This window comes from Protopterus annectens, chromosome 1.part1, assembly GCF_019279795.1.
Source record: "Protopterus annectens isolate FY-2018-M chromosome 1.part1, PAN1.0, whole genome shotgun sequence".
In the NCBI taxonomy this organism is placed as follows: Eukaryota; Metazoa; Chordata; order Ceratodontiformes; family Protopteridae; genus Protopterus; species Protopterus annectens.
The window spans coordinates 773,127,271-773,199,359 of NC_056726.1; positions in this window are offsets into that span (position 1 = coordinate 773,127,271).

A 72,089-nucleotide genomic window follows, 5' to 3' on the forward strand; every position below is an offset into this window, starting at 1 on the left:
AGGTGCCTCCTTTCAGGGGAGACCTGATGTGGTATTAATACTTCTAGGGAAAACTAGCCAGGGCATTAGGGAACAGAGGGCAGCTCTTATGCCAGCTCTGCTATCATGGAGGGAAATCTTATGGCTGAGCAGAGGGTAAAGCTAATTCACAACAGTAGCAGGATGCTGGAGTGTTTAAGCTGATGAGAATCAGTCAGACATGGAATAAATGGTTTTGTCCAAAAGTGCTTTACCTTCAGATGACCTCAAATGTTTAATTTCAGAAGGTTAACCATATTCATTGCAGCTTATATAAAGGGGAAAGCATGGAGACAGAAGTTATCAGCTGTGGAAGGCTTCAGAGACTGCAGAGCAGACCATGGTTTGGGAGACAGAAGGGTACCTTAGGAGAATGATGCATAATTGCTGTGACAGAAGGAGAGACTGATATTTATTAGCTATGCAGCTGTAGCAGAATGGAGAAGAGAGTAGAAAGCCACATTCTGTTAAGAAAGATGCCAATGGTCAGGATTTATTAAAAAAACTAGTAAAACTTTGACTAGATTGAGTGTGTTTGATACTTTGATTAAACCATTTGGATTTTTGGGTTCAGTTGTTTGCTCACTTATACAGTTAGGAAAGGAACAGAGTTGTGAACTGACATTTGAAAGTTTTGAACTGTTGGCTTAATTTTTTATAGAACTGCAAACCAAGCTACTTTTTTTGATGATGGAAGTTAACACAGATACAAGCTTTCACCCAGTAGGAAATGTTGTAGGTTATAGAAAATTATGAATCTGATATATAAAAAGGCAGAAACGGTGTGAGGCAGGCTGAGAACAAAACAAATGTAAACCAGGAAGCTGTAGTTATTTCAATATACCAGATGCCGTTTATTCAAACCAAAGTAAGCGCTTTCGGTAGGGAAACCTTCCCCACCTTCTTCAGACCAAAATTATACAAGTCTGATAGAATTCAGTATCTTTAAATAATGTGCAAAATGATGACATCACATTCACCAATTAACTAATTACTTAAACTTTAACTGGAACATTTTACAACACCTAATACTAGCAATATTAAAAAATTAAAAAATTAAAATATTAATGTTTTCAATATTAGCAAAGGAAAATGTTATGAAATATGTTACCAATGTTAAAAAACATAATAAAAACATTACAAGCTTAAAAAGCATTGAACATTAAAAGCAGCAGTCTAACCAAGAACCAGCTCAATGAATTGAAAAATATATACATAAACTCTAGATATTGGTCTATATAATTACTACTAAGTAAAATCTAACATCCTATAATTATGTTACTAATCATACAAATTATAATATAAAATTAAAATTTTTTGTTATTATGGGATGTAAACACAAAATAGTTTTTCAAAAACAATAGACTATATGTAATATGTAAATTATGTAAAACTGAGAACACTTCACATATCTCAACTACTATGGATCATTAATAAACATATAAATGTAATGAAGCCCATCAATAAATGTGGATATATGGTAATTAAATCAAATGTTGTTAAAATTACTTTGATTATTTACCTAAAGCCAAAAATCTAAGAAAACATTTTAGAGACACAATTTCGTTTAAACCTGGCACAGTATATGAAGCAGTATGAATCTGCCAATATGCTTCCTGCTGTTCTAAGATAATCTGCCATGGACCCCCCCTCACATCAGGTGAAAGCTGTTGAACCACTGAAAACAAAAAGGCATGATCTTCATTTATTGAAATATGTTTAGCTAATGCATTGTTCAAATCACTTTTTACTATTGCATACAAGTGTTCATATATTCTTTTTTTGAGTGGTCTATCAGTTTTGCCTATATAAAAGGCTGGGCATTTTTTACAAATTGCCACATAGACCACTCTACTAGAACAACAATTAAATGTACCATTGATACGATATTCTTTTCCAGCTATCAGGATGTTGTTTCCAACATAAACATGTTTGCAAAATTGACAACACCCACATTTTCTCATACCTGCATTCCTATGGTTAGGTTTTTGTTGTCTCAACTCGAGCATTTGTTTTAAATTTTGGCCTCTCCTATAGGTGACAATAGGCTTTTCCCCTACCCGACCAACTAATTGTTGATCGTCCAAAATTATTTTCCAGTTTTTACGAATAATGCTTGAAATTGCATTGGCATCAGTACAAAAGGTAAACAGAAAAGAAATTCTAAAATTGTTATTATTTTCTATTACTGTTTTGGTGGTCATAATGCCTCCCCCAAGAAGTGGTTTAAAATGACCTGATTCTCTTTTTATACACACTTCATTCTTCAGATCTTCAACAAAATTTGGGGGGTACCCACGTGCCAAAAACATATTCTGAATGTTACTACATTCATTTGTAAAATCAACTGGATCAGAGACCATTCGAGCTGCTCGGACAAATTGACCTTTAACCACGCTTTTTTTCTGATGTAAAGGGTGAGAGCTAGAGAAGTGTAGATATGTATTGGAAAAAGTACTTTTCCTAAATATAGTTGACCTAAATCTCTTTAACTCATCATCCTTACTAATTCTAACATCAAGGAATGTTATCTCATTGAGGCTTGTTATGTTAGTAAATTCCAAAAAGTGTGTCATCCCAGAAAGTTGTTCAACAAAGCTAGGAATTATTTCTAAAGGGCCTTTCCATAAGAAAAACATGTCCTCTTGGTACCTAGTGTACCAAGATACATGTTGTTGGTAACACGCATTTTGGAACAAAAATTGGAACTCCCAAGTGGCTAATACACTATTAGCAAACGTGCAGCCACATGGTGAACCCATTGCTATCCCACTGGTTTGGATGTAAAAATTATCTCCAAAAACTAAAAAATTGTTTTTGAGAATGATATCAAGCAGTGTTTCAACCAAATACATGTTTTCTTTAGATGCCCCCTTATGGAGCATAAATTCAATTGTCCACTCGATACCCAACTCATGTGGGATAACAGTATATAAATCTTTTATATCAACCGTCAAAAAAATGAAGTTGGGATCATAGGGAATCCTATTAATATTTTCTAAGAACTCCCAAGAATCCTTGAAAATTTGTACTTCATTCTTTAATAATGGTTTTAAAATGCTATCAACAAGTTTTGCTGAAGCATATGTAACAGATCCCCTCCCGTCCACTATAGGTCTAAACGGTGGATCGGCCAAGTTTTTATGAATTTTTGGGGTTCCAAATAAAGTGGGAATCCTGGGAGCTGGCATAATAAGATATTCTAATGTGTCATGATCGATAGTGCCTTCAAGAAATAAATCATCATAAAACTGTTTAATTTTTCTATTTGCTGTATTCACCTCATTAATGCTTGAGACCGTATACGGACCTGAATTCAAGTACTCAAGCATCTTGTTCTCATATTCACAGCTATCCATCATAATCAAACCACCGCCCTTATCAGGGGCCATGACACGGATATGGCATTCATTAAGCAACTGAATGAATACCAGTTCATCATGATTAACATTCAATTTCTTCTGTTGCCTTCTCCCTGACAAAAAGTGTTGGCTATTATTAATAGTTCTTAAATCTAGCTCACACATTTTCTCAAAGAGCTGCAAAGTATTACTAAGAGGGGGGTTGAAAACACTAGAAACCTTGTGACAACTAAGAAGTGATGGAGTGTTACCTAATAATAATGCTAGATTTAACTTGCGAACGTACAGTTTTAAATCAACAATAGTTTTCACCAGGTTGCACTTCTTATCTGGGACAAAAGAAAGACCCTTAGCAAAAAACTCAATGATATTATTGTCCACTGTTAAAACTGTATAATTGTATATTTTAAAGTCACCACTTGAGTTATACAAAATTGTCGGTCTATTTGTCCCAATTGTTATGCTGCTGGGGTCCGATGTATATTCAATCAGCGTCTCCGCTGATTCCCCCTCTTCTTTCTCTGATTGCGTCCACGAAAGTTGCTGTTCGAGGACGCATTCCGAGTGGTGTTTCCCCTGTGAAAACCCTGGTTGTTTTCATCAAAGGACTCATTACTTTCATCAGCTCGAACATTATTGTTCATATTTTGGGCTGTTTGGTTGTTATTTGCACCATTGTTACGTAAACGTTCGCTTCTGCGAACGGTAACTGGTTCTCCTTGTCCAATATTCGTTTCAGTGTTGTCTTCCCCATCTAAATTTGCTACATTACTAGGTTCCACCGCTTGTAATCTCCATGTTGCTACTTGACCCAATGGGGGTGGGGGATAAGCTTTATTATTATTATTATAGTCCAACATGTCTCTATCAATTTTACGTTTCTTATTATTGACCATTTTGTTGATGGAACTTTCAATGCTAGACAACACCCTCTGAAAATCATACTTGTATCTTACAAAATCAGCATGCTGTTTTAAAACAGACTCCAGATTAATAAGCTCTTCTTGTAATGAGCTGATCTCCAATGAATAAAATTTAATTAGAGATTCCATAAATTCGAAACCTTGCTTGTCAAATAAACACAAGAGTTCTTTGTGGAACTCAGAATTCCTAATAATCCCGGCTGGGAAGCGCCACTGGCGCAAACCCTTCGGGACTATGTGCAAATTAATGCACTCATGTAAATATGAAATTTCTAGTTGCAGTTTCCTGCAACAGAAAAGTTTTAAATCAAAAGTGTTGAGGCGATCAGAAAAAGGACTCACCCTCTGTTCATGGCGGTCGTTGCTGTGAAACTCTGATGTAAAAAAATCCTGCCTCGCAAACAGTGAGGATATAGTAGGTATAGGGTTATCATTGGCTCCATGATTTAACGAATTATTAGCTGGCTGAAGTGCCCCCATTGTATGCAATAGTAAAAAGTGATTTGAACAATGCATTAGCTAAACATATTTCAGTAAATGAAGATCATGCCTTTTTGTTTTCAGTGGTTCAACAGCTTTCACCTGATGTGAGGGGGGGTCCATGGCAGATTATCTTAGAACAGCAGGAAGCATATTGGCAGATTCGTACTGCTTCATATACTGTGCCAGGTTTAAACGGAATTGTGTCTCTAAAATGTTTTCTTAGATTTTTGGCTTTAGGTAGATAATCAAAGTAATTTTAACAACATTTGATTTAATTACCATATATCCACATTTATTGATGGGCTTCATTACATTTATATGTTTATTAATGATCCATAGTAGTTGGGATATGTGAAGTGTTCTCAGTTTTACATAATTTACATATTACATATAGTCTATTGTTTTTGAAAAACTATTTTGAGTTTACATCCCATAATAACAAAAAATTTTAATTTTATATTATAATTTGTATGATTAGTAACATAATTATAGGATGTTAGATTTTACTTAGTAGTAATTATATAGACCAATATCTAGAGTTTATGTATATATTTTTCAATTCATTGAGCTGGTTCTTGGTTAGACTGCTGCTTTTAATGTTCAATGCTTTTTAAGCTTGTAATGTTTTTATTATGTTTTTTAACATTGGTAACATATTTCATAACATTTTCCTTTGCTAATATTGAAAACATTAATATTTAATTTTTTTAATTTTTTAATATTGCTAGTATTAGGTGTTGTAAAATGTTCCAGTTAAAGTTTAAGTAATTAGTTAATTGGTGAATGTGATGTCATCATTTTGCACATTATTTAAAGATACTGAATTCTATCAGACTTGTATAATTTTGGTCTGAAGAAGGTGGGGAAGGTTTCCCTACCGAAAGCGCTTACTTTGGTTTGAATAAACGGCATCTGGTATATTGAAATAACTACAGCTTCCTGGTTTACATTTGTTTTGTTCTCAGCCTGCCTCACACCGTTTCTGCCTTTTCGTTTTCCTGAGTTTTGTACATTTGTGGTTTTACTGGAATCTGATATATACCAACTTAAAGCTGAATACAGCTTTCAACAATGTGAAGTTCCCTCATTGGTACAAGCTGACTGTGATTTATTATCCCAAACTTTTCCTCTAAAAGAACTGCAAGTAAAAGTGATTGGTAAAGTAAGTATAGACAAAGTTCTTGGAAAGGATGACACAGAGCATTCTTTTGCTAAAAGTATGTTGCCTATAGAGAAAATATGTGTCTTATCTGCTGTAAATGAATGATTTGATTTTGGCCTACATTCAGAAGACTTAAACAATTGTAGACCATTAGTATTATGCAATGTAGATTACAAAATATTCATGAGTTTGTTATTGAGCAGTTGTACAAAGCTGTGCCGAGGTTGTTAGGGGGAGGTATTTATAGTATCAAAGGCCACTTATTTGTGTTATGTTATTTCTTCTTAAAGAATTGACATCAGGGATTGCTAAGAAAATGATTATGAGCAAAGTGATAGTATATGTAATTCAAAATACTTTTGATTCCATTCATCATAATAACATTTGGGATATTCTGAGAGTGTATGGTTTTCTGACTGCATTTTGGCAATTGTTAGAAGACATTTATGAAGCTTCTTGGGTTAGACCAGTAATAAATGGTTGGTTAGATGGTTTAAGACAGTAAGATTGGTCATTAATAAAACTGAATATCATGACTTGGAGAAAGATGCTATAATTTATGATATACCTTTTTGCAGTATATCTATAAAAATGTGGGGATTAATGTTTAGTGAGAAGTAACTATTTCTTAATGAATGGAAGGAAAGCCTGGAGACATTACTAAATATTCTCATTATATGGAAAGCTTTTTAATTATCCTAATTCATTTTCTATGCAAATTAAATTACATATGTAGAGGTTCATAGGTAGGTACTAGGCTATCAGCCCAAGGGCCTACGCAAGACTAGCCAACAAGGTTCCCTGGCTTACGCCACCCAAGAAAGTTATTTTCCTGTGCTACTGTTGAGCAGAGACACAGAAGTGATTCCTGGGGTGTATTTCCTATTTCCCATCCACTCATCAAGACTTTTCTTGAAGAGTGCTAATGAAGAACTTTGCTTGACATAGATGGAACATACCAGGCATTTATCCAGCTTTTGTTTTCTTTCACGTGTTTCTTGGACTGTATTTAAAAGCTGGGACATGGCTGAAGGTAATGACAACAATAAGAATCAATGTGAACGACTAGTTGGACTACTACATATATACTCCAACCCCTTCATGCTAAACCCTATTTTTCCAGTGAATGAAAGAGAACAAGTAGACTATGATACGCATAAGAAGTTCACTGAACTGTATAGAGATCTGGAGGATAAGTTATATAGCTTTAAAAGGCTACAGTGGCAAAGGTTTCATCTACAAACATCATTAAAATATAAAATAGTGCCAAGAGGTCTCAGAGTATTAAATATGCTTACTTATGGTGAGACCTACCCTGAATTACTTCAAAAATGGCAGAACTTAAATTTACAGCTTAGCTATGATCATATGCATTTGCTTACAGAATTTTTTAAACCACAAGAAAAAGAGCTAGCCGATGAGATAAAGAGGCTACAAGAACAACTGACTAATCATTTTCCTATAGAGGTACTAGGCAGTAAATTAGATGAACTTGCTGACAGTATACAGGGCTGTGATAAGAGGTTGCTGAATACTAAAACTAAAAAAATTGCAAAGGGACCTCAATGACTTTCAATGTAAAGAGGTATTTTCGTGGCCAAGAAGAACAGCTGTGAGTACAGAAAATGTAGAAAGAATGACTACAGTACAGATTTCTGAAAATTCAAATATGCATAGTACTGCCCCTTTAAATCAGAATCCCTGTGAGAACAGTGATGTCAGCACAGAGAGAGTATGTATAGAACCTCCCACATTTGAAAATGGTGGAATGGCAAAAGAAACTTTCCAAATGACTTGCACTAACAGAAAGATGGATTCCAGTGTTAATTCTGATTCAGTAGCTTTTTTGGAGCAAAAGGAAGCTACACAAACCTCAATCCTTCCATTTGTGTTAAAGAAGGCGCTGCCAATAAGGGACAGGTCGAGCAGCAGTAATCAAAGAGGGAGAACGCGATTACAGCAGAGAGAACGAGTGACTCCTGCATATATGAACACCAGGAGCAAGAACCAACAAAAAACTTGGTAATTAATATATCTAGCTTTTCTTTAACTGATGCACAAGCCTCGTTGTTAAATAGAGGCCTGAACTTTATTCCAGCACAGAAAACAGTATTAACTGATTTATTAAAAGATCTGAAGTTATTTTCTCGTAACCTAACACTTAAAACCATGTTTAAAAGAAATGTATTTGATAATATGTTTAAACAACCTAGTGCCTTTGTACCCAAGATACATCCCACAGTTGAAACTTTCACTAATGTGTGTGAACATGAAATTAGAGAGATGCATGCTAAAACTCTTCCACCTAGATTTTATAACTTGAGTAAATCAGAAACTGAAGCACTGTCAGAACTAAAGGATTCTCACAGCATTGAAATTAGGCCTGCTGACAAGGGGGGCAGTGTAGTAGTAATGGATAAGTTTTTTTATTACAAGAAAATGATGGAACTTTTGAATGATACAGATACTTATGTTGAACTAAATGAGAGACAAGTACAAGGTATAATTGACAGGATATCTGTATATATTTTTGACTTATTGATTACTAATTATGTATCAGAGGAATTGTTTGACTACTTTCAGATAGAACATCCAACTATACCCATTATTTATGGTCTACCTAAAATTCACAAAGACATCACACAGCCCCCTATGAGACCTATTGTATCCAGCAAAGGATGGGCCACAGAAGCCATCTCAATTTATATTGAACAAAATTTACAAATAGTCCTAAAATCATGTGAGACTATACTAAGGGATACAAAGGCATTTCTGCGACTGTTATATAATAAGACCAGGAATATTAATAGAAATTATATGTTTGTGACAATGGATGTCACTTCACTGTTCACAGTGATACCGAATAAATGGGGCATTGAGAAAATACATGATATTCTGACCTTGAAACAGTTTTTCAAAGCACTAAGATTAATTTGATATGTGAGTTGCTTGATATTGTCCTAGAAAATAATGTCTTTATATTCAATGACAAGTTTTATCTACAGAAAGTTGGTGTAGCAATGGGCACGGCTTGTGCTGACAGCTACGCCAACTTAGCATTGGCTGCATGGGAAAAAGATCATGTATTAAGTGCTAGCAATAAATATGCTGGCAAAATTGTATGGCATATAAGTTTTGTAGATGACATCTTCCTGTTATGGGATGGTACTAGTGAAGAGTTGCAAGAGATGGTGGAGTACTTACATAGCACCACTGAATTTTTAAGATTCACTAGTCAACATTCCAGGGACTCTATTGAGTTCCTAGATGTTTTGGTTAAGAAGACAGCGTTAGACGAACTTACAACAGGGATGTATAGAAAATCGACATGGAGAAATAGTATCTTACATAAGACTAGTATACATCCAACATTTGTACACAAAAATGTAGTGAAAGGACAATATATGAGAATAAGCCGCTTACATAATACAGATGAAGACTTTGTGAAGACAATGACTATATTAGAGAAAGACTTCTTAAACAGAGGTTATAGTAAGAAAGACATAAATGAAAGCTCTAAATATACCATTGAAAATAGGGATGGGAGATGTAAACCGCTCTTCTCAAATACTATAGAAGATGTTAAAAGCAAGGAAGGCCATGATTTTAAAGTTAGATTCCCTATAACTTATTCAAGTGACATCAGACGGTTCTGTAATATTTTTGAGAAGAATTGGAATGTTTTATTGTCGGATCCTGACTTGAGAGAGAATTGTTAGAAGATAGATCCAGCTTTTCTTTTAGAAATAAGAGGTCCTTAAAAAGGCAACTCTGTTATAAATCCAGAAACAATGAAATAATGATCCTATCTGATAGGCAGGGGACTTTTCCTTGCAGAAATTGTACAGCATGTGACTATTTATATAATAAATCTACATATAAACATCCTACACTAGGATTTATAATTGATCTAGATTTTTATGCTGACTGCAGAACACAAAATTTGGTTTATTTCAGCTTCTGCACTGTCTGTCATGCCTTTTATATAGGCAAAACCAATAGGTGTCTAAAGGAACGTATCCTTGAACACCTTAGAGATATAAGAAATAAAAAAGACACAAGTGCTTTAGCAAAACATGTGGAAGAAGAAGATAGGAAACATATTTTTAATTTCATGGTTTTAGAAATAATAAATAAAAGTAAGGGGAGGTGATATAAGGAATAAGGTAGAGGAAGCCGAACAAAGATGGATTTTACTACTTCAGGCAGATAGGTCTCCTGGATTGAACAATGCTGTTTCCTTGAAACCTTTTTTAAAATCCAGACCACTAAAACATTAAGTAATATGGATTATTAAATAAAATGTGTCTGTTATATGTATATTTTATTTCATCTTATGCAGAATATAAGGCAAATTAATGTACTGATGTATGCAATTTTAATTAGTCTATGTCATAGTTCTATATGTGTTTTCATTGCTTGAACCATATTTTAAATACCAATGTTTTAACTGTTTTTATGAGTCTGAAGAAGCGATCAGCTGACTTAGATCGTGAAAGCGCTTACTCTTGTTTAATAAAGTGGTGTGAAACTGCAAGTGAACCGTTTCCTACCTTGACTACTACATCTCAGTTACAACTTTTAGTTTTATAAAGGGCACTACTGTGAAGCTGCAAGTGATTTATTTCCTGATGTGGATTATTCCATTTTTATCTTCAGCTGTGGTCTAACCATTGGTCTTTTCATTTTTTTTTGCTTGAGGTGTATACCAGGCGTTTATCCAGCTTTTGTTTTCTTTCACGTGTTTCTTGACATAGATGGGTAGCCTGTTCCAGAGTATGGGAAGTCTCTGGGATAGGAATCTATCCCTCCAGCATGTCATGTTTATTGTGGTGACAAGGTTTAGGTCCCTAGAGCATGTAGCTCGAAGGGATTGGGATTTCTTTAGGTGTAGCATGTCCAACAGCTCTGGGTTTGACATAGCTTTATATGTTAGGCAGTGATCACCTCTGAGTAGGCGATATGCTACGGAGTAAAGCTTTTTGAGGCGGTCAGTGTAGGATATTTGTTTGAGTCCAGTAATCCTCTTTGTGAGGTACTTCTGTGGCCTTTCCAGCTGCTGCAGATGTCTTGTGAGGTACATTCCAAAAGGGGCGTTGTACTCTTATAGTGAGTCTAATGAGTGTCGAGTAGAGGGGAACGATGACCTCTTTTTTTCCTGGATGAGAAGCCTTTTATGATGAGGTGTGCCACGTAGAAGGACTTCCTGACTACTGTGGCGATGTGACTATCAAAGAGTTTGTTTCCTTTTTCATTAGAGATGAGACCGCTGAGCTTATATTTTTGGTTATATGTGTTTTTCATCTGAGCCCTGTATGAAGAAAAATATTATATGCTCATGTTAGGGTGGGTTAGGTCTGATTAACCTGAAAGTTTTCATGCATTCTTTATATTTAAATCAGATTCCTTCTAAGTTGAAATATCAACATACTAGGACTTATCTTTTCTCAGCATTAAGGGGCACGTGTTGCAGACACTGCAAAAAGGAATATGTTTTCAGTTAAAGGAGAACATGGGATGGTTTGCAAAAGACTTAGATAATGGAAGATCTCTTTGCCATCCTTTCCTAACACAAGACAAAATGTTTATGTTGAAATAATGGGATTATTTTTTTTATAATTCTTCCATGGGATAACTGCAGTGATAGACTTAGAATTAGTATACAAGACAGAAAGACAAGGTTTAAACATATATTAGAATGGGAAGAGTTTTTGGAGGAGGTTGTCATTAGTCAAACTCCCAGTTAAAGGGGGGATGAAATATAAATGCTGTACTGAAAGATTGGGTTTTTTTTGTTCTTCTGAGGAAACTTTATTATATGCCCTTGTAAAATGTTCAAGACTGCAATTATTCTGGACTTAATGCTTACAAGTGAGGCATATTATTGACCTTTAATCATTTACATATGACATGATTGCTTATGGTCATTATATGGGTTTACCAGTCACCCATATAGATAAGATTGAGAAAATACCTTGTACATGTTTATGGTTCTTATGTAAAGAAAACTGTTCAGAAATATTATATAACAAATATAGGATATGGCTGTTCTGATGAAAAATATTCAGCTTTGGTTATGGGTTAAGGGGTGATTGGACTGATTTCCTTTGATGTTATAGTGATCCCTATACTGTTTCAACTGATAATCTGAGTTATCATTGTAATTTACTGTACGGACATCTGTATAATGAAGTCCACTTATGCTTTTCATTAAGTGTCATGGGATCTTTACATCCACCTGAGCTATCACCAACTCAAGCAGATGGGTTTAACATCTCAGCTGCAGAGCAGTAATATTTTACCTTTTATGGATAGTTTTGGCACTTGCAATGGCACTAGGTAGGTTATACAAATGTGGGAAGAAGAAAATAGTGTGAAAGAGAAGGAAAGTAAGCAAGAAAGAGCCTGATAATGACAATTTCTGAGGTTGAGGTGGGCTGCATAATGTACTGTGTGACTGAAGCAAAGTGGCAGGTACTAAGTCAGGTAAAAGGGAAAAATGTACAGAGCAGGTGTATTTGTCTCACACAGGCTTGTTAAAAATAAGCATATTGCCATAAATCACATAATGTGCCTGGAAATAGGAGAGGGGATCAGCACAATTCCCTCTAACAGCTAAACAGTAAAACAAAGTTGTAAGGGAAAATGTGTCATTTATGTATATTAAATTTCTTGCAAATATATATAAAAGATGTGCCTTCATGGGAGGGAGGGCAGCAGGACTCGCCCTTTCCCTGTACAAGGACAATAAAAAATAAAGGCAGCTAGAAGAAAGTACATGTGTGAAAACTACTGTATTGGTTACAGTAATTTGCAAAGTATTTTGAAAAGTTATTGTGAGGGAGAGAAGGCGAAGAGGCATACTTCTTCCTCAACAGTATATAATTACAAGGGTTCATGTTGATCTATAAACAACCATTTACCCAAAAACGAATAGACAGAAAAATTGCCAAAACAACTTTCAGCAAACATTTGCAGAAAAGTATTTGTACAAGTGGGAATAACCCTGCACCCCACCCTCATGAAGAGTGATAAATCCCACCCCCAAGATATATATATATATATATATATATATATATATATATATATAAAAAACCAAGATAGCTGCGAGAAAACTGTACAAGCAGTCCTTTCGTTGCTTATCTCTGTACCCAAATATTTTGACATTTTGAATAAATCTACCTTGTGGAGCAGTGTATATTTGGGTGCAGAGATAAGCAATGAAAGGACTGCTTGTACCGTTTTCTCGCTGCTATCTTGGTTTTATATATATATATATATATATATATATATATATATACACATATACACAAAAGTTGTACAGTGAAGAAAAGAGAAAATTTCACTATTACTCAATATTATTTCAGCATGTTTACCTCAGTCTACCTGTATTCAGAAACGGCTGTCAGTAGCTTGAGACCCACCCCTTTCAAAATGGTTTACTACAGTGTTGTAAAGCGTAATGCTGAAACATTCTTAATTTTCTGGGACATTTCTTAGTTTGGCACAAAATTTTTCTCTGTTTCTTTTAAAATTTTGTTTTTTCTGTTTTTGCCAGAAGTAGGGAAAATGTTCAGAAACAAAACTAAGACTGTATCATATATCATATATCATTGCTGTAGCCTTCCTGTGTCCTGACAGAGTGCTCTTCAAACTATCTGGAGATATACAGAGCTGAGTATATTTTTCTGGCACTTCAGATTTGTGTACTGGTAATTGTTGCTTGACTAATTTTATATCATTGCTGGCTGACTTCACAGTTGTGTACTGTTATTTTTGCTTCACTGTATAGTTTTTCAGATCTCTGCTGAAGGTGTTGGTTTTCCCATACCCAACCTCCCTATTCCTGTGTTGTTGTTTAAATTTGGAGGCTTTTGCAGTTACCCGCCCCCACTGTAGATTTGATCTGGGACACTCCCCCCAGTCCCTCTCTTTACCTCATTCTACCTAATAGGCTCCTTCTGCACTTGTTTTTAGTCATTTTAATTTAATTGCATTTTTTAAACTGTTTGGTCTAACATTGCTACATACTCAAGTGTGCTAGCTTGCACTGCATTTGAATTGTTTTTACTGCTGTTTTAGCTACTTTTCTGTATATATATATATATATATATATATATATATATATATATATATATATATATTTATATACATAAAAAAAAAAAACCTTTCCTGTAACTAGTGTAGTCCAGATTCAGATTTGCTGTATCCAGGACTGTATGTAAGCTTCTGAGCCCCCCCCCCCCCCAAGCTTTCTGTGTTGGGGGGAAGCCTTCTAGCTTATCAGTAGGAGTGGTAAGCACTAGGTAACCTATCTACCATGTAAGGAGTGGTTCTGGCCCAGAAATTGTAGTTATTGGCCGTTTGGGCAGTTTTTCCATCTCTCTCAACTTTCTGATTTAAAAGCTCGCATTTGCAATTGTTTCCCCCCTTTCCTGTAACTAGTTTAGTCCAGATATAGATTCTTAGTTTTAGCACTTGAATTTGCTTATTCGTGATCAGCACTTGTTCAGAACTTGTAAGCACTAAACAAATTACTAATTACTACAGCACTCAACCTTCCTCATTACCTAGAGGAAAACAGTTTTGGTACTTACTTTCCTTACTTGTTTAGAGAAAAATAGCTCTTGTACTCACTTTCCTCACTTATCTAGAGGAAAATAGTATTTTATTCATGCATATCCAAGGGTCAGCTCCCAGTGTTCTCTCCTGTCTATCTGATGAATCTGGGCATCTTGGGGCAATGTAGAAATTGCCTCACATACACAGACAACCCTCTCCTCCTACCACCCAACACTACAACCTGTGAGAGATGCACTTATCTAGCCAAGCTGGAGGTAAAGCTCTCTCCAATCAAGACTGAACTTGACAGTCAAGAGAAGAAGGTAAACACTTGCACCACTCCACAAGCTCTCTCCAATCAAGACTGAACTTGACAGTCAAGAGGAGAAGGTAAACACTTGCACCACTCCGCACTCATCACATAGTCTCACTAAATCTACACCACCAAAATCCACACATAGAAACACAAAAACATTTGCAGAGGCTCTCAATAATAATCTGCTCAAGCAACAGAGACCTCCAAAGCAGAAATGCAAGCAACCTCCATCCCCCCAACACAACCCACATGACACATAGCCCGCAGATTCAGTGTGTCACTCAACCACAGCCAATAAGGCAAAACAACGTACCCAACACACTAGTCATAGGTGACTCTATAGTCAGGCACACTGATGTCACACTCACTAGGCTAAACAAGGAGAAGGTTACTGTCAGCTGCCTGTTGGTTGCCAGGATCCGCCACATAACCCACGCACTCAGGTCACTCCACAAGAAGTACAAATATGACTCTGTCATTGTCCATGTTGGTGTGAATGACCTGAGACGTACCTCCCTGGACTACATGAAAAGAGACATGAAAGAGCTCTCTGATCATGTAGCCCAGGCAGGTATGACCCTAGCCCTGAGTAGCATTCTGCCATCACCCAGAATGATGCAGCAGTACAAGGACAAAAGTATTGACTTCAACAATTGGCTAAGCTTCTGGTGCCATTCTAAAGGGATCCAGTATCTGTCTGCTTGGGATGATATGGTTGACAGACCACAATGCTTTGCCAGAGATGGCCTGCACCTGTCACCCCCGGGATTCCTGATACTGGCTAAGGTTCTTGCCCCTATAGTGCCTTTTTAGGCAAGGTTCAAATGACAAATTCACCACCATAACAGGAACAGGCAAGCAAAAACTGATGGTGATGCTACTCAATGCTAGAAGTCTAAATCTCAAAATGCACTCACTCGAGGCACTCCTTAAAATGGAGAATATTGATATCTGTGCAGTGACTGAGACCTGGTTCAAGGGTCCAGAGAGCACCCTGCACTACCAAGCTATAACTCATACCACACTTTTCGGCCATGTAACCTGGACCGGAACACCAAAGGCGGAGGTGTGCCCATATTCATTAAGGATATCCACACCTCCAGGCTAGTTGCTCAGCATAATGCAGCCAAGGTTATCCAAGTGCAACTAACTCAGGGCAAAACTGCAATCCAAATTGTAGCTTGATACAGATCACCCACCATGCTCCAGGATTCCCACTCCTCTTTTCTTGATGTACTGGAAAATATTAGGGTTCAAAGAAACACCCTAATAATGGGCGATTTCAACAACCCCACCATTAAATGGGAAAACTACTCATGTACCAACTCCTTCGCTCAACGCTTTCTGGAATTCATAAACTCCAATACCCTGGATCAACTCATCCACACCCCCACCAGGGGCAACAATATCCTAGATCTAGTCATTACTAACATGAGTGACCAGTGTTCCACACCTGAAGTCAACGCCTCATTGGTCCGATCTGACCATAAGCTAATTATCCTAGATATCCACATCCTGTCCCCACCCCCCATTAAAGAAACCATGGTGAAAATTTTCTCCTAAGCCAACCTCATGATTCTTAAGACAGAAGTGGTGAACTTCATGACACCCATGCAGATGGACAATACAGTTACGACTACTGAATCTTACACAACTGCACTTTATAAGCACTTACATGAGTGCATGGATCGTGCTATTCCAAACAGAACCAAGATGCTAGCCTCCAAAAAAAGGAAGCCAATCTGGTGTTCCCCTGCCATAAACAAATTGTACAACAGAAGGAAGAAACTGTTGCAAAAGAGAGTGAAATCCCATGAGTGGAGGAGCTCCCTGGTTAGCCTTAGTAAGAAGCTGTGATCCCCGATAAAATCCTCCAAAGCTAGTTATGAAAACAAAATTGCCACTGATTCTAAAGACAACCACAAAGCATTCTATAGCTATGTCAAGAATCTCAATGGCAACACTCAGATCTGCTCTGAGTTACAGCACAATGGCACTAAATATACAGACCCAACTGATATTGCCAACATCCTGGCAGATAGGTTCAGTGCTAACTTTACCCCCCTCTCACCCCCTAAAGAGCCCATCTCTATACCGGAAGAATGCAAAGTTCCTGTAATCACAGCTGCACAGGTAAAAACCACACTCTCCAAAGCCAAGAACACAGCATCCATCGGACCAGACAACATCCCAGGATGTGTTCTACATGAACTACAGAATGAACTGGCACCCCAACTAAGTACCATGTTCAATCATAGCCTCACCTCAGGCTTTGTGCCTGCTGAATAGTGCACAGCGACGGTTATCCCACTCCACTGACAGAACCCACACTGTGAAAGTCGCAGACTCCAAATCCGACTTCAGACCAGTGAGAAGTGGAGTACCACAGGGTTCAGTCCTGGGTCCTCTCCTGTTTGGTATCAGCTTCTCTGAAGTACAGGCTAACACAGAAGGTCTTTGGTTAACAAAGTTCGCAGATGACTGCAAACTAGGAGCCATAATCTAAACTCCTAATGATGTGGACATCCTACAAAAGGGCCTCAATGAGACAGATGCCTGGTGTCAAAGCCATGGCCTCAAGCTCAATGCCAAAAAGTGCATTGACATCCCCTTTGGTAAAAACTCTGTACCCATGAACTACAACATAGGCGGTAGTATACTTAACACTGAAAGTGTGATAAGAGACCTTGGGACACAGGGGGACAGTAGTCTCTCCTTTGATAATCACATCACCACAGTAGTCAGGAAATCCTTCTATGTGGCACACTTCATCACAAAAGGTTTCTCATCCAGAAAAAAAAGAGGTCATTGTTCCCCTCTAATCATCACTCATTAGACCCATTATAGAGTGTGACACCCCTTTTGGTATGTACCTCGCAAGACATCTACAACAACTGAAAAGGCTGCAGAAATACCTCACAAAGAGGATTACTGGCCTCAAACAGATGCCCTATGCAGACTGTCTCAAAAAACTCCAGCTTTACTCCATCACATATCACCTACTCAGAGGTGATCTCTGCTTAACATACAAAGCTATGTCAAACCCAGAGCAGTTGGACATACTCCACTTAAAGAAATCCGAATCCCTCCGAGCTACACGCTCTAGGGACTTAATCCTTGTCACCACAATAAACAGAACATTCCAGAGAGATAGATTCCTGTACCAGAGACTTCCCATACTCTGGAATAAACTACCTATCTATATCAAACAAAGCTCCTCATTAGCACACTTCAAGAAAAATCTTGATGATTGGATGGGAAATAGGAAATTCACCCCCGGGGATCATCTGTGTGGCTCTGCTCAACAGTGGCACAAGAAAATAATTTTCTTTAGTGACAAAAGCTAGGGTACCTTTTTGGCAGGGCTTGTATAGGCCCCAGGGCCAATAGCCTAGTACCTACCTATGAACCTATGTACAAACTTCACTGCAGCATTAGAGCAAATCTGCAATTTTCTTGTTGTTGATAGGTCCTTACCATCACTATCTTCATTTATGTCATGTACCATGTGGACTTTGAAAACAAAAGGGGAAATTGCTTTTGAATGTGTGTTGTAGTATCTGGGTAGCAAAGCAACACGATGTATCAGTCAAATAGTTAAGACAGTTAGTTAACAAGAAAACAGGACCAAGACCATTGGGAAAAAATATTCACTCATTTTGCTTGAAGGAAGGCACACAGTGAGGACATGACATCTAGCTAAGTAGATCCTACTAAACTGTAGTTAACCGCAGTGTCTCATTCAATTGAGAAGGTCCATTACTGTGTCTCATTCAATTGAGAAAGTGGATTACTGTCTATAATCTATTCCATATAGGGTTGCCAACTTTTCATGTAAAAAATTCTGGAAGTTTGCATGAAAGCAAAATGTGTGTAATTTTGGTGCCCACGTCCCCTCCTACACAGCCATTCCAGTGTCTCATTACTTTACTATTTCTCATTTTCTTCCCAGTTGCCATAAGCACTGTTCAAATCTCTCAGTGTGCATAATGTTTTCTGCTTTACTTCTACAATTATTGCAGATATTTCTATTTAGTTTAAATCTTTTATTTCAAATTTTATAGCACAAACACTGATAGAAATTTGCTAAACAAAGCAATACAGTCTCACACTGAAAACAGACTTAGCATTAAAACTTCTCTGCCTTTGAAACTCACATTCACTGAAACAGCACTGAAACCCACATTCAAAGAAAATGCATCTGGTCAGTGGTGGATTAAGTTTACCTTTTGTTAGAGATTATGAATATAAGGCTGAAATTAATTCTGTTGTAAATATGCTGAAATATAAAGCATAGAATAAAACGTTTGCTTGAATATATGTATAGAGTTTAGCAACGTAAAATGGGCATTCCTGCTATATGTATAACAGACAGGCTTCTCTTCGCAGCATCAGAAAAAGCCTAACAAAGCAGTATTGAAAAGCAAGTACTAAATGATTTTCTCATGTTTGCAGAACAAATATCTAAACTCAGCAATACATGATGTTTTTTCAATAGGAACAGAACAGATGTTTCCTTTCATACTTCTGTTATTCTGATTGCGTGCATTTGTGCATTTTCACATCAGCAGAACTGCTGACAGGACAATAGAAAAGTCTAAAAACAGACATTATGTGACTTCCCACAGAAGGCCAAAAAAGATACCAAAAAGAAATAACAAAATCTATGTGCGTGACTAGCACTCTAGATAACAATTGTAGTAGTTCAGTTATGTGAGAGAGGGACAGAGAGAGGTATTTTGTAGAAGTCATCATTCATATCTGTAATGAAGGAAAGCTTTGTAAATATATGCTACAATCTGACAGAAAGAGTACGTGTCTTTTGTTATACAAATAAGTTATCTGTAACTGTGCTTATAGCTGCAAAATATATATCTTTATCAGTGTGCAATTTGAAAGGCTTGGTGCTTTAAACAGACTACAGATGGAGTCATGCAAAGCTCCGTGTCTCTGATTCAGCAATAAACAGCACAGCACGACTGTGTGTCTTAAGAAGACTTCAAATCCATCACAGTAAGTAGCACCATATAATTTTTCACCTTTGGGCTGTTTTCAAATTATAGGCCCCTTGCACATATTTTTAGGACCATGCAAAGGTTCTTTAATTCACTTTCTTGATTGTATTAAATTATAATATATAATAATTAAATTATATCCATTGCATAATACAGCACCACTTGTTAGAGCGTGTTTTAAGTTTATACTTTTGAATACTTTTTTTCAGTAAGCAATGAAACAAAATATATGAACCAATAATGTCAAAACTACCCAATTCAGAACATTTCAACCTTAAAAGGCCACTCAAAGTTCTGTCATGACAATCCACCAATATCAGTCAATACACACAATCTATGCAGACGTTAAAGTCATCTGAATAATTCCACAGTAAACAGATCTGTAACTAAAGAAAAGGTTGCTGCTATATCCGTGCTTCATCTACAAATTCATTGCCTGTTGACCTTGAAAAATAAATTGCCTGTGTTACATTAAAACAATGGTAAGCTTGTAATATTGCTATACAGAATGGATGACAAACTGAAAACAGGTTCATAGTCACTAGGCTTCTCATCCAAAGGAGGACATACTCAGGACTGCAGCACCCCACCACCTTAAAATACAACAGAGTATCAGCAATCCATCCACGTGCTGTGGAATACTAACTTCCCTATAAGAATTCAAGTCAGCTCAATACATATAATGTCAAAAACTGCATACAGCTGGTTTACTACACTTTCAGTTGCCTCTGCACCTCAAAGTTACAAAAAGGTCACAAGCCTACAGTTTGTTTAATTACATTCTCTACAATTTTGTACAGCTTATGTCTTACAGTCAGAAAAGTACAGGTACGTTGAACAGCCTATTTAGTCTTCACAGCTCCACTGTCAGCATATTATATATTATAGTAACAAGCTATTATCCCAGGATGACATTGCTATAATTCACTGCCTAAAATCTGTAACTTGCATCATTAAAACTCAAGTCTGAAATAGAACATAACTTGCTTGCAATATAACTGTTTGTTTTGGTTACTAAAATGTGACAAATGAGGCAACAACATTGTTAAATGTTATGATGCCAAAATGGTTCCCAAATAAATCCAAGTTTCTTCTGGAATGTTATTATCTTAACATACTATGCTTCAAAAAGAGAAAAGCTCACAGCAACATGGAGCATAACTTCAGCAGACTATCATAGCCATTGTTCAGAGATGGAAGAAAGAAAGGAAGGCACGTTCTGGTACAAAGCTTCAGTATATATGGCTCTATTATGGAATGACACGCATACTAACTTCATGGTTGTATCAATTCAAAAAAGGCAGAAATTTCCCAGAAGAAGTGAATCGCTGCTGATGTACACTTAGAAATCACACTGGTAATTATTTCCTATGGAAAACAACAATCGGCTCTGGGTTTCTCAGTGTCTTAAGCTTCAGGCAATACATAGATTTTTGAGAATGTCACTTCAGCCACCTGTAAATATATGATATATACTGATGACTACTTGTGATGTTTTTGTAAATCCTTGGGAATGAAAAGTAGTTATTAAGTTTGTCAAGCGAGTGCATGATCTGGTCTTCAGAGTATTTTCAGCCATGACCCGTGCCAGGGGACAATTACAAATTTTAACATGCACTTACTATTCTGGACCCAGTCCAATATTTCTGAATTTAATCCAGGACCAGGGAGGAACCTAAGGGTGTCCTGGGGGACTGCTGTCCATTTCTATGTGGGGGAGTATGTATGACCTATGCACTTTCCCCAACACTGTTATCCCCTTGCTCATTGACACACATTCAAAGGCAATTCCCCTCTTTGGACCACATCTCCTCTTTGGAGGCATCATCAATAAATGTTCTTCTTCAAGTGCAGGCATACCCTTCCCTCTTCATGGATCTGTCAGGTGCCTTAACTGCTAATCAAACCCAAAGTTGTCTAGGCCATAGTCAGGGCTTTAAGTGTCTTTATATTAATCAGCTATTAAGACAAATGCAGGAATAGTCAAAGCATTGCATAAAAGTTTGGAAGCTGGTTATGAACACTGATGCTTTTAGTGCACTGTAACATTACAGTACAGCACTTAACAAGTCTGCTTTTGGGAATTAGGAAATCATGTGATTACAGGGGAGCATTTTTAGGAAAAACATTAGTCTATATGTTTTACTACTTTTAATTATCTATTCAAATCAGAAACAGTCAGTAATAAGTATGTTAAGAGAATCACACTTTTCTTTGCCCTTCTCCTTACAAATTATGCACTGATCAGTTGTGCTGGCAATTAAATGAAAACTCTATAGGCACTGAGTGTTAAATGTTACTGAATATGATGGCTACTCAAAAAAGAGAACTCTCTGACTTTGCTATCCTAAGAAAGCCCCTAACTGTATTACTTTTGCTGGGTGCTTGGTTGAAGATAAAGCCCTAAACAAGGCACCCCTGTGATGACCACATGTGAAAACAAAGCTCAAGAAGATTCTGTGGCCACATATTAGCTGTATAGAAAATTGTATTATGTTTTATGAGTGATAACCAGTGTGTGTGTGTGTGTGTGTGTGTGTGTGTGTGTGTGTGTGTGTGTGTGTGTGTGTGTGTGTGTGTGTGTGTGTGTGTGTGTGTGTATGTGTGTGTGTGTGTGTGTGTGTGTGTGTGTGTGTGTGTGTCTGTGTGTGTGTGTGTGTGCGTGTGTGTGTGTGTGTGTGTGTGTGTGTGTGTGTGTGTGTGTGTGTGTGTGTGTGCGTGTGCGTGCTTGCGTGTGTGTGTGTGTGTGCGTGTGTATGTGTGTGTGTGTGTGCACGCGTGTGCGTGTGTGTGTGTTTGCCAAAAACATGCTGCCCATAAGAGTAGAAACACTGATGACTATAGTGGTTACCATTTCATTACTTGTTATTATCACTAAAACAATTGCTTGTCAGTAATAATAAAGTTAGTTTTTAAACAGAGTGGATGATAAAGTTTGTTAACTACTACTTAACTTGCTTAACAAAAATCAACCCATTTGCTGAGAGTTTATGGTTGTGACATTTAGCAATTTTTTTTACAATGAAACCCATTCTGGTAAGACTAACAGAACAAGTGAGTAATTTCTAAAGATTGTTTTTTTACTGTGGTGTGAGGAGCAAAGTTCTCCACGCACCCATGCATGGGCCCATGTTTCCTGCACCTTTACAATGAATTAAGTTAATCTTATCATTATAAAGTATGGTAAATTACCATATTTAGAAAACTGACCATTTGTTCTGCTGGTCTTGACTGAACAGGTTTCACTGTACTGGTTTTTGAAAAATCTGAAGTTATATAGTTTCTGCTAACAGCATTGCTGATCCTAGCATGGAACAAATTTAGGCAGTACAAATAATGTGAGAGAAGAAGTCTGCTAACAACTGTAATCAGAGTAAGAGTGGTTGGAAAAGTGGTATTGCATGCAGAACCACCTTGCAAGGAGGAAAATTCTTCCATATTTTGACATTTGCACAAATATTTTTGAAACTTGAATTGTGCCCTAGCTGAAGAAAAAAAAGAAGTAAAAAGGTCAAACGTCTCTGTGATCCAAGGTGTACATGTCTTTTACCACCCAGCCAAGCCTAAAAACTGAACATTTTCTTCTGGTCATTATTATATCTCATTGCAAGGGTAATGTGGACTTGTATTAGGAATAGGTCAGGATGGTTTTCACAGCAACAGATGAAATTTAAGGATGGATACATAATATTACTTGCTGTAAGTGTGATTTGGCAAGTTCAGCACAAGGCAAATCATTAAGGCCACTTTCAGACTTGAGCGTTTTTGGATCCCTCTCTCCATGTAGTGCCAACACAACATCATGCAGCTCCAGACTCCGTACATCCTAGTAACTATACATTACAGACTCTTCCACTTTAATCACTCAATAAGCCTCAGTCCAGGTCTGTAATGCAATATGATACAGGGAATGAAAGTACAGGCATACAGAGAGAAGTATATTTTGAATTAATGCAGTACACCTAAGCAAGTAAAAATATTTACAGAGTAAGGAAAATGCATTTTGTTTTTTATCACCGCGGAAGACAAAAACATAAACAATTGGTCGCAGAGATGCAAAAGACTGTTTTCATCTTCTGCGTCTATGCAACTGGGTGCAAAGGGTGTTCTTAAAGAAGAATGCCCTTAAAAAAACTTATTTTTTTTTAATTAAAAGAAAACTAAGATTGATGTATTCTTCTCCGGACAATATGCTGTCTGGTCTGTTTTCTGGACAGTGTTGCTTAATTCTGGACAGTCTGGAAGAATTCCAGATGGTTGGCAACCCTAATTCCATAGTCCCTGCAATTGTTCTGTTCCATTATTTTTAGATTTGCTACCTCTAGAGGAAATAGACTGGTTCTGCGTAAAAGCTAGTACATAAAAAACATAATCTTTAATGGAATGAAATTCCAGTGGTGCAATGATTTTTCAATTTCTTCATAAAATTAAGACAACTGCTTTGGCCAGCTGTTGCAGTATACTTATATAACAAAAACTTAGAGACATTATTCTTTGCCCAGTTAAACGTAATATGTTTTTCTCACAAGATTCAAAGATCTATAGTTCAGCATTCAAAATCTTGACTATTCTCTGCTCTGATAAAGTCCTGGCTAACCTAAAAGTAATGGAGATTGAGGCAGTGGGGGAAGAGATACAAAGGGTTTGTCTCCCAGAGGCTGCCCCATCTCTAGAATAGACTTCCCATACATGCCAGAGTACCTCACTGACCATTTTCAAGTGCAACCTTGATGAGTGGATGGGAAACCAGAAATTTGTGGCAGGAGTTTCACCTGTGTCCCTCACTGACAGGGGTGACAGGTGTTGACTGAGGTTTCTTTTTGGGGATAAAATCTTGGCTAGACTTGTAAGGGCCACAGGTCCATTAGCCTAGTAACATCCCATGATCCTAAATAAACTTGAGTTCTCCACAGGAAAAAAGCATACATGGCAAAGAGAATTCAGTCTGATATGGCAACTACATGAAAGAGAATCAGAGCCCATCTATGATTCCTGCACCACAAACTAAATGATATCACTGAAACTGTCCTCCTTAAGCAAGTGCCACAGTACTGTGAAGTCTGTGCAAGGGCAACTAAGTACTCTACAACTATTCAGTTTCAAAGGGTCTCTGTTCTATATACTTTCGCTCTATCCCAGTTTTTAACCCTTTATAGTTTTGCCCAGTGTCAGTATAATAAACCAAGAGATTTATTCAACGTGGGATTATTAATAATTGAACACGTTTTACCTTTTTTCTTTTACAAATCTCTTTTGATCTTTAGTTATGAGTCAGCACCTTTTACAGTGAGGTAGAAGTTTTTTTTAAAAAAAAACATAGTAACTGCAAAGCTAAATTTATTCTCTAAATAAACACACTTGCTAAAGCTAGTGTTATGTTGTGACTAACTACTTTAATTCAATTATCTACCTCCAGTTTTGCTGTACTTCTGTGAAAGAATTTAAGGAGCATTTTTGAGTGGCTTGGCAGTCTGTATTGCTGGGCTGCATTTAGATGGGCTCCATAACCCTGTGCACATTGAGAAGAAAAACTTCAGTCAAGTATTTGGAACACCTGGGATCTGACTAAAAGAGACAACGTATTTGTTTGGGACCTGCTACTGATGTTTTTTTTTTCTGGAGTGATTGCTGAAAAACAGCAGTTGCTAGGTATTCCCTGGCTTATTCTGTTGTTGATCATTACCGGAATCTTTAAACTGATTGGCTGCCACCAGTTTTGCCAGACATTTGTCAGTATATTTAAGAAGAACCATTGTGAAGCATGGCACTGTATAATGCCAGGATAAATTTAAGTTCAGTCCTTAGAGCTATGCAGACTGAGAGAAGAAACTTCACTCAAGAATGTGTCTTGCCAGATTGCATTTGTGATTTACAGAGACTATGAGTTGTAACTCTCTCATTTATATCATTATTATTTGATGTGTAAAGGAACTAGTAGTGTTTGGTTTGATTTCACCACTGCTTATCTCCTTACCCCCATCCTAGTCCAAATGAACCCTGTCCAATGGCCCCTGAAAAGGTGTCTGTTCTGTGGCTTTAACTAGACTGAAATCCCCCAGCAAGTAATGTTTCTCTAACAATTTCAGGCTTAATGATGCTCAAATCTGATAGGGTATCCCTCTTGGAAATGGTTTCTCTTCCCACTACCAGTGTACTTTACATGACACTATGATAATATAAAGTATTTGCAGTCTCAAAACAACTCATCACTATATTGTTGCTCCTTCTTTTAGCTCACTCAACTGGCTTTTAGGCCTTTGCAGTTTCACATCAATCTACCACTACTGTGTTGCTATTTCTCTTGCCCTCTCAAGAGACAACATTATACCCCTTTTCCTGTGCAACCTGCTGCTTAGATTTATATTTAGACTACTCTATGGATTCATTTAAATCTGTGTGTGGTGCCATGTCTCCATTTTTTATACTAGTGTGTCCTGCTGTCTATATAAAGACCACCCCTTTTTTCCATTTCTGCAGCAGTCTTACATTCCCAGTCTGATAACTAGATTCTCATGTCCTCATGCAAAGTGCTGAGGGCTTGCTCCCTAATCACAATGTCTCCTAGTATTTCAGACATAAAGGCATAACATTCCTTCACTTAGCTATGAAAATAAGTGCTTGTTTCTGCAGTATTACATCTCAGTCATCTTCCTTTCTTCTATGTTCTCTTAATGTATTTCTGTTAGTTTCAGGAGTCAGTTTAAGATATTCAAATATACAGAATGTAACTTTATTATAATGCAAATAATCTACATCATTCATTTTTGAGCCCTTTCTTATTTGCAATGGTGATGGACAGGTTGACAGATGAGATCAGACAGGAGTCCCCGTGGACTATGATGTTTGCAGATGACATTGTGATTTGTAGTGAGAGTAGGGAACAGGTAGAGGAGACCCTGGAGAGGTGGTGATATGCTCTAGAGAGAAGAGGAATGAAGGTCAGCAGGACTAAGACAGAATATATGTGTGTGAATGAGAGGGAGGATAGAGGAATGGTGAGGATGCAGGGAGTAGAGGTGGCGAAGGTGGATGAGTTTAAGTACTTGGGATCAATAGTTCAGAGTAATGGCGAGTGCGGACGAGAGGTGAAGAAGAGAGTACAGGCAGGATGGAGTGGGTGGAGAAGAGTGTCAGGAGTGATTTGTGACGGACGAGTACCAGTAAGAGTGAAAGGAAGGTCTACAAGAGGGTAGTGAGACCAGCTATGTTATATGGGTTAGAGACAAGTGGCACTGACAAAAAGGCAGGAGTTAGAGCTTGACGTGTCAGAGTTGAAGATGTTAAGATTTACACTGGGTGTGACAAGGATGGACAGGATTAGGAATAAGTATATTAGAGGGTCAGCCCAGGTTGGAAGGTTTGGAGACAAAGCCAGAGAGGCAAGATTATGTTGGTTTGGACATGTGCTGCAGAGGGATGCAAAGTATATTGGGAAAAAGATGCTAAGGATGAAGCTGCCAGGTAACAGGAAAAGAGGAAGGCCTAAGATAAGGTTTATGGATGTGGTGAGAGAGGACATGCAGGTGGTTGGTGTGACAGAGCAAGATGCAGAGGACAGAAAGAAATGGAAACAGTTGATCTGCTGTGGTGACCCCTAACGGGAGCAGCCGAAAGAAGAAGAAGATTCATTTTGATACAGAATGCAGCCATACCTCTCAACTGTTCAGATTTTTGTAGAATGTCCAGATTTTTGCCTCATATTTTTGGTCTGTTCCTCATGAAATTTGTAGTTCTCTGGCAAATCACTGACTATCGAAGTCACTAAATAATGACACACATTTGTGTTTCAAACTATATATCCTTCAGAAAATGCATCCTAACATAAAAAGCTGTTATTGTAGTAACTTTCGAAGTTTATAAGTGCAGTGCTTAAAATATGTCTCTGGTTTTGGGTCTTTGTCCCCGCACCCCATTATTTTAGGATTTCTAATGATTTCTTGTGCTAAGAGGTTGAGAGGTATGCATGCAATGCCTTACTGATGAGCAGAGGAGTTAAAAACATCTCCCCCCAGCTGATTTGTTGTTAACTAGCCATTCTATTAAACACCTAGCTAAAACTATCAAAGTTACCCTCTGGTGATGAAACAATTAGGTAGTGACATTGTCACCTAGGGTTTACTTTTACTTCTTACTTGCCATCGATGAAGAGCCACCACTTCTTTCTCTTGTTTGCACTGCTTCTCCTTTAACTTAGCCTACCAATTTTTGCCTCCTTTTTGCGGCACTGGTCTCTGTTTGTTCTCTCTCTGTTTGCATCCCAAGCTTTGCCATGCTCCTAGCTATTTCAAGACACTTTACCTGTTGCTCCAGCACTGGTATTTTTAAGTTCACTTTTAATATGCAGTTGGACTGAATTTGTTTATGTTACACCCTGCTCCAGTGGTGGCTATTTAATTGTTTGCGGTTTCAGTGGCCTGAGTTTCAGCTACTCATAAGGTTATCTTCTCTTTGGACATACTGACATATGAAATTCTCTTGATTTGCACTCCTTAGTCAGTTGTGTCACTGACATTTTTCCATGCTCTGCAGAGCTCATTTTGCTAGTTTCCTAACTACTCTAACAAGAAAATAAAATAACTGCTGTGCAACATATATTGTTGTACTTTTACTTTATGACTAAAATGGTACACACACCTTTTGGTGATCAAAGCTGTATTAAAGGCTGCACAAGTCCAACTTACAAGATGTACCCACTACTTACCAAAATAATACATGAAGGGCATATACTGCTACTAATTCATATGCAATAAATAGGGGTTACAGGTTCTCACTTACATGCCACTGCTGTACGTATTGGACAAGCAATGGAACCAGCAGTATGAGGTTTGATTCCCACTACCTGTACCTTATGCTTAAGGGTATACATAAGGTGTGCATTACCACCTTGGGTAATAGCTCTTCCTGCAGGTCCCTATTAAATTGCCAAACGTTTCAAAGTTCGAATGTCATATGGTCGACACCATATGATCGAACTTTGAAAATTTCGAAGGGGAGAGGCAATGGCTCTGCCTGAGCAGAATGGGAAAATTTCCCTTTTCTGCTCTGACGTGCGGTCTCGGAGTTGCTATATTTAAGTAGGGGGGTGCAGGGGGGTTAGAGCATTAAGGTAAGTTTTTTTTTTTACATTTTATTATATATTCGAGGTTTCAAGTTTCGCTCATATGTTGTCGAACATATGAGGTTCGAAATTTTACAGCTTTGAATATATAATATAGACCCATTTCCTACGATACCCAGATGACCTTCATTCTTCCCACCTACAGATCTTCATCTTCAAGAAGACATTCTTGGAGAGGTCCTCCAGTTGATGGAGTGCCAGTTTTGGGCATTGCCAAGGAAAAGCAGATGACTTAACTATGATTCTGCAGACGCATGTGCTGTAGGTCAGGATGTTGGCCTGCAGCCTTTTAGCAGTGCTATAAAATGGTATGATAAACCTTTTTTGTTATAAAGTCTTCAGTGGACAATGATAAAAGCATGGACTCTGAAGGTGAAGAAGTTTTAGGAGGGGGATGAGGTTGGTTCTTTTGACAACAAGCTAAGTATGGGATGAGAAGATGAAAAGAGAGAGCAAACATAAATAAGGTAAATGACACACATAACTATTGTTAAAGTGTTATCTTTAAGTGCACATATTTCAAGCCAAAACATTGGATGTTATTGATTGTTGATTGATCAAGGCTGTGATACTGTTCATATGATCATAGGAGGTTACTAGGCTAATGGTCCTGGGACCCTTACAAGCCTAGCCAAGAGTTTATCCACAAAAAGAAACCTCAGTCAGCACCTGTCACCCCTGTCAATGAGAGACACAGGTGGAACCTCTGGGACAAATTTGTGTTTTCCCATCCGCTCATCAAGGTTGCGCTTGAAGAGGGTCAGTAAGGTACTCTATTTGATGTGTATGGAAAGTCTATACCAGAGACGGGGCAGCAACTGGGAGACAAAACTGTCTCTATAGCAGGTTTTGTTAATGTCACATATTAGATGCAGGCCTTTCAAGTGGGTAACGTGCAAGGAGTTAGACTTATGGATATGGAGCATCTCTAGTGGGACAGGGTCTGAGATTGCCTTGTAGGCAAGAAACAGATAATCTCTGAGCAATCTGTATGGTGCCAAGTAGAGTGACAGTGATTTGAGCCTGTCCATATAGGACAGGTTTTGGAGGTCATAGATTCTCTTTGTGAGGTATTTCTGTGTCCTTTCTAGTTGGTGCAGATGCCTGGAGAGATACATATGAAACAAGACATTATACTCCATTATTGGTCTAATGACGTAGGTGTATGGAGAGGTAATAACCTCCTTTTCTCTTGATGCAATCCCTTTACTTATGAGATGAACAAAGTAAAAGGCTTTTCTGACCACTGCCACTACATGATGGTTGAATGTGAGTTTGTTATTAACCTGAGTACCCAGGTCTCTCACCAAAAGTTGTGTGCTTAGGGGGTTGCTGGCTGTTAATGTGGTAATCAGTAGGGGTCTTGCTTTTGCCAAATGGTATGATGATAGATTTTTTTTGTGTTTACCTTGAGGCCATGACTTTGGCACCATTCATTAGTTAATGTAAGACCCTCTTGCTGTATGTTAACATCACCCGGAGAATCAATGACAGCACCCAACTTACAATCGTCTGCAAACCTGGTCAGCAACAGGCCTTTTGTCTTTGCCTGAACCTCTGAGAAGTAGATGCCAAACAGCAGGGGTCCCAGGACAGATCCCTGGGTAACTCCACTAATGACTGGTATGCTATCGGAGGTGAAGGTGCCTATTTTGACCTTGAGGTTCCTATCAGTGAGCCAGTTGGCCAACCACCTAATGAGATAGGGGGTTTATGCCAAGTTTTGTTAGCTTATTAATGATGCCCGAGTGGAGGATTGTGTCAAAGGCCTTGGCCAAGTCAAGATAAGCTGTATGTCAAAGTCAAAGTAAACGTTACTGTCATTTAAAACTACACATGTGCAGCTTAAATGAAATATCATGCATCAGCTCAATTCTGGAGATTACAAAGGAAAGTGAAACAACACATACAAATAAAGGAATAAATATAACTTACAAATATAATACTACTCCCAATACATTCAAAAAAGAGCAGAGACATTTACCATCACTCATATATGAAAAGAATATCCTTACCTGAGTTAAATTAACTACCCTATTTAAAGTAAAACAAAACAACTTCTGAAATGCCTAAGTTACTTGTCTAATATTACACTTGAGTGAGTTAAATAATACTGACTATGGCTATAATAAATAAATATTGCACTTACTTGGAATATATGTAAGTATATATTGCACAAATAAATAAAAATTGACTTATTATGTGTCCAGACCCCTGGAACTAGTGCCCGAGTTGAGAAGTCTAATCACTGTAGGGTAGAAACTGTTACTGAATCTTGTAGTCCTGCAACGGATGCTACCATATCTCCAGCCCGATGTCAGATGCTTAAACAGTCCATGCACAGGATGCCTGTTGTCCTGTATTAGTTTGCTGGCATTTCAGATGCTTCTTACAGAATAAAGATGTTGTATTGATGGAAGACTGGAACCTGTTACCTTCTCTGCAACCCTCACCCATCTTTGTAGTGCCTTCCTTTCTGTAACTGTGCAGCTTCCAAACCACACTATGAAGTTGCAGGTGAGGATACTCACTATTGCACCTCTATAGAAGGTGAAGAGAATATGAGGAGGAAACTTAGCTTTTTTCAGCCTTCTTAAAAAATGGAGGCATTGGTATGCTTTCTTGACCAGCTGGCTGATGTTTCCCAACCATGAGAGATCCTCAGATATGTGTACACCAAGGAACTTTATACTCTTAACCCTCTCCACACTCTCACCTCACAGCAAGAGGTTCTCTGGTTAGATCCTCAGTTGGGGTGTCTTCTGTGTGGAGTATGCAAGTCCTCCCTATGGTCGTGTGGGTTTCCTCTGGGTTCTCCAGTTTTCTCCCACATCCCAAAGACATGCTGTAGGTGGATTGGACACTCTAAATTGGCCCTAGGTGTGAGTCCGTGCATGTGTGTACCTTCTGTGGAAGGTTGGGCACCGGGCTGGCAACTTGACACCGTAAAACTCCACTGCCAATCATGAGTAGACAGGTGATCTGCTGTGGTGACCCCTAACTGGGAAAAGACAAAAGAAGAAGAAGAACCCTCTCCACACTCTCACCATTGATCCTGAGCACTAGGTGGTTTGTTCTCCTTTTCCTGAAGTCTCTTTTGTCTTGCTTACATTCAGGTCAAATTTGTTCCCCTCACATCAATTGATCAGAGTTGCCACCTCCTCTCTGTACGCCCTTTCATCCTCTTTTGTGATGAGTCCCATAACTGCTGTGTCATCAGCAAATTTGATGATGTGGTTGGACTTGTGCTTAGCATAGCAGTCATGGGTCAGGGTGGTGAATAACTGGGCTGAGAACACATCCTTGTGGAACCCCAATGTTAATTGTGATTCACTTTAATATGTTCTTACCTGAACACACCCTCTGTGGTCTCTCAGTCAGGAAGTCCAGGATCCAGTTACAGAGATGTTTACTAATTCCGAACTGTGCCAGTTTTTCTACCAGCTGCATTGGTACATCTGTATAAAATGCAGAGCTGAAGTCTATGAACAGCATCCCCACATAGTTGTCTTTGCCCTGTAAATGCTCAAGGGAGATGTGTAGTGCTACTGATATGGCATCATCCGTTGAATGGTTATCTCTGTACGCGAACTGCAGAGGGTCAAAATCAGGAGATAGGCATGCTGAAAGATGCTTTTTGATCAGCTGCTCAAAAAATTTCATAGCAGTAGATGTCAGAGTGACATGTACTGACTTTTCCTCATCCAGGGCTTGGTGACAATCTCAAAGAAGTCAACAAGGTTCAACAGGCAGGATCTGCCCTTGATGAATCCGAACTGGGTGGGGTCAAGTGCTGGGAGATTGCTTATGTCCTTGTTTATGAGATCCATAATAATACACTCCATGGCTTTACAGATCAGACTTGTCAAGCTAATGGGGTGATAGTTTCCAGGGACAGTAGTGGCACCACCTTTGTGCAAGGAGATGACAATGGCAGTTCTCCACTCTGCTGGAATGAAGTCTGTACGTAGGCTGTGGTCGAATAGGGTGTTCAATGGCAAAGCCAGTTCTTGCTGGAGATGGTGCATAATACACCCTGGGATACTATCTGGTCCCATGGAAGCTGTGTTCTTTACCTTGGATAGGGCCTTTAATGCTTGATCTATGGAGAGATGAGGTGCTAGACAAGTATCGGGGATGTCAAAAGGGCCTTTGGGGGGGACAGGGCGGTGAGGTTTGTGCTGAACCTATCTGCTAGCAGATTGCCTAAGTCAACAGGATCAGTGTAAGTGATACTGTTAAGTACTAATTCGGAACAAACCTGGGCTTTGCATTGGAGGTTTCTGATGTAACTGAAGAAGGCTTTGTGGTTTCCCTTTGTTATGGAGGCTAGTTTCGATTCATGATTGGCTTTGGAGGTTTTCATTAGTGATCTAATTTGCTTATTGAGGCTAATGAGGGAGTTTTTCCAATTTGGAATTTGTTCCTTTTTACCCTTGGACAACAGTTTCTTCCTTTTGTTGCAAAGCGTGTTGATAGAGGATGTCCACCAAACAGGTTTCTTTTTCCTTGAGGAGCAGGTTTTAGTTCTATTGGGTATGACCGAGTCCATGCAGTTGCACAGGTGCTTGTATACTGACTATATTGGTGTACTGTTCAGCATAGTTGTCTGCATCCTCTGAGGGGGTAGTGGTGTGAAGCTGCTGATACCTTCCCTTAAGAGGTTGCAGTCAGCTTTTGAGAAGTTTTTTGCTTGATTACGGCTGTGTGTGTGGGGGGGGGGGGGAGAGGTTGAGTGGAATAGAAATTTTGAATTAAACACTCCAATGATCTGATCTCACCAAGGATGACACGAGCTGATCTAGTGTGTTAAAACTGATGAAGTCAAGAAATTGTTGAGTAAGTGCATTAGTGAAGGAATAGTTACCTAGTCTATGATGGGGTAGTTAAAGTCACCAAGGATCATGGTGTTGGGGGGGGGGTACCTTGATGGAGCCAAGTAGATCCAGGTAAGAGGAGTGAGTGTCCTGACTCATGGAGAGGGGTCTATAGCTGGCTATAACTTGGATGGCTGTCTTGCCAACTGTCAGTTGCACCTGGTGTAGTTCCAGTGCATCATGCTGGCAAACCAGTCTGGAGGTGTGCCTGTCCTTGATGAAGATAGAGACTCCACAACCCTTAGACTTCCTGACCTCATTTTGGGGTCAGAATGTGTGGAAAGAAGTATAGCTTGGTAAAGCAGGGGTGCTCTTCGCAGTCCTGAACCAAGTTTCCATGACTGCACAGAGATCGGCATCTTCCAGTGCAAGGAAAGTCTTCAGTGAGTGCATTTTCAGGTTAAGGCTCCTAGTATTATGTTAAATGCTCTTCCTGTACATAATCTGTTTGCTTGCAAGATATTTTTTCACATGCACAGCAGGATATGTTTCTTACTTGTTTTAGTAGGTCAGTTTTTTTTTTTTTTCATTTAGATTTGAGATATTCTCTATAGCTCTTATTTCCATTATTAATACTGCCAATGTACAAGAGGAAATGAGATATTTATAATTGAGGGTTGGGCAGTGGTATTAAACACCTGTATCACAGCATGGAAGTGCTCAAGTGGGTGACTGATAAATTAGTATACAGAGGAGTGTAAAGGTGGGAGATATGCCGTTTAGATTCAGATGAAATTGCAGCAAAATTGCCACAATGTTCAGCAACACAAGTAGTTGAAAGGAAGCTACAGATGAAGAATGAGTCCAATCAGGCATTCTTTGATAGTGAGAGAGACATAGAGAAAGCATATCAAAGCTTTCACAGTTATCCGGCCTTCAGTGCTCAGGTTTCTGTGCCATTGGGATGCATGACTAGGCTTAAAAAGGCCCTTGTAGTCATTAGCCTAGTAAACACCTATGAACCTATACAGAAACATTGGTCACACCACCATTTTTACACCTTGTCTTTCAACGTCTTTGGTATTTTTCTCTTCATAGTCACATCGATGCTTTGTGCTATACTGTTGGAGCATCTCAGATACTAGCTATGACTTCCCTATACAGATTTCTCCACTCATCAACCACCTCTCCTGGATAACATGAAGCTGTTAGCCCGCTTCCGCTACTTTATTTTTTATTTCTCCTTTTCCTGCTATGATCATTGATTTGTCTGTATTCATTTTCATGCCATGGGCTTCCAGCTTCGTATTCCAGTCCCATTTCACTTGCTGAAGATCTTGTTCACCATCTGTTCCTGTTCAGAATCTGTTTGTACTACCATATCATCTTCATGCTGCTTCTTTGTTGACCTGTTTGCTAATGTCGTCTATGACCAGTAAGAACAGGAGTGAGTTCAGAAATGAACAGTGATGCACACCCACACCCAATGAGAATCATACTCCAACTGGCAATCCCTCTGTAAGTCTGAACACCATTCATACCTGCATCCTCAAATCCTTGTACATAGCCAGGTCTAATTCTCTCAATGTTTCTGTGAATTCACACCATCACAAAACTGCCCCAAAACAGCTTTTTTGGGACCTTGTCATATGCTTTATAGAAGACTAAAAATGCCCATTTGGACCCATTCCTCATCTGCAACTTCTCCACTCATTGCAAACATTGGTATCAGATGTACTACATCACCTCCCATCTTACTTTCTTCTAGTATTCCTTTATTATTCACCCTCTCCAGCACTGTAGTGCAGTGTGACAGGAGTTCGATACTTTTACACTGTGAATGTTCCTTTGTTCTTGTACACTGGCACTAGAATGCTTATTTTCCAGTTATCTGAGTTACACCTTTTTCTTTATACTATCATGAGTGCCCTCAAGAGATATTTATACCCTAATTCATCCAATATCTTGATTGTATCTGCCACAACTTCACATGAGGCTGCGGCTTTCCATGGATTCTTTTTCCTTAGAGCTCTTCATACTGCTTCAGGTTTTTTTTTTCTTCCTTTTTGTTGTAGATTGTGCATCAGACAGTATAGCTTTTCTGGGGTTTCCTTCATTCAGAAACATCTTAAATGAAAGATGTTCTAAATACTGGGGAACTATATGGATACTTGGATAACATCAGATGCAGACATTTGTGGACATGCTTTGCATGAGACCAGCTGGCGTCACACTTCCACTGCTTATCTATAGAGACGTATATGAGTTAGTTACTGTATTAAAAGACTCCTACTAGCAATAAGTCACTTATAATGAAATTGAAGGGAAGGCATGGCATCTTGGGATAAAGATTTGATGTTATATCCTCCACTAGTCTCCCACATTAACTGACAATTTATCCTAGGTATCCTGGTTAATATTGGTGTTATGCCCCAGATGTTCAAGGGCACTGTCTTCATATTTTGGTTACATGTCTGGTGTTAATCTTCTTTTTTTTTTGGATTGAAGTAGAAAATCCCTGTAAAAAATACAGAAATTTCTGGAAGAACCAAGACTTAGTTTTATTAATGTGTAACTGATCAGGTTAACAATATCAGGCAGTATCTCCTCTCTCACAAGCTAGAGTGTTCTGAAGTGCACACATCGTCATATGCAAGCGCATCTGTATTTGCTGGAATGGAATGGATTCCTCCAGGAGAAGAATGACATGGACTGCTATCCCGACATAGTTTCATAGGATGTACTAGGCTAAAGACCACCAGGGCCTTTTTAAACTTAGCCCTGCATCCCAAATATCTGGCAAGTTCTGGTTCCCTCGATGAGTATAAGCAGGCATTTGGGAGATTAAACATTTACAAACAAGGGCCTGGGGGACAAACCATTTACAGGCTGCCTGTGTCCATTAGCGACATAGGTGCCAAACCAAGGATAGAGTTTCTGTTTCCATTCGATTTGCCATGTCACACTTGAATTTTGTTAGAGAGAAACTTTACTTCACATGGATGGTTAGCCTGTTCCAGAGAAGGGGTAGTCTCTGGGATACATACCTGTCTCTCCAGCAGGTCCTATTTATATCACAGACAAGGTTTGTCTTTATAACAGGTAATTCTGGTTATGTTTGCTTTGTGGATAAGCAGGAGGGGCATCAGGGTGGGTTCTGTTAATGCCTTGCATGCCATGGAATAGATCCCCCCTCAACAGCCTGTAGGAGACATAACACATGGATAAGGCTTTGACATGGTCTACATAGGACATGTTACGTTTGCCCTGTATTTTTTTTATGAGGAACCTTTGTAGACATTCTAGTTGTTGGATGTGACCGTTTAAGTACTTACCAAAGGGGACATTGTGCTCAATGATAGGTCTGATGAATGTTGAATAAATTGAAACAATGGCCTCCTTGTATGAAGATTCCATACATTTGTTTATAAGTTGCGCAACATAGAATTATTTCTTCACTACAGTAAACATATGATGGTCAAAGTCTAGATTATTATCTATGTGTGTCCCCAAGTCGACTACTGTGTTGACTCAGCGGTGTGTTGTCAATATGATAGTTACCAGGAGTGTATGACTTCAGAAAGTACTAACCAAACTTTATATTCAAAGGATGAAGAAATCTTCATTTTTTTCATACATTTTCTTTGTATACTCACTAATAATAAATCATTTTGGGAATAACTACAGGAAAGGGAATTATATTTCAGTACCGGTCATACATATACAGTAAAAACTGTACTTAAAACTTCAATGCTATTAGATGACATTTTTTAGTATCAGTCCTAACATCTTCATAGCCTTCCTTTTTATCTGTTTAGGCATTTTCTTTTAATTTTAGGTTATTAGTAATCCTGACACATATGCCTTTATATTCTGAAAGTTGGGGTAAGTCAATACCACCCATGCTGACTCATACTGACACATCAGCCAAAGAACATAATCCCGCTTTTGCCCTGATTAATATTTAGACCAGTAAGGTTAGCTCTATGTTTATTGTCAGACAGTGAAACTCCTATTTTGATGTCATCTGTAATTTTTTCAGCACTTTTATTAAATACAGTTTTAGAAAGGATGTAAGTACGCACGCAGTTAAAGAAAAGGCAACAAGTCACTGTAAACATTTTCATTACTTTCCTGCATTACACAACTTAAATCTATATTTTCAATCATTCACTCCAACATTAGATGAATTGAACATGCCCTGCCTTCCCATAAATTGTAATCCTCCTCTTGAACATTAGCATGCATGTATTGTTCCAACAAATTCCACTTATTTCCGTGTAACTGACCCCTTCCATTTTCTAAAGAAAGCCACTTTCAATTATTTTACCTCCTTTACCATATTCAGTACTTTAGTCATAGTTTCTTTAGCTTTTGATCTCCATTTGCAGTAACTGCCCCTTTGACAGCCAAAAGCATTAAACTTAGCAAGGCATTATTATGTCTGGCAATTCAAATTCTATATCCCAGATCAAAATGATAATTTCCTTATTTACTATCATTTTGGAACTCCCAACATTACTGACAAAGTACTCTGAATGGATTTTTTTTATATCTTCCAACTCATTACATTCTCAAAAACATGTTCCCAATTACATCTTTCGCTCCCATCTACCTCAGAAAAAATTTCAGAAGTCTGGTTGAGGTGTAAAAAAAACTATGTAAAAAATTCCATGCAGGCATTCTAAACATTTCTGGACTTTGCTGCATACTTGGGAGCTCCACAGATGTCTTCACACTGTCCCTTTGCATATTGCCTTTCCATTTACTCTTTCTGATATGTTTTAACTGCTCCTGATTGATTCTTATAGTTACCATGCAACATTTTGTATGCCCTAATTATCCCCCTTTAACAGCAGCTTCTGATATAGACTCAAATAAAAAACAGAAACAGAGCTCGCCTTTTATTTAGCACTCTCCTGTCCCTCTTTGGCTATAGTCTGCTTTCAATCTCTGGTACATGAGGAAGTCTCAAAACGGTAATCCAAATTTCTATTTAGTCTCAATCCACTCAGTATCATCTTTCCCTCCACAGTTATTTGCTCAAGGCACCTTGGTTGCTTTGCTAATTTTCGCCAAATAAATTCCTGCCCCTATAATGTATATTGTTTATGCCCCCTACCTGCAGATATTCCTGTTAATAAAATCTCCTTTCTCCATTCCTGTGTTGTCTTAGGTCTTAAAATTGTTTCTGCTTCTTTATTATATTCTGTATAGTCATCTGTAAATGTCAAGATCCAACATAAATTGCAAAACAAAATGGGCCCCAGCATAGTGCCCTGGGGGACACCTGAAGAGATACTAGCCCAGTCTGAATATAGTTTAATATTTTGACTCTTTGTTTCCTACCATAAAGCCCAGTTGAAATCCAGTTGATGATATAAGGAATAATGTGGTACTTCTTTAAAGAATCTATGATTAGTTGGTGTGAGATGCTGTTGAAGGCTTTAGAGAGATCTAAGTAATTGACACACATACACACATCTCTAGGCCTTGATCTAAGACAATGCTAATAGGGCCATAAAATCAGCCAGGTTAGTAAATGTAGATTTGTTTCTAACAAATCCGTGCTGAGCCCGATCACATAGTGGACCAATGTTGCCAATAGATTTCAGCAAAGCAACAATGCACCTTTCAAAGGTCATGCTTAAAAGGGATGTTTAACTGATATGCCTGAAATTTTTGATCATATCAGTAGCTCCATCCTTGTGGATAGGAATGATATTGGCTAACTTCCACACTGATGGGGCAAAACAGTTTAACAAGAATCTGTTATACATAGATGCTAAACATGGTAAAATGAAGTTCATAACATTAACTAGGATACACCTGGTTGTATACTATCTGAGCCAGAAGTGCTCACTTGTAATCTAGCTAAATATTTTGCAACAATAACTTAATTTATAGTTGGAGGAACATTTATTGTTGTTATCTATTTCACAGGGTGGTATATCCTCAGATATCAAAGTAGAGTTTGTATTTGAAAAATACTCATAAGATATCTGTACCAGCTCTGTGCTATCATATAACAATCTGTTATTATAATGTATTGGTCCTACACCTTTGGACTTTCTCCTATTATAGGATCGTAGGAGGTTACTAGGCTATTGGCCCTGAGGCCCTTATAAGACTAGTCAAAAGTTTAGCCCATGTTTAGACAAGCTATTAGTTTTGTTCACATAAGAGAAGAACTTCTTATTGTTACCAAGTCAGCATGATTAATCCTTATGACTTCCTTTTGCCTTTTTAGCCTATATTTTAGTTTTTTGCATACAAAGTTATAACCTCTTTTAGCTGATGAATAGCAATAGATTGGTAGGGACATTGCTGAAGAGTCCTTATTAGAGCTCTTAGATGTGCTCATAGTGGTGATTCATTGCAATGCTACGTGCACTCTGCTAGGCTTATTAGGTAGTGTGATTGTCATCATACAATGCCAGTCATTACACAACCTGTCTGCTTTTTCTCCAGAGTATTTCCTAATTAGTTTATGTTAATTGAACAATGTGTCTCCTATTACATTATTAATCAGTTTTGGACAGTATCATTCGACTTTGATTGTGCTATTTTGCATTACAGGGCTGCATAAGGAATCTGTCTGAATCCCAGTCATTATTTCCTTTCTAAAAGTATACTAATGGACTAAATATGTCTGGTAAATATTGTTTATGTTGAGATCAGGAGTTGTGAATCTTGTAATAAAATATTAAGTAAGCCAGAAATAAATTCAGCATGCAAAATTTTACATGTAAACAGTTTACTGATGAAAAAAAATCTTTGATTTGAGTAACTATGGTCCTAACCACGTTAGAATACTTTACATGCATACAATGAGACATGTTTAACAAATTATGATGAAAATTGTGTCAAAAATCAATCTAAAATTTAGTGCATGACTATATAAAAAGATTATTTTCACCTAATGGTACAGTGTGGATTTATATGTGATTTCATCAGTACATATTCCAAACTACATCCTGTTTTCTGAACACACCAGGGACACGGTGCTTATTTTGAAGTACTGTGGGGACCACATTTATGAAGAAATTATACTGTATGTCAATTAAAAATACAAAAAAGCTTTCACTAAATAGAAGATTTGGCAAGTTTAAAGCAATAATCAAGTGATTAAACAAGAAACACTACTTCACTGCTTAATGTTATTCTTAAAAGCAATTGTTGTCATAAGCTAAATTATTTTATGCAATTGTCACAATAGATTTGCTCTTTATGAAATAACAACTGAAAGAAAGGTGGCCTATTACACATTGCTACAACTGACAGTTTAACGTCCTGATTTGTGGCAATATTTGTTTGATTAGCTAATAAAATAAAGTCAAAGTAGTGTTCATGTAAAACTGAGACTGCTGGCCCACCTCCCAATGCCCTACTCTCCCCAACAAGGCAGGCAACACAATTTTGTGCATCACAAATCCTTTGAGGGGCTCTTCATCTGACCTATTCATAGGTTCAGTCATGGATACAGACAGCTTTAATGCCTGATCTTACATCCTGTCAAGCATATTCATAATAGGGTCATTCAGTATACTCCTTGTTGAATAGCCATCAGCCACGGAGACAGATGGCCTGCAAAAAGACTTTTTTGAGGGAAAACTTGCATTTTCATGTCTTTCCTTTGCCTGGCATGATGCTTCCCAGAAAAATAATACACTGTGTGAATATGTCACTAAGGAATGCTTGTCAAATGCTGTAGCGTACCATGCAGCCTGTATCATGGTCATGCTAATGTTTGCACATTAAAGTTTACTATGCTTCCATGCTCACCTTTATGGCACAGGTGCAGGCCAAATCCCCATTGTCCCCAAAGAATACCCCTCCCTTAAGCAGTCCACCCATGAGTTTATTTATGTATGTTTTGTTGACCAGGGTAGTCCAACTACGACAGGCAGTCTGTTTTAAGGGGAGACCCAAAGTAGTGTTGATATTGTCTAGGGGAAATTTGGTCTGGACACCTAGGAACTTCCCCTACTCATTAGAGTATGGGAATGCTATTCATGGTGGAAAGGTCTATCTCCTGTTTCCGTACTAGGCGCATAGGTGACCCAATGAAACAGGAGGAAGTATGGTGAGTCTGAGTGAGTGAAGTTCAAATAAGGAAAAAGAAATGAGTGTGGAAATGGCTGAGCCTTTACATGAAAGGCAGCTAAATGAATCAGAGCAACTGGACAGGTCATTGGTATCGGAGGAGGATGGTAAAATTAATGTTGTTGAAGTGGTTCTAGATTAGGAAACTTTACTTCAGAAGAAGCTATTTAAGGTGGAAGAAGAGAGTCAGCAGGAGTGTATTTATTCAACCCTTCAATGTAGAGGGTTGCAGGATGATTATCTAAGGGATATGATTAACCAAACAACTGGGGCATCATGGGGTGAAATTATGGAGAAAATACAGGAAGAAGTTATAGAAGATAAAACAAAAAGAAATCATAAACACAGACAGTTGGAGAAGGGAACGAAGAAGAAATATACAGTAAGAATAAGCAGCAAGAAAGAAACAGGACTGGTCAGATATGAGGTATGGGGCATTATAATTGCACCACTGGGTGTTAAACCCAAGGAAATAAGAGCATTTATTCGTATTAACAAAGAAACATACTGTGACTTAAATTTTGAAACAGGACAATACATGGAAAATTTCTTAGATAAATATAAACTGAAAAAGAACTGTAATTCATGGACTGAATACGTAGTACAGGCATTTTATAGAGAAACAAAAAACAGTTATAATGCAATTCAGAAAGGAAGTTTAAAAAGATGAATCAAAAGGACACTTCATAGGTTCATAGGTTCATACTAGGCTATCTGCCCTAGGGCATTTATAAGCCTAGCCAGAGTGTGTTTGGCTTTCGCCACCCATTTTAAATTAATTTTGCTATGCCCTTTTTCGAGGTTAGTATACTGTGCCTCTGTCTAACAGTGACACAGAAGTGATACCCGGGGTAAACCTATGATCCCCCATCCACTCATCAAGATTCCTCTTGAAGAGAGTCAATGAGGGACTCTGCCTAACCTGGACTGGGATTTTATTCCAGAGTGAAGGGAGCCTCTGGGTTATGAATCTGTCCCACCAGCATGTCCTATTTATTTCAGTGCTGAGGTTCTAGTCTCTTGAGCACGTAGCTCGATGGGATTTGGATTTTCTGAGGTGCAGCATGTCTATTAATTCCGGGTTGGACATGGCTTTATACGTCAGGCACAGATCGCCTCTGAGCAGGCGGTATGCCACTGAGTAGAGCTGGAGTTTCTTTAATCGGGCAGCATATGGCATCTGTTTGAGCCCTTTGATCCTCTTGATGAGGTACTTTTGGGGTCTTTCCAGTTGCTGCAGGTGTCTGGTAAGGTACATCCCAAAAGGGGCATTGTACTCAATTATGGGCCTGATGAGGGATTAGTAAAGAGTCACGATGACCTCCCCTGATCTAGATGTGAATCCCTTCATGATTAGGTGGGCTATATAAAATGTTTTTCTAACCACTTTGGCCACGTGGTTGTCAAATGAGAGATTGCTATCAACTTGGGTCCCCAGGTCCCTAATTACTTCTTCTGTACTTAATGGATTACCACCTATGTGGTAATTTGTGGGCACTTTGTTTTTGCCAAAGGGGATGACTATACACTTTTTGGCGTTTAGCTTGAGGTCATGGCTCTGGCACCAGTTGTCTGTTTCTATGAGGCCCTTTTGGAGGATGCTTGTGTCGGCTGGAGAGTCGATTATAGTGCCCAGTTTGCAGTCATCTGCAAACTTGGTCAGCCACAGTCCTTCCGTGTTGGCCTGTACCTCCGAGAAATATATACCGAACAGGAAAGGTCCAAGGACTGAGCCTTGTGGGATGCCACTTGTAACTGGTTTGGAGTCTGACATGGCTCCAGGAATTCTAACCATGTGGGTTCTGTCCTTGAGCTAGTTTGCAACCCATCTAGTGACATAGGGGTTTATATTTAAGCTGGTGAGCTTATCTATAATGCCCGAGTGGGGTATTGTATCGAAGGCTTTTGCGAGGTCCAGGTAGGCTGTGTGGACCACCTTCCCCTCGTCAATGGCCTTGGTGACTGTTTCAAAGAAATCGATCAGGTTTAAGAGGCAGGATCTGCCCTTAACAAAGCCGAATTGGGTAGGATCCAGTGTCTGTAGGTCCCCAGTATCTTTTTTTATGAGGTCCATGATGATCCTTTCCATAGCTTTGCAGACCAAGCTAGTCAGGCTTATGGGGCGATAGTTTCCAGGATCCGTTGAGGCACCACCTTTGTGGAGAGGGACCACTGTTGCTGTACACCACTCTTTGGGTACATATTCTGTGGTAAGGCTAAGATTGAACAGTAGTTTTAGGTTTGGGTTTAGCTCTTCTTGGAGTTCATGTAGGATGCAGCCCGGGACACCGTCTGGTCCCATTGATGCTGTGTTTTCTGCTTTGGAGAGGGTGGCTCTTACCTGAACATCTGAGATGTTAGGGGGGGCAGCACTCTGCTGGGATAGATATTTGCCCTTTTGGTGGGGAGGGGGGGAGTTTGCGCTGAACCTGTCAGCTAGGATGTTGGCAATGTCTGTGGGTTCGGTGTATTTTTTGTCATTTTGGACTAATTCTGAGCATATCTGGGAATTCCCACCCAGGTTCCTAACATAACTAAAGAAAGCCTTGTGATTATCCTTAGTGTCCTGTGCAATTTTTCTCTCGAAGCTGGCCTTAGACGATTTTATGAGTGCCTGTAGTTTTTTGCTAACACTGATCAGAGATGCCTTCCCTTTTTGGGATTTTGCTCTATCATGTTGTAGCTTCCTCGTTCTATTGTATAGTTTGTTTATGGCTGGGGTCCACCAGACAGGACGTCTGCCTTTGGAGGATTGGGTCTTGGTTTTATTTGGGATTGCATGATCCATGCATTCCTGAAGGTGTTCATAGAATGTGTTTATAAAGGATTCTGCGGTCTGGGACGTATTTTCCACAGGCCAGGGGGCTTTGAAGGATTCCACCTTGGTTTTGAGGAGTGTGAAATTTGCTTTAGAGAAGTTTTTCACTGTGGTTTTCTGGGCATGGGGTGGAGTCGGGATGTGAATATCCAGTGAGATTAGTTTATGGTCTGATCTTACCAGTGAGGGATACACTTCTGGTCTGGAGCATAGAGTCCCCATGTTGCTGATGATCAGGTCCAGTATGTTTTCCCCTCTTGTGGAAGTGGTAACAAGTTGTTCCATAGCATTTGAGTTTATAAATTCTAGGAACCTTTGAGCTAGGGTGTTGGAGCTAGAGTAATGCTCCCAGTCTATGTTTGGGTAGTTGAAGTCACCCAATATAATGGTGTTTGGAGAGACTGAATGAAGAAAGTATAGTACCAAAACACATATGGAATATCCAAATATTCACGAAAGGCTGCTGTAACAGGAACGAAACTCACAGGCAATCCTTGAAATCAAACAAACAATTTATTGGAAGTAAAAAATGAGCGCTTTCGCGTGGTCCATCCACGCTTCATCAGAGTTGTTTGGAGAGACCTTCATATTTTCCAGTGTTCTCAGGAAGGCTGAGTGGGGTTCCTGAGTTTGGGAGGGTGGTCTGTAGCAAGCTATAAACTGGAAGGCAGTTTTACCCACTGTTAGTTGCACATGGATAGTCTCTGATGCTTCGTGCTGTGCCACCAACCTGGAGGTGTGGGTATCTTTGACAAATATTGATACTCCCCCTCCTTTTCTGGTTCGGTACAAGTTTTGGGGCCAAAAAGCATGGTATTAGGTATAACCTGGTAGTGCTGGGGTGCTCTCGGGAGCCTTGAACCAGATTTCTGTTACTGCACAGATATCGATGTTCTCCATGCTAAGGAGAGTTTTGAGTGCATTCATCTTGAGGTTTAGACTTCTGGCATTGAGTAACATTACTCTTAGTTTCTTATCCCTTGTGATACCTATGGCGGTGGGTTTGTCTTTTGAGCCTTGCCTAAAAAAGGCACTATGGGGGTAGCAAGAGCCTTTGCCAATATCCGAAAGCCCAGGGGTGACAGGTGCAAGCCGTCCCTAGCGAAGCATCGTGGCCTGTCGAGCATGTCATCCCAGGCTGACAGGCATTGGATCCCCTTTGAATGACACCAATACTTAAGCCAATTGTTGAAATTGATCATCTTGTCTTCATATTGTGGCATCATTCTTGGTGAGGGTAAGATGCTACTCAAGGTCAGGGTCATACCGGCCTGGGCCACATGCTCAGAGAGCTCCTCTATGTCTCTTTTCATGTAGTCCAGGGAGGTACGTCTCAGGTCATTCACACCAGCATAGACAATGACTGAGTCATATTTGTACTTGCCTTGGAGTGACCTGAGTGCTTGTGTTATGTGGCGGATCCTTGCGCCCAACAGGCAGCTCACCATGACCTTCTCCTTGTTCAGCCTGGTGAGTGGAACGTCAGTGTGCCTTTACATATTTAAAGACAATATATAAAGATGTGTAAAGATGTGATGGATATAACAAAAATATATGACGAAAAAGGTTTATGGACTGGGGGTTGGAATTGTGGGATTATTTTGAAAATGGAAAGTGACAATGTTGTGCATGTCCCTACTGCAGTTAATGCAAATTGTAATAGAGGAATTGTTAAGTATAGAGGGCAACCTAAAACATGCTTTTTGGTGGAAAAGATGGCCATCTGATTAGTGAATGTGATAAACAAAAATGTATTATTTGTGGCAAAGTAGGACATGGAGCAAAACAATGTGATATGAAATGTAAAAAAATGTTGAAAAACAAGATATAAATTGGTGGATTGTGAAGAAAATGTACAAAGTGTAGAAAAAGAAGGTACACATGATTCAGCGGGTCTACCTGAGATGGTCGACAAGCCATTTGATTGACACTCAGTTGGTCGACAGTTCATTTGGTCGACAATTGGATTTGTCCCCTTCCCCAATGTTGTGCGACCCTTGAGTTGATATATATAGTTAGGGGGGGTGTGGGGGGAAAAGCCCCCCACATAAAACTGCTTGTCGTTCAAATAAACTGTCGACCAACTGAGTGTCGATCAAATGGCTTGTCGACCATCTCAGGTAGACCCGATTCAGCATATGAAAAAATATAGAAAGGGAACAAGAAAATCAGGAGAAAAACAAAGACATAATAACAGAGGTAAAACCATGGAAAAGAGAAGGGGAAGAAGAGGTAATTGACATGAGTGAAGAAGAATAAATAAATTGGCAAGTAGTGAGAGGGAAGAAAAATTCCATAGGGAAAAGGGTAAAAGAGATGAAGAAATGTAAAAACATAGTTGTAAAAGAGAACAAAAACATAAAGGATGAGACAAAAACAACAATATCAGTTAAAAAGCTGAAATTTTAGCTTTAAATGTGAATTTAGGAACCTGGATGACTGGATGAGAAACAAAAAATACACCTATGGGATCCCACCTGTGTCACTGCTGGACAGAGGAAACAGGTGCTGACTTTGTGGGAACATGGGTGAAATTCTTGGCTAGGCTTATAAGGGCCTCTGGGCCAATAGCTTAGTATCATACTATGAACCTATGAATAGTATGAAGAATATTAAATGAAGAAAAGGTATATTGGAATGGTGTGCTTCAATGGATATGCATATTATTATATTAGAAGATACTAGGATTCTGACAGAAGAAGAAAGATTGCAAACTGAAATTTTATGGAATTGAAAAATCATTTGGAATATGGGAAAAGAAGTGTTGGAATAGGTATATTACATAAAGAAAATATCAAAATATTAGATTTTATAATAGAAGTAGGAAGAATAAAGGTACTAGATTTAATGTGGAAATGAAGGTTTATAGAATTATTACATTATATGAATATGATAAAGAAAAAGAATAATGTTTAGAAAATTCTAAATTATGTAGGTGTTAACATGGATACAATATTAGTGGGAAACTTTAATTATAATTTAAGAATAGGAAAGAAAAATAGCAATGTTGTTAAAACAATACATGAGGTAATGAAAAGTGGAACGTTTTATATATATATATATAGGTCCCCTTCAGATGGTCAAACTTTTAAAAGCTCGACTTTCATATGGCCAAGACCATATGATCGAACTTTTAAAAGTTCAGATGGTTGGAATGGGGATCTCCATAGAGCATGGAACGGGAAGAATTCTCTTTACCGCAATGTAGTGCGATCTCGGAGTTGGTATATTTAAATAGCGGGGGGTGTGGGGGTGCAGGGTGGCTTGCCTCCCTTCTGCAATATTTATTTATTTATTTATTTTTTTTTTCACATTTTCAAACATTCAAATGTTTGATAATATGGTCTCGGCCATATGAAAGTTGAACATTTGGGTATTTGATTATCTGAAGTAGATCCATATATATGTATATATATATATATATATATATATATATATATATATATATATATATATATATATATATATATATATATATATATATATATATATATAGCTATATGGTTCTAGGTTATAACACCGACAGCACACAACATCGACAACAACATCACCGACACCACATCATCGACAGCTCACAAACACGACACCACACACACTCAACACAGCACCACAACAACCAATAAACAAAACAAATTCCCTGACCAAAAACCACACACACAACACAAGCACACCTAAATCCTAACAAACAAACACTAAACCTTACACACACAACTATCCACTACCCTAACCGAAACCCTAACCCTAAGGTCCGTCACTATCGCACACTAACCTAACCCGCTCCCTGACCCTAACTCACTTAACCCGCCCCTAACCCAAACAAAGTCACTACTGCACCTTTACCTAACTCGCGCCCTAACCCTAACTCACTTAACCCGCCCCTAACCCAAAACATTCACTACCGCACCCTTACCTAACTCGCATCCTAACCCTAACTCACTTAACCCGCCCCTAACCCAAAACAGTCACTACTGCACCCTTACCTAACTCGCGCCCTAACCCTAACTCACTTAACCCACCCCTACCCCTACAGACCGCCAACATCGCACACTTACCTTACTTGCACCCTAACGTCCGTCACTACCGCATACTTACACATCCTTTCCCCATCTCGGTGTTCTCCGCGTCGGTGTTTCATCCGTCGATCTTCTTGCGTCGGTGATTTCGCTGTCGGTCTTCCCATCTGTCGACGTTATAACCTAGACCCATATATATATATATATATATATATATATATATATATATATATATATATATATATATACATATATATATATATATATATATATATATAAAACTCTCTCTCTCTCTCTCTATATATATATATATATATATATATATATATATATATATATATATATATATATATATATACATATATTATCAGAAAGTTTAAAAATATTACAAAAAGGGATAAAAAAGACCAGATTTCCAGATCATGTAGCTATATGGATAGAGGTATATGAGAAAGAAGGATACATAAAAATAGGCAAAGTTGTTAAAAGGCTTAATGAAAAAGACTTAAATAAAGGTGATAGAAAATAAATAAATTATGGAAAGTTCTTATAAATATGAAAATATTTTATAAAAACTTGGCAAATTGATGGATACACTTTAAAGAAAAAATACAAAAATGCTTTTTGGAATGCCAAAATGAAAAGAAAAGAATAGAGAAATTTAAATATAAACAACTGAGTCAAGAAGTGTTCAAGGAAATAATAAGAGATATGAGAGTCCTTTTTGAGAAAGAAAAAGACATATATCATATGAACCAAGAAAAGATTAAAAGATTGTTGTACAAAGATATTGGAGGGAATTTAATAAAGCCTATACGGACTTATTTGCCATGTAGGCATAGTGGCGCAGTGCTTAAACGGAAGTAAGCAGATGTTTGATCCAGTAAAGGGAGTTGAGGGGCATGCACAAGCATGCAAACATGGAAGTGTCCATGGCATGCGAATCACCTCATAAGCAGGTGAAATGCATGCAAATGAGGCAGGTAGAGTGATCAAGCAAGCAGATAGGCAGTTGTGCAGACCCCTTGTTGGTGTCCGTAATGTACATGGCAAAATTCTGTGTGCAGGATGTAAAAATGATACCAGGGGCTGTAAAATTATAGATACAGTGGAAGAAATAGTATAGAGGACACAGATATCTGGAAAAGTAACAAAGATATTTTTTTAATACCCTGGATAAGTTTGCATCATGCCCCTCAGTGCCCAAACATGCAGTTATGAAAAAAAATATTGTAAAAAAACAGAATTTGTGAGTATGTAGCAGTAATGCATTACAAGACCTTGTGAGGAGTATATACAATGTAGGACTGCTGTGGTTGCTAATGAGGCAGGGCCTGAATCTGTGTAGTTACCAGGTACTGTGCACGAAGCTGTATGCAAATGAGCTGAGGTTACTGAATAGCACAAATGGGTATCTGTGTCTGCAGAGCTCATCCATGTATCCTCAGAAATGTGCTGGTGTCCACAGAATTGGTAGCTGGCATCAAAAGGGGGTATGTCTGCAAACTGTTAAGCTCATTGGAGCTCAGCAGCACCTATTTGCACTGTGTGCCACTCCGCTCAGCAGGGGTGTGTGTCTGTTGACTGTTAAGCTTTGTTTACCTTAGGGGCATGTGTTTCAGTGGGTTTGAGTATGTTTGCGAGGTGTGCAACCATGCTGAGCATGGCCCTCCATGGGGGTGTGGCTACTGACTGCTAAGCTTTGCTTATCTTTGTGGTACAGGTTTGAGTGGCATGCCACAGTGGTCAGCAAGGAAGGCTGTCAAAAAAATGACTAAGAAATCCAATGATATATTAATTAGTGATGAGCCCTATTTCACTTAAACTAAGACCATTAAACCCCTTAATGACGTACTTGGCAGGTGGAATGCATCACAGCTAGCCAATCACACAGAGTACAGCTACAGCAGAGTACTATAAAGTTTGCATACACCCTACAATCTGATCTTCCGCCATACTCTGCACCACAGGAGTACAGACTTAGGAATTCTAACCTAGAGAATACTAGGGGCTGCTCCAGGTCTGTTACATATGTATGCACTAGATGCTGAGGTCAATGCAGCTGTTGTTGATGCTGACCATAGGCTTAGACTGAGAAGGAGAAGAGTGTTCAGACCCAGGGTAACCTACCAGGAGGTACATGAGCTGGAGATTGTAGAGCACTACAGGGTGGACAGGGACATACTACAGCAATTCGATGAGCTCTGCCACCCTCAACTCAGACCCAGAGCCAGCAGATGGGGAACACATCCCAGGGGAAACAAAGGTATGTATAGTCCTTAGGATACTAGCTACATGTACTTTCCAAAGAGCAACTGGAGACATGATGGGGGTTTCACAGGCATCTGCTTCCAGGGTATTCCACCAGTTCCTGGATGCCATGCTACTATACGCCAGTGAGTGCATTTATCTGCCCCACACCCCGGTGGAGAGGGCCAGCAGTATGCAACTCTTCTACTGTGTAGCACACTACCCTGAGATACTGGGTGCCATAGATTGCACTCCTGTACACATGAAGGCACCACCCAGTGATTAGGGTAGAATCTACATCAACTGTATCAACTGCCAGGTCACGTACAATGCCCAGGGCATTATCATGAATGTGTGTGCTGGCAGCCCTGGCAGTTATCATGACTCCCATATCTGGCATGCATCACAGCTATAGCAGATGTTTGCTAGGGGAGACATCCCACACTGCCATTTACTTGGGAATGCTGGCTATGCACTGGAACCTTGGATGATGACACCCATCAGAAATGCACACCCACCCACCGAAGAACTTCATAATGATGCACACACACAAACCAGGAACATCCTAGAGCATATGTTTGGGCTGTTGCAGTCACAGTTCTGGTGCCACAATATATACCAAGCAGGCTGCACATACTGTTTAACTCAAGGCAACTTTGCATATTCCACAAGAATTGTAATGTGCCTGCATGAACATGTAGGTCAGACATAACGTGTGGCATGTGCTCTAGGTACTGTGAGCTGTAGTGTGTAATACCTAAATAGGTAGGAGTTCTAATCTCACATTCTCCAACTCTGTGTGAGTGCGTGTGTGTGTGTGTGTGTGTGTGTGTGTGTGTGTGTGTGTGTGTGTGTGTGTGTGTGTGTGTGTTTGTGTGTGTATCAATATATTCCCTCACAGCACTATGGACATGCTCATATGGGCTGTCTCCATGCAATGGTATGCATTTTACGGCCTTGTGACTGGCTACTGGCCTCTAAATTCCCTCCTTTACAAGGCCTGAGGATGTCATCCACCTTAAGAGCACTGGCTGACAATCTAACAATAGATAAACCCTGTGATGCATGCAATAAGTACTGCAAGCTATAATGTGTGTGTGTGTGTGTGTGTGTGTGTGTGTGTGTGTGTGTGTGTGTGTGTGTGTGTGTGTGTATGTGTGTGTGTGTAAATATATCTCCATGCAGCACTTCAGAAAAGCCTGTCTGGGCTATCTCTGTGCAATGGTTAGGTATTTTATGCCCACTGACTAGCTGCTGGCTGCAACACTGGCCTCCATTACAAGGCCTGCTGATGTCATCCACCTTAAGAGCACTGGCTGACAGTGTATTATCACATAAAATGCATGGCACATGCAATAAGTACTGTGAGCTATAGTATGTAATACTAGCTAGGTAAGGCTTCTAATCTCATAGCATCCAACTTGTGTGTGCATGCGTGTGTGTGTGTGTGTGTGTGTGTGTGTGTGTGTGTGTGTGTGTGTGTGTGTGTGTGTGTGTAAATATGTCCCCTACAGCAATAGAGACATGCTCATGTGGCCTACCCCTGTGCATTAGTTATGCATTTTATAGTGCAGTGACTAGCTACTGGCCCTAAATTGCCCTCCTCTACATAAGCATAATTGATATCTGCCACCATCTACAATTGTACATGCAGACTACTCAGGTGACATGTATCAAGGGTAGTAGAGTGTGTTACAGGGTATGAAAGCATGATGACACTGACTGTCCCCATTGTCTCTGACATGCTGTTCTATACATATGCACCTAGGGAGCCATGTACATATACTTGCATACCTTGCTGACATCACATCTCTGCTGTGCTGCCTTGCCATCCAGTACTGCTGTATTGCCACCATATGTCAGTAGTTGAACTTCTCAGACTCCTGGGACAAAAACAAAAAACAGCTCCTTGACACACCTGCCATTCTGTAACACTATTGCCAGTGTACCATCAGGCAGCAAAGATATACAATGTATGATGTGTAGCCCCAACACATGCCAGCATACAGTACCTGTCGTGGCCCACAACTGCCATGGCATAACACTACTGCACAACACAAACACATGTAAAGTTATATAGTTACACTGTGCATCAGACACATATATGCAGGTCTCCCATGGGTGGTATGGATGGCAGGGATATGGCACTGGTATCATCACATGCACAGGGTGTGGTGTGGGGGTGCCAGAGGCCTAGGCTGTGCCAAACAGTTGACAGCATGTGTGTGAGTCAGGAAGGAGTGCTGGTTACATGGGCCATGGAGAGGTGCCGTGTGCGTCTGTAGGTGACCTACATGTAACCGTGGTGTTGGAGTGTGTGTAAGTACACAGTCAAACCCAGTGCTAGCCCTACACATGTGTATGGTGAACAGATGTGGATCATACATGGTAGAGTGGACAGTTTACTATCACCAGTCATGAACACGGGAACTGGCTTCACCAGGAATAGCACAGACAGTACCATGCCCACGGTCAGATGCAGTGCTAGTACATGATAGTGACTGCTGTTTGCTGGGCCTGTGTCCCCAAGGAACCACTCAGGACCACATGCCCATGTCCTGCCATGTTGTGGTGTGGACAGCACACTTCCCTCTGTAGTGCTGGAGGTACTACTACTACAGGAACGTGAGTGTGCACTGCTCAGTGGACTCCTAGCAGATGGTGTTGCTGACCTACATCCAGGTGTTCAATGCCCAACCCCAACCACATGTTCCAGTACAGACAATGTGTGCTCAAAGACAGACACTGTCTCTGTCCACCTTCTGTCCACAACATCAGTGAAATGTTCCATGGCATCACCAATGCGATGGAGGTATTCACAGATGTCAGACTGTCTTGCATCCATAACCCTAAGCATCCATCTGGTGTTGCATTCAGCTCATGCCTGTGCCTCCATGACACCCCAAAACATGTGATGAGTGACCTGCAATGTGACACCTGCAACAGGAGGTGGAAGGGCGGCAGCCCTCCTTTGATCACCCCTGTCAATCTGCCTATGTGAGACCTCGACAGCTCTCTGGCTATGGCCAGTGTATACACTCACTGACACCATAGTTCTCACACTGTTCATAGGTTCATAGGTTCATAGATTAGTACTAGGCTAACCACCCTTGTGGGCCATTTTAAGCCTAGCCAATTACCCCATGTGAGAATCAAACCCTGCACCTTGCATCTCTAAGGTAAACACCTTAACCATTGTGCCAGCCTCCCACCCCTGTCTTTTACTATGTCACCACCCTCTGACTGTCCAATATCTGTGGCCTCTGTTGACTGGGTATGTGTGGGCATACTGACTGTATGTGGGGACAATGGGGGCAGAAGAGGGAGATCAACCTCTGGGACAGATTCAGCCACCAACAATCCCACCTGTGCCTTACTATGGCCACCATCATCATCAGAGTCTGATGAGACACTGACATCAGGTTGTGAGGGGGACAGACTCCAACCCCCCCATTCACCTGTGAGAAGCAAGAAAAAGGCAATACATTACCCCTGCACTATTATGTATGATAATCCACACAGGCTCATGCTGATGAGGATCCACAACTGCATTACATGTCCCACATCTTCTCATCTCTGATCCCATGCACAACACACACACTCACAACAACATACCTAAACAACCCAGGCCCTGTATAACATGCATGTCACCTACATCTGGGTAATGTTGCCAGTAGAATACATCTGTGAGGTATGCACTATGACAGTGTATGTGACAGAACTACACATAAAACTCAGTGCACCTATCTTGACAATGATATGCTAGTTGTAGTAGCACTGCCTCAGTTATGTACCTTCTCCCTATTATGTTTGAATGGGTATCTTGGAGTAACAGCCTCAAGTATAGCAGGCTGCATAGCTCCTCATAACTATAAGTGCAAACATATTAATGTTTGTACAAATACGCACCTGTCATTCTCTAATCTATGGACTGTAGTTAACTGCTTCAAAATGGAACATACAATTATTCTACTCTGGCTAAGCACAACAGCTGTGCATAAGGCAAAATGGCAGCCCTTAACATTCATAAGGTATCTATAATTTGGAAAACAACAGTATCACATTTACCATGTACTGGACCACAAACTCTGGCCACACCTGATGGACCTATGAAAAGGTGAGGGAGAGGTATTGTCAGCAACACCAAATGTTGCAGTGTTACAAGGTAACGTGTGTATATCCACATGTACAATAGCTAATGTGATACTGGCTATATTGCTGACATTCTGTGTATATGTGCACAACTGTGGATAAAAGCCAACCTCCCTCCCCCATTGCAGAATGTCCTGATACCTATGTACTGGTCTGTAGAGCCTGTCACAATGACTGCTAATGTATTATACTGGTGAACACATTAAGCTTACCTGGATGGTCTCCTGATGAGGATGCTGTGGCACCTACCTCTTGGATGTATGGTGTGATGGTTAGCTGGTTGATCCTTGGTTCATCCAGGAATTCCTCTGTGGCTGAGAGTGGTTGTTCTGTTGCAGGTCCTCCACTGGTGGCAGCACAATCCCTGGCAACATCAACTGCCCTTTAACATGCTGCATTGTCCATGTCTGTGGCCCGGTGTCAGTCCTGCTTGTAGGTCCTGTCCTGTTGGCCAATATGATTAATGACCCTCACAAGGTTGGTTCACAATGCTGCCCACTGTTCATGATTGTGGTAAACCTTTCAAAGCAGGATGAGATGGTTGAGTCTGAGGGCATCCAGTATAGAGTCGTTTTCTGCAGATGAAAATGGAAGATGTCTCCTTCGGTACATCATTCCTGCAAGACAACAAGAGAGGAACACATTACAGGACCAGATATGTGGATGTCCACTATGTACAGACCCTACACACCCATAATGGCCTGCACTATCCACTGCTCCCTCACACATCATACCCAACAGTTTGGCAACACACTACATGTGTGGCTATCACCAAGATAGTAGCAATACTGGGTAATGTCCTTGTGTGCTGTGACAGATTCTGCTGTATGTCTCTACAGCCATCACTGCAGTGTACTGTGGTGTGTCCGCATGGACAAATCCCCACTAATATGTGATATGGCCACTGTTGGACAAATAACGCATGTGCTATTCCAACAGCTATATGGGGACATTCCAGCAACAGCAGTGTGCTACAATGACAGACAGCAATGCAAACCTTCTGTTGTGTATGTTCCCTGTAGGCATCATACCTCTCAACTATGCAAATGTTTGCAGAATGTCATCATGTTTGCCTCATAGAGATGGTCCTTCTTGCACAAACTTGTGGATGTCTGACAAATGGTGTCTACTGATTGATGGTTGCTGTCAGAAAACTGACACAGAATCTGTCACCCATCAGACCCCTCAGACAACACTCATGCTACAGTAATATATGTTACTCTAATCACTTTCTTACTTTGTATGGCCAATATGTATACTCTGCCACTGACTTTGGATCTTTGTCCACCGATTAAATATGGCTTTGTCCTGATTTCTTACTGTAGGAGGTTGAGAGGTATGTTAGGATATAGCTTTATGTTAGGACATAGCTTTCAACCAGACAGGGATGAATGTCCATGACGCAGGAACTTAGACATACCATACTACACCATAGACATTCAGGGGCACTTTTACAATGTTAGTACTATTTATGTGTGACATTGACAGACTGAGAGGAGATGAATTACAGTACATAGTTTGATGTTACCGGAGTGTACACCCTTAATTAGTGTCACTGTGTCTTACATGTAATCCACTATCGTTACTACATCATCCAACCATTGTAGGAGGGATGGACATGGACAGAACAGAGATGTGATTCAAAGCAGGGGTAATTGAGAGGCATGCCTGTAGGAGTGGGCAGCAGAGTATCACTGACATGTCATTATCATAGGTCTAAAAACTGAAACAAAAACCACTGTAAAACTAAAATACAAAAGCTTCAAAGAAACAATCCAAACCCAACAATAAAACTGGTTTAATTAAGTGCTTTTTGTCACCTTCATTAAGGCAACTTCCTCAGATTACATCTTAAAACCATGAGACCATTTAAATAGTATAGTGCAATGTCACATGATAGTTACCTACACAAGTGTATTAATCTACGAAAAAGTAGTACTATATTCTATACATAAAAATTCTGTACTTAAACATTTCTATCTTGTGTTCAAAATTCTTAGTCCGCATGTTGAAAATCACTTCCACTATCACAGATGTAAAATGTAAAATGTGAGTATCAAAGTACAAAAATACAGTAAGTATACTGTTATAAAGTATTATAATACCAATTATAAACTATAACCAACACCATCCCAAAACTGTCATGAAATTGGACGGTGTTGATGGTTCACTCTGTTCATGGTCTAAAAGGATAAAGAAAAAAGTATATAATAAAAAAAATATAATATAACAATAATAAAAAACAGAATAAACTCCAACAACCTATTTGTGTAAAGTACAGCTAACATATCCAGTTGTTCATTTCCTCTCTAAACTTCTAATTTTAAAAGGCATGTTATATTACAATGGTCATTTAACCCAGGTTCAGAAAAAGCATTCAGTCTAATTTGCCAGGACAATTCACTTTCTTCGAGTAGCAAATTTAAAGGGCTACCTCGAATGTTGTATTGAACTTGGTCAATTGCTTTGAAAGTGAATTTATGACCTGGGTATGCTATGTTGTGTCTAGCTAAAGCATTCTCATTTTTCTTTGAGTTGATTGCATAAGTATGCTCATATATTCTGTCTCTAAGTCTGCGCTCCATTTTCCCAATGTAAAAAGCTTTACATAGGGAACATGAAGCCGCATAAACAACCATTTTTGAGTTGCAGTTCAAGTTGTATTTTATTTGAAATTTCCTTCCATTAATGGTAAATTTACTACCCGTTGTAATACATTTACACATACTACAACAGCCGCAGGTAGTCATACCAGTAAGCCTATGGATACACCGTCCCATTTTATGACAGTTTCGGGATGGTGTTGGTTATAGTTTATAATTGGTGTTCTAATACTTTATAACAGTATACTTACTGTATTTTTGTTCTTTGATACTCACATTTTACATTTTACATCTGTGATAGTGGAAGTGATTTTCAACATGCGGACTAAGAATTTTGAACACAAGATAGAAATGTTTAAGTATAGAATTTTTATATATATCGTAGATTAATACACTTGTGTAGGTAACCATCATGTGACATTGCACTATACTATTTAAATGGCCTCGTGGTTTTAAGATGTAATCTGAGGAAGTTGCCTTAATGAAGGTGACGAAAAGCGCTTAATTAAACCAGTTTTATTGTTGCGGTTTGGATTGTTTCTTTGAAGCTTTTGTATTATCATAGATCTAATACAAGCCTACTGTTTTTATCCCCATTCCCCATTCTTCCATCCTCCCATCTGCATCCTGTTTTATGGGGAAAAGTAGTACATACCTGGTAGAGTGATGCATTTTTTTTTGAAGCATTCCTCTGCAAATGCTTTGCACATACGCTGTCTGTATGAGTAAAACCGCATGCAGACCTGTTCTCCATAAGTGGTTGCTTGCCTTTTGTAGGTAATGCTCATTAACAGGCAATGGCCTGTGCATCAATTTGTGGCTCAGAATTGCTAATTGCATCCAAAACAGCTGAATTACACTATTATTAGCCAATGACATACCACCACAGTGCAATATATAAGGCCTACATGAAGGTCTTGGCCCCTTTCTTAGTTTTTGAGATGGACATTACTGAGACATGGAGCTACAGCATTGCAGAGGGTAAGTACAAATACTGTCCACTGTAGAGATGTATGAAGTGTGTCCACAGTTTTGCCTCATAATTAAACCAGTTTTATTGTTGCAGTTTGGATTGTTTCTTTGAAGCTTTTGTATTATCATAGATCTAATACAAGCCTACTGTTTTTATCCCCATTCCCCATTCTTCCATCCTCCCATCTGCATCCTGTTTTATGGGGAAAAGTAGTACATACCTGGTAGAGTGATGCATTTTTTTTTGAAGCATTCCTCTGCAAATGCTTTGCACATACGCTGTCTGTATGAGTAAAACCGCATGCAGACCTGTACTCCATACATGGTTGCTTGCCTTTTGTAGGTAATGCTCATTAACAGGCAATGGCCTGTGCAACAATCTGTGGCTCAGAATTGCTAATTGCATCCAAAATAGCTGAAATTACACTATTATTAGCCAATGACATACCACCACAGTGCAATATATAAGGCCTACATGAAGGTATTGGCCCCTTTCTTAGTTTTTGAGATGGACATTACTGAGACATGGAGCTACAGCATTGCAGAGGGTAAGTACAAATACTGTCCACTGTAGAGATGTATGAAGTGTGTCCACAGTTTTGCCTCATATGTTTTGTCAGTGTCCCATGACACTGTGGTCATCTGGCAAGTCACTGGCTAACATTGTGGGTTGAGATCAGAATGGGGAGAAAGACATATGAGTGTCACAATTCATACCCCTCAGAATTGCATGGTAATGCAGTAGCTGCTATTCTATCAGCTTGCTATCTTTGCAGGGGCAAACTGTAAAACATGTACTTATCTCTGGGCCTTTGTCCACCCCTGTACATATGGTTGTGTCCAGATCCCTTGTTATAGTGGGTTGGGAGGTATGGTCAGTCTGTAGCAGCTACCTTAGCATGTGGCCATGTATGCTCCAGGCTGCAGCTTCTACTGCACCCTAGAACATAATGGGCAGTGGTGTGAAACCTTTAGAGGCCTGCAAGCTATGCGTGTAACTATCACATCTGTGGCAGCCCTGTCATTACAGCAGAGGTAGGGTAAGGGTACCCATTACAGTCAAACTGAGGAATATGCTTAAGGTACATCTGTTATGCAACAATGCCAATAGCAGAGCAGTAGGTGAGATATAGTTAGGCATATGAATATGTGCAGTGTTGCCCTACCTGCAGGCCTGTGACTTGCAAAACTGGGTAGCTGATAATTCAGTAGCAGTAACCTATGAGGATTAAAATTGCATGTCTCAGTCATTACTTGCTGTGTTCACAACAATTAAAATGCAACACACTGGATTCAAACCCAGGACTGAGTGTGGCAAAATGTTCTGTATGCAAGGGATTTAACAGAGTGAGTGCTGCAGCATGTGTATTTTCCAGGTATATGTGCTGACATACAGGCTGTGACACATGTTGTCTGCATCCATCAGTATGTGCATGGCTTTCAAAAGCAGTTTTTCTGCAGCAGGGTCCCATTTGAACATATGTATTCTGCCACTGATGCCTTAGCAGGTGTGTATGAAGATGTTTCAGGTAAAAGGGAGCATTTATCTGCTACCCCAGGTGTCATGTACTGCCATTATTATTTATTTCATTGTCTACTGGTGTATTTTTGCATCAGAGTCCCAGGTACACTCCCATTTGTCACATTAGGTTTTATTTCAGTCTGTCAGTGGCAATCAGTATGTATTGCTGGAAACAGATGCCTTAAATAAGATCTGTGTGGCCTAGTGGGTTAGTGCAGTAGGCTGTAGGTGACAGGGGCCTTGGTTCGAAACATGGCAGAGGAGCTTATTTTATTCATTTGCCTAACACTGTAATAAACACATAAGATCATTAAGACACATTAAAGCTCATTTAAACGGGTTTGCCCACTGCAGCACTTTGCACTGCATTGCTGTGCTCTACTTAGCTCAGGGTAAACCCGTGCGAAAAAATTAAAAAAGAAAAGAAAAAGGGGGTGATAGGTTAGTGGTGAAATGGGGCCAAGCAGGGGAGGACCATAGTAAAATGCAGGTAGGGATGTGCAGGACATGTGTTGGGAAGAACCATAGCTTTCCATTTCTTGTAAAGCAACAGCTGTGCAGTTCGACAGATTGTGTGGATGAATTTGAACTCTCAAACCCCAGAGAGAAGGCTGAGTATAAAACAAATGTGCTGTCAAGCCAATTGGACCAAATTAGTAATTGTCAGTGGACATGTGTGCAACTTGGAGTGTTATGTATGAGGCGATATTTTTTGTGGGACAGGTGCTCTTTTGTTTTATAAGGAGAGAGCGGAATGTTGGGGAAGGGATATAGGTACATATAGGGAGGTAAGTTGGGTAGGTGAGGATGCAATGGCAGACAGACAAGACAGACAAGACAGCAAACAGGAGTGGTGTGACACATGAGGGGGTAAATGCCTTGGCTGGGGAGGGTGTTGTGGAATCTGAAGTGTATGTGCCTCCAGACAGCAGTGGCATGACTGAGGTCCGCACCCATGGGCAGTCCATACTGCTTCCTCACTGCCATGAAGGTGGCTGTGCTGGAGGCTGGGCACCAGGGCCAACTGGCCCCACCAGGTTGTCGAGTCTACCCTCAATCTGGTGCACGTGATGTTCATAGCTCTTATGCACAATACTGTGCACCATGGCCGGTAGTTGATCCTGGGTGACTACCTCCTCACTGCCATGGCTTCTGGAGGTCGGGCCCTGTCTCTGTCCCCTGAGCTAGTTCCAACCAAAGGGGGTGCAGGGCCAGCCAAGGGGGCATCACTGGTGTGAGTCCTAGACAAGCTGGGACCCGGTGTCACAGCTGGCTGAGGTAGGATAGGTGGATCAGTAGGAACCTCCCTACCCTGACATGCTGTGGTTATGGAGGTGAAGCAATGCATTTAGTTTAGTCATCAACAAAACCATTGTTAGTAATAACAGCATGCCAGAACATTGGAAATAACCCCATTACATTTCAATGCATATTATGTGAAACACAACAATGAATAACAGAACAGTCAGTAAATTAACAGCATGCCAGTAACAGTTACAGCATGTAACCAACAGAATAGATAATTCAACAACATTTGTTAATATGCAACCATTGTAATACTTAATAATAAAACACATGCTCCAAAATAAAGTTTATAGAACAACATATGTTAATAGTAAACCATAACCAATGCATAATACTAATAAATATTTGAAGACAAGAGGTGGGGAAAGAGAGAAATACAGTCTATTAATACCATTATAGGCTATACAGTTGACAACAGTACTTCTATCTACTATACAGGTCTGTCCTTTATTTATGTGTAAAAGTGCCCTATAGCTACTGGAGCATGTACATACCTCTAAAGCCATCTGCCTGCCTACCTACACTTATTGCACAACAGACTTTATTAGCTATACCTTCATACAGGTACTGATATTATTTTGTGTTTTATTGCAGAACAGTTGTAATAACTGATTTCTTGCAAAAGAGCCCTATTGCACAACATACTTTATTAGATATACCTTCATGCAGGTACTGATACTATTTTGTGTTTTTATTGCAGAACAGTTTTAATGATTGATCTCTTGCTAAACAGCCCTATGTCCACAGTCATTGCACAACAGACATTATTAGAAAAATCTTCACTCACTTACTGGTATAATTTCATGTTTTTATTGCACAACAGTTGTCATTATGCAAGTGTTGCAACACAGCTGTAATTCCATAGTTATTGTAGTACAAACATTTATTGCATATACTTTATTACAGTTAATGCATTAGTATTTCCTGCTTATGGCACTACAGTTGGCAGTATGCACTTCTTGCAGAACAGGTGCAAATCCACATTCATTGCAATACAGTCTTTACTGAATATACCTAATAACCTTAATCTTTACTCTATCTTGCGTATTTGACTATAGATAGCAAAATACATCTGTACTAACCACACCCATTGCACAACTTGGTCAAGCACCTGGCATGTGTCTCGATGTTGCAAGCCCTCTCCTCTGCAGCTGTTGGGAGAGAAGCACACCATTATGCATGCCAGTTTAGCAGACATTCAAGATTAGATTTTGGCGAAACACAGGGCATGGTACTTAGATATATGTGGGACATTCCCAGCCCAGAATTCTTGGACCTAGATGTCCAAGAGCACCTCCTTCCATCTTTTCAGGTCATCATGGTGATAATGACATTGCTCACCTGTGCAGGGGATACCAGTTGCACTGGTGAGGTCCCTTGCCAGCTGGTCCAAGGCCTCTGCCTTGCACTCTGAGCCCTAATAACCTCTCTTCTTCACCTAGCCCTCATGGTTTTTGACAAGGAGTCTGACCATGACCCTGGACTCCTGAATGCCCCACTACTGCACCCAAAAGCACGAACCCTCTCTAATGCCTTCCACTGTATCCTTCAGAGACAGAACTCCAACAGATTAGGCTGTATTCCTGCCTCTTTTGCTTAATATAGCCTGTTTTCCCACACTTATATGCTATTGGGCAATATTTAAAAATGTGGTGCATCAGTTAGCACCACGCAAACTACCGCAGCTGAGCAGTGCTAAAACCTGCATGCTTAGCAGTGCTTAGCAGTGCACAAACCAGCCAAGTGATGCCAAGCAGTGCATAAGCATTAGCAGCTATTTGTTTGTGCAGTGCTTAGCAGGTCTTAAGAGGTCTTAGAAGAGTTTAGCAGAGTGAAGCAAGCCAGTATTTAAAAATAATTTGACATAATTTATATTTCAAACTAAAATACTAACTTGCTCTTTCATGTATTCAAACCCTGCACCTACTGCACACGAGACCGTAACTCTAACAATTTAGCTATGTGGATATGTGAAAATTTTCTATATCTTTACATATACATATGAGCTACCTTTAAGCAGTGCTGAGCACCATGACTCACCTTGCAAACCCGCTCAGCTATGGGTTTACACTTGACCTTTGTAGACCAATTAAATATATCTGTTTTTTATTTTTAGATGTCTGGCAGGTGTCTCAGCACTGCTTAGTACTGGTGTGCTCCGTGCTGCACAGAACATTTAAACAAATTAAAAAAATTAAATTACACTGCTATAATACATTTGGACAATGCAGGGAGTGTGATACTCATCTGCAGACACAGTTAGGACCACACCCCCTACATTGATTCAATAACAGTGTCCCATGGCTCTCCCTCTGCAATGCACCATGATTAATATGCATGGTGCGCTGCCACGGGGGAACCGTGTACACGGACACGGTAACATTCCATGTAGGCTCTACACTATGCCTACATAGATTTTTTTTAAATCTAAAGATTGTTTACAAATAAGAAAAGAAGAAGTAGCACCCTACCTAAATAGATTAGTAAATGAGAACAAGAAAATAATAAGAGAATTAAAAAACAATGAAGGAGAAAAAATAATAACACAAAAAGGAATATTTAAATTGATTAAAAAGTATATAGAACAGCATTCCATAAATAAGGAGACAAAAGTGAAACAGAACTGGGTAGTTAAAAGCTAAATGAAAAAGATAATAAGAACCTGGAAAAAATATAAGTGTAGAATAACTAAATGAAATATTAAAAAAACATCAATAAGGATACAGCCACGGGTTTGGATAGTATTGAATATCATATGTACAATAATATGGAAAACTGGCAAAAAATCCTTCTTGTGGAGGTATTAAATGAATGGTTAAGGAACTGTGTAGTAGATAAACAGATATGTATGGGAATTATGAAATTCATGTGGAAAAAAAGAGCCTCATGGGCTATCCACCTGCAAAGATTATGAATTTTTTGGCCCTGTGACTTGCTGCTGGCTTCCATAATGCCCTCTTCTACAAGGCCTGATGGTTTCAGCCACCTTAAGACTACCAGCTGAGAGTGTAAAATCCAATGTAAGCTGTGGCACATGCTGTGATCTGTAGTGTATAAGAGTAGGTAATGGTTCTAATCTCACTCCAGCCCACTTGGTGTGTTTGCATATATCCATATGTGTAGCCTAGACCTATGTAGGGTTTTGCAGTGTTTTATTTGTAGTGGATTATGTGGCCCCCCTCAAAGAACTGACCACAACAAGGCCTGCTTATATCATCAAGCATAATATGTCCTAAAATGATAGTACTAGCAGACATGAGGTGTGTTGTGTGCTCCAGGATTGGGACGTACATCCCAGACTGGCACTGGTATACTGAATATGGCACTCATCACAGCTATCATTGTGTGCAATGGCACCCTTGCCATGTCACTACACAGGCATATCATGCAACTGTAGCAGCCACACAGGTGCCAAGGTACACCAATGCACATTGTAGAGAGCATGTCTTATGGAGTTCATTTCAGGACCATACATGTATAGTCTGTCTCTGAAATGCTTTGGAGGGGATGTGTATGGCTGCATACAGGGAGGTGACAGTTCCCACTGTGTACCTCCCGTGTATTCATGACAGGACTAACACGTGTCACCTGAGCTACACAACAACAACATCTGTGTGGTATGCATAGCACATGTTGGTGAGACAGTTATGTAACACAGGTAGTACACCTTACGTGACACAGGCCTCCTCATGCATGTCATGCACACATCTGTTGTGACACACATCATGTGCGGTTACAAATTGGGATGCAGAACACAACAATCATAACTGTTGCTCGACAACTGTTGGTACTGGGCATGGGATATATGTAGATGTGTCACCTCCATCAGAACTCTGGTTCCACTTATGAAAGGTAGTAGATCTTCTCACAGGTTAGGGATCCATGAGTATGCTGAATGCCAACACTGTCCTTGTTAGCCTATTCTACATATATGGACCTATACAGCCATGCAGTTATAGTGATGTACCTTGCTGACAACATATGTCTACTGTGATAACATGCCATCCTGTGCTGCTTTATTTCCACTGTGTACCCATAGGTTATCCCAACAGACTCCTTTAACAGAAACATAAACAGGCCCATGACACACCTATCATTATGTAAATATACAGCCAATTCAACAACATACAACATAAGGACTACATAAGGTACAAAAATGTATATGGCATACACATGACAAATGCCAGCATACAGTATCTCTCATTAGCCACTACAAGTGGCATGGTGAACCAACACTGCATTACACAGGTACATGTGAAGTAATATAGTCACCCTGTGCATCAGACACATAGCTGCAGTCCCTTGCATCAATGTCAAGGATGACAGTGATGTGGCACAGATATCATCACTTGCACAGGTTGCTATGTGGGGCTGCAGGAGACCTAGGCTGGCCCAAATGGTAGACAGCATGAGTGTGTGAGTCAGGGGGAGCATGTCAGATAGACCATGGAGAGGTGCTGTTTGTGACTGTAGGTGACCTGCATAAGACAATGGTGTGTGAGTGTGTGCATGTACACAGTCAAGCTCAGTGCTAACCTTATTCATGTGTATGTTGGACAGCTGTAGACCGTACATTGTAGAGTTGACAGTTCACTGTCTCCAGTCCCGAACATGGGAACTGGCTCTGCCATAAGTTGCACTGGCACCTCCATGCCCAAGGTAAGAAGTGGTGCTAGTACATGACAGTGACTGTTGTCTGCTGGAACTGTGTCCCCCATGGGACTACTCAGGACTATGACACCATGGCCTGCCAAGTCATGGTGTGGACAGCACACTCCCCTCTGTGGCATTGGATGTACTGTCACTATGGGAGTGTGATTGTGCATTGCCACATGGACTCTCGGCAGATGTTGTTGCTGCCCTACATCCACAGGTCCAACACTCAAATCCAACCACACGCTCCAGCACAGACAATGTGTGGTCCAAGACAAACACTGTCTCAGCCCAATGTCTGTCCACTGCATCAGTAAACTGATCCAGAGTGTCCCTAATGTGGTGGAGGCTGTCACAGATGTCTGACTACATGGCATCCATAATCCTAAGCATACACCTGGTTTTCCATTCAGAACATGCCTGTGGCTCCATGATGGCCCAAAATATGTGCTGGATGACCCATGATGTGACACCTGCAACAGGTGGTGGATGGACAGCAGGCCTCCTACAAGCACCCATGTCAATCCACCTGTGTGGGACCTCGTCAGCTGTCTGGCTATGGCCAGTGTCTACACTCACTGAAGCCATAGTTGCCATACTTTCCTGTTCAATGTCTTCACCCTCTGACTGTCCAATATGTCTGGCCTCTGGGGATGGGGTGTGTGTGGGCATACACACTGTGTGCAGTGACAATGGAGGCAGAAGATTGATGTCTACCTCTGGGAGAGATTCAAACCCTGAGTCCCCCACCTGTGCCTCACTATGGCCACCATCATCATCAGTGTCCGAGGAGACCCTGACATCAGGTTGTGTAGGGGACAGACTCCGACCCCCATGGTCATCAGCAATAAGAATGAAAAAATCAGTACATTAATACCTGCACTACTGTGTACAAAAAGCATCCAGGACTCTTAACAATGAACACCCACAACTGCATTAGTGGTCAAACAACTTTCTTATCTCCCTTTGTCCACAAAGCACTACAAGGTAATACATCCTTTTTTACTTGTTGTACTGGTCTCAATCTGCATATGAGTGTATACCTGAGGTTACACTCCCCCCAAAGAACAAAGGCCTGACCCACACACAAATGTATCTACAGCCTGACACACTGACTGCTACAGAATCACAATGCTGATCATAGTAAACTTACCTGCATGCTCCACAGTTGTGGAAACTGTGGCACACACCTCCATGATTTATGGTGTGATGATTGCCTGGGAGTTGTCACGTGTGCCTAGGTATGCCAGAAATTCCTTCGTGGCTGATAATTGCTGTTCCACTGTAGGCCCTCCTCCAGTAACAGCACAACCCTTGACAGTATCCACTGCCCGTCAACATGTAGCATTAATCATATTGGTTGCCCAGTGTCAAACCTGCTTTTATGTCCTGCCCCTGCTGGCCCCTGGCATTAACATCACAGACTAGGTCTGACCACAATGCAGCCTGCTGTTCCCTATAATGTCTGTTCCTGGATAACAGGATGTCATGATGCTGCCTTAGTCCTTGCAAGATTATCTCATTCTCTGCATCCAAGAAGGGAGGGTGTATTCTATGGTACATTATTCCTGAAAGACAACACAAGGGGAACACATTACAGGATTACATATTTGGACATCCACTATGTACAGGAACAGCAAGGGCACAATGGCCGACACTATCCACTTTTTGCTCACACATGGCATAACCCACAGTATGACAACATACTACTTGTGTGGACACAACCAAGACAGTAAAATTACTGTGGTATTCCCATGTGCAATGACAGCATCTGCTGTATAATCATGCACCCAACACTGCAGTCCACTGTGGTGTGTCTGTTAAGTCCAACCACACAATAATATGTCATAGGAGCAGTGCCAGGCAAATAGCGGTGTACTATAACAACCACTATATGGGGACAGTCCGGCAACACCAATATGCCACCCTGATGTATTTTATGTCCCCTGTAAATGTAAGTCAGCAGGGTATCACTGTCATGTCATTACCACAGGTCTATGTCTGGTTTACTGCTGTAATCCCTATGCCCCATAGATCTATCCTCCCATCTAAATCCTGTTATACACAAAAAACAATCACATACCTGCTAGAGTGCAGTACTCTTCTGTTGAACTGTGTGTCTGATAAAATTTCACAAAGGCATGCTCTGTGTGAGTAAGGTTTCATACAAAATGGTTCTCCATAGCCAGCTGCCTGCCTTTTAAACATGCTCCCCATCAGCAGGTGATAACCTCTGAAACCAGTCTGTGCTGTGGTTCTGAAATGCTAATTGCAGCCAATGCCATGCAAGCACTGTGCAATATATAAGGCCTTCATGTATGTTGCTCGTCTTGTCTTGATATAATAGAAGAGTCTTTGCGGGTTCTGTTCATGCAGCTTTATTATGTACAAACACATGACAGTTATAACTATTAGCTGTATTTAGAGCACAACCAAAAGCTGTTTGCTGAATTTCCTGGTTGCACTTAATTTTAAATCGTTTTTTTCTTAAAACTTGCATATTTTCTGTCCTTGACCTAGCACTCTTGTGTGGGGTCATTTACTGCACTGTTATAACTTGATATTACTTGTGAACCTCTGCTATCTCTGTAAAAAACAAAAACAAAAAAAAATCTTGCTTTTTTCCCACTTTTCTGAGAGTTAAAAAAGTTCAGTTACAGGCTTGCTGTTCCTGAACTGTTTGAAAGTTTCTGTAAGGCCATTTCTGCTTGGGCTGAAGGAGGGTCTCTCTGTTGATCAGTGGCAGTGACTAACATTGAGCAGCTTCCCTGCCCCCCGTAGAGGTGGTTACTGACTTGAAACTGTAGTTTTATTGGCCACTAGGGGTCATTTCCATAACTCCTTCATCTTCCTCTCTTAAAACCTAGTTGCCTCGTGGTTTGGGCATCTTTTCAGGCTTGTTGGCTGTTGGTGAAGCACCCTCCAAGAGGAAAAAACGCTGAGAGAAGGGAGCCACTTTTGAGATTTTAAGTATTTTTTCTCTGTTTATTTGCTAAGTTTTTCTGCACAGCTGCCTAGCTTGAGCATTTTCTGGCTTGTTAAACTTGATTTCTGTATTAGTAGCTGTATTTAGAGCACAACCAAAAGCTGTTTGCTGAATTTCCTGTTTGCACTTAATTTTAAATCGTTTTTTTCTTAAAACTTGCATATTTTCTGTCCTTGACCTAGCACTCTTGTGTGGGGTCATTTACTGCACTGTTATAACTTGATATTACTTGTGAACCTCTGCTATCTCTGTAAAAACAAAACAAAAAAAATCTTGCTTTTTCCCACTTTTCTGAGAGTTAAAAAGTTCAGTTACAGGCTTGCTGTTCCTGAACTGTTTGAAAGTTTCTGTGAGGCCATTTTTGCTTGGGCTGGAGGAGGGTCTCTCTGTTGATCAGTGGCAGTGACTAACATTGAGCAGCTTCCCTGCCCCCGTAGAGGTGGTTACTGACTTGAAACTGTAGTTTTATTGGCCACTAGGGGTCATTTCCATAACTCCTTCATCTTCCTCTCTTAAAACCTAGTTGCCTCGTGGTTTGGGCGTCTTTTCAGGCTTGTTGGCTGTTGGTGAAGCACCCTCCAAGAGGAAAAATTGCTGAGAGAAGAAGGGAGCCACTTTTGAGATTTTAAGTATTTTTTCTCTGTTTATTTGCTAAGTTTTTCTGCATAGCTGCCTAGCTTGAGCATTTTCTGGCTTGTTAAACTTGATTTCTGTATTAGTAGCTGTATTTAGAGCACAACCAAAAGCTGTTTGCTGAATTTCCTGTTTGCACTTAATTTTAAATCGTTTTTTTCTTAAAACTTGCATATTTTCTGTCCTTGACCTAGCACTCTTGTGTGGGGTCATTTACTGCACTGTTATAACTTGATATTACTTGTGAACCTCTGCTATCTCTGGAAAAAACAAAAACAAAAAAAAAATCTTGCTTTTTTTCCCACTTTTCTGAGAGTTAAAAAAGTTCAGTTACAGGCTTGCTGTTCCTGAACTGTTTGAAAGTTTCTGTGAGGCCATTTTTGCTTGGGCTGAAGAAGGGTCTCTCTGTTGATCAGTGGCAGTGACTAACATTGAGCAGCTTCCCTGCCCCCGTAGAGGTGGTTACTGACTTGAAACTGTAGTTTTATTGGCCACTAGGGGTCATTTCCATAACTCCTTCATCTTCCTCTCTTAAAACCTAGTTGCCTCGTGGTTTGGGTGTCTTTTCAGGCTTGTTGGCTGTTGGTGAAGCACCCTCCAAGAGGAAAAAATGCTGAGAGAAGAAGGGAGCCACTTTTGAGATTTTAAGTATTTTTTCTCTGTTTATTTGCTAAGTTTTTCTGCATAGCTGCCTAGCTTGAGCATTTTCTGGCTTGTTAAACTTGATTTCTGTATTAGTAGCTGTATTTAGAGCACAACCAAAAGCTGTTTGCTGAATTTTCTGTTTGCACTTAATTTTAAATCGTTTTTTTCTTAAAACTTGCATATTTTCTGTCCTTGACCTAGCACTCTTGTGTGGGTCATTTACTGCACTGTTATAACTTGATATTACTTGTGAACCTCTGCTATCGCTGTAAAAAACAAAAACAAAAAAAAAATCTTGCTTTTTCCCACTTTTCTGAGAGTTAAAAAAGTTCAGTTACAGGCTTGCTGTTCCTGAACTGTTTGAAAGTTTCTGTGAGGCCATTTTTGCTTGGGCTGAAGGAGGGTCTCTCTGTTGATCAGTGGCAGTGACTAACATTGAGCAGCTTCCCTGCCCCCCGTAGAGGTGGTTACTGACTTGAAACTGTAGTTTTATTTTCCCTTTTGGGTCTATTCCTGCTTCTTTCCAGCCCCTGCTATCAAGCACGCTTTAACGTGCTTCAGCGCGATTTAGCACGGAGTTGCCACTAGAGCAGCATCGGGCAGCGCCGGTTAAACAAGGTTAAACTCTTTCTGGCTCCAGAAAGTCTGTTCTTCAATTTTTCCCTTAGAACTGCTCTGTTAGGAACCTAAACAGTTTACACCTACACTAAAAAGTGCAGCACTTGTTCCAAATAGCTTTTTCTTCTCAAAAAGCTCAGCACTTGTCTTATAAGCATATCCCTTGTCTTATAAGCATTCTCTTTGCAGGTCAAGCACTCCTATATTATACAAATCTCTCACTAGCAAAACCCCCCAGAAGTGCCCACTTCCCTGCTAAGCCCACTACTTTTCTGTCTCATACCAACTCATAATTCTTTCTAGCATGTCGAAGGGTCAGATGCTGGCGTCCTCTCCTGCCCAGTTGGTGAATCTGGGAATTCTGAGACAATGTTACAATTGCCTCATGTACACGGACAACCCTCTCCTCCTCCCACGTAACACTAACACTTGTGAGAGATGCAGCTATTTAGCCAGACTGGAGGCTGAGCTCTCTCAACTCATGACTGGCAAGACCAGGCAAGAGGAGAAGGCAACTACACACACCACAATACCAGTCTCACATAACTCAACCACACCACTGAATCAAACACATAAACACACTAAGACATACTCGGAGGCTCTGAGTAAAAATTTACCTAAACAGCAGAGGCCTCCAAAGCAGACACCCAAGCAACTGCAAACTCAATACACCACACAAACAACACATAAACAACAAAATCAGTGTGCAAAGCAGTCACTGCCCTTAAGGCCAAATACAACACCAAACATACTTGTCATAGGTGACTCCATAGTCAGACACACTGACGTCCCGCTCACCAGAATGAGTAAGGAGAAGGTCAAAGTAAGCTGCCTGTCAGGCGCTAGAATCCGCCACATAACACAAGCACTCAGGTCTCTCAACAGCAGGTACAAGTACGACTCAGTCATTGTCCACGCTGGTGTCAACGACCTGAGACGTACCTCCTTGGACTACATGAAAAGAGACATTGAGGAGCTCTCTGATTATGTAGCCCATGCAGGTATGACCCTGACCTTGAGCAGTATCCTACCTTCAC